We start from the raw sequence: 72,089 nt of genomic DNA on the forward strand, positions 1-72,089 counted from the left end.
AGATATCAAATAGCTACGTAACCTTGGGCAAGTTAATTGACTTATTTAGCTCTCAGTTTCTTCATCTGAAAACGAGGGATATGGGAAGAATTAGAAGGCCCTTAAAGTCTCTTCACATTCTGTGTTCTGAAGTTCTGTGATTCTATAAACAATAAATGTATGAAAAGCGTGGATTTAACTACAGAAAGAATCTGGAAGAGCCTTACTCCAAGGAGAGCTTACCGAGCTGAGTGATGACCTAGACATTGTGGTGGTTTATAACTTTAATAAGCAGAAACAGAGGTGATCCAGAAATGAGAATTCCAAAAATTCTGAGGGCCAAAGATATCATCGTTTGAGAAGACTTAAAAGAGCATTGTTATTTTGTCTAGAAAGATACAAGCTAACAGCTGAGTGCCAAAATGGTCAGAAGGCTGAAGAGGGTATACCCAGGCTTCACTACTAAATTATGATGGATTCTGTGAAGGCAGAGAGAGAGAGAGAGAGAGAGAAATTGACTTAGGAAAAGAGTAGGCTGATAATATCTCCCATATAGAAAATAACAGAGTTGAGGTTAACACAAGGGTAAAGGCTTTAATACAAATGAAAGGATTTTGAAGTATATCCTTGTTTGTGTCAAAAATGATGATCTCTTCCTTCAACAAATCTTGCTCTGCCCCTGAGAGGAACAGAAAAACTTACCTGCCTGAACCTGGCAGTTTGGACGGTCTAGAAAAATTGTGAGTCTTTGCTTTCCTCTGTGACGTGAAAGTTAAAATTTAGATTTATAACTTGATGATGTTTGCAGTCAGTGTCTAACTAGCCGGCAAATGTTCATAATGCTTATTTTTTAAACATTAAGCAGAAGAGAAAACAATGCTTCAGAAATATAAGTTAGATTCACAAATGCTTGATTTTCTACTTTACTTACTCTGAGAAATTTTGTAAGCAACATATTCAGAAATTACGAATCTAGAAATCTATTCTAAAGAATGATTCAGAGCTGTAGCCAATTTGCAGTATAAGGCTCTTCACTGCAATATTATTTATAGCAAAAGAAAATTGGAAATAATCTAAATGTCCCATAATAGGGTAATGGTAAACTAAATTATGGTATAAAGTATATATGTGTAAAACTATGGTTCTCTCTGGAAGATTGTATTATGGGTGGTTTAAACATTTTTCTTTATATCTTTATATTAAAATTATATGATGACATTTTTTTACTTTTTTAGTCAGAAAAATATATTTTAACACATATTAATCAAATAGGAAATGTATTTATTATAATCTACTTAATTCATATTATATAATTAAAGTTCATAGGACACAAAGTTTTGCATAAATAAAAATTTCAAATACACCTCTGCAAAAAATCTATACAGAATATTAATAGCCGAGTGGCAGAAACAGCAAACATTCTTTTAAAAACCAAGTCATTGATACTTTATTAGCCTGAAAATAATTTGGTGACCTAATGACTAGTTGCTTTTCTCTACTTTCAGGTGTATATCCTCAGCAACCAAGAATCACTTCCTTAAAGAAGAAAGAGTTGATTGAAGGCTTGATAAACATGCACGTACATAGGAGTGGGTCTAAGTTCATTGGAAAAGTGACCAGTAGCCTGGAAATAAAGAGAAAATAAATCGAGCTTCAGAGCTAATGCACATCTTGGAATTTAAATATATATTTTTTCTTGACTACTGATCGTCTATTTACTTGAAATGGTGGGAGCATCCAGAGATGCTTAAGCCACATTCTCTGAGTACTTAGTTTCATTCTTTTAGGCTGCTAGCATGTTCCTTCAAATGGCAACATTACTGCCAGATCATCCCACTGTATGAAACAGTTAAAACAGCTTCCAAAGATGAGTAGGGGATCGTGCTACTCAGATTCTTTGTATTCATCTTGATCATTGTTTTGGGATGCTTGACATTGTTAATGAACTAGAGTGCCACACATTTAACTTGAATACACAGCATGACTTGGAAATATTAACCACTGGATTGTTTATGCACAGGCCAATAAGAGACTATATTCATTAATTACCAGTTATTGGTGGTAGTTACTTGAATTTTGTTTGAAAGAATATTTTGAACTGAGTGAAGCAAAAAACAAAACACGAAACTGGTGAATGAAGCATTCTTCTAATAGAAACAAAATGAATAAAAGCTCTCGACCCCAAGTAATGTTATTGGAGTCTTTTTATTTCAATATTTAATGTTACCATTAATGATAATCCAAACTCTAATAAAATAGCAGTAGGTATAAATTTTTTCTCAGTTAGCATATTTTCTATTGGATTAAATATTAAGATTATAACTGGTTACACTTTACATTGAAAAGAAAAGTAAAAATCAAACGAACAGCATTATGAGAAAAGAAGCCATAAAAATATTTGCTCTCAAAATGACCAGGCTTGAATGAGGTTCATAGCAAAGAAGTCCAATTAACAAATATATTTGAGTTCCAGACGCAATGCTATTTTCATCTCTAATTACGCTCATCTCTCCAATCATTCTATTATAATTGATGGTTGACAACCAGTCTGAATTTCAGATATGTTAGCATTTCACTTGCTTTTCCCAGGTCCAAAGGAAGCCTCAGTAAGTGTTTTCACTGAAGGTTTATGGCCCTCTTTAAGTGAAAAATCTTTTCCAAAGGGTTATTATTAGAAGACACAGATGCAACTGAAGATTAGCCAAATCGTAACAGTAGGGGAAGCAAGTCTGGGGAAGGAACTGGGGGGGGGGCGGTCCAGCCTCAGCTTTAACTTGATTAGAAGAATAAGCACATTAAAAGCTGCCACTCTTTGACTACCATTTCTACAGAGGCTCATGGTTTTGCTTGTGTACTACTTTCTCTAATGTCTTGCATCATATTCTTAAAAACCATTATATAAACTCATTACCTCTTATAAATCGCTGAAGAGATGCCTGCCCCTTGCTCCTCCCACACCTTGGTACTACACAACGGGGGCTGCCAATTTTTTCTGATGCTTTGTGGGCCATCCAGTCTCTGGCGCAACTAATCAGTTCTGTCTTTGTAGAATTAAAGCAGCTGTAGATAATATGTAAATACATGAGCACGGCGGTGTTCCAATTTTAAAACTTGGCTGGCGGACACTGAAATTTGACTCCATGTCATTTTCAACTGTTACAAAATATTACTCCTCATCTGATTTTTTTCAATTATTATTTTTTAAATGTAATAATTTCACAGCCTGCACAAAACTGGCAGTGGGCAGATTTGGCCTATGGGCTGTAGTTTGCTGACCAGTGCTCTGGGGCATACTTAACAAACTTGTAAGGAACAAGCTGGAATAAGTAAGAAGGAGAGTGAATACGTTGAACAACAAAACCAAAATAAAAAATTCATGATAGGCTGAAAAACAAATTCAAAAAGATTAGGATGAGACTGAACAGGGGTAACCTAGTCTTAATCCTACCCAGTTGGACATTATTTCACTCTGGAAACATTACTAGAAGTTATGGATCATATAAATAAGAGCCCAGAGCCTCTCTGAATGTAATATGGACTGCACATCAAGAAAACAGGTGAAACAATGGAACCGTAACAATATTTATTTAGAGGAAGTGCAAGCAGTGGTTAGAATACAGGCTTAGGAGCTGGGTTCGAATCTCAACTTTGTCAAGTAGTGACCAAACGACTTTGGACAAGTTACTGACCCTCTCTGTGCCTCAGTTGTCTCATAAAAAGAGATATCTACTTACCAGGTTTGTTGTGAGGTTTAAATTAGTATTAATACATACATGGTGCTTAGAAGCTAAGTGCTCTCACAGTCAAAAGATTTTAGCTACTACTTTGGACATTATTAAGCATCTATACCCTAATCATATATACAGAGGATGGAGGCACACAAGTACTTTGGCCAGATTCAATGAATGTGGGGTTTTAGTGAGAAACATTCATGTTTTTAAAATAAATTTATTCTGAGATAATTGCTGATTCGTATACGTTGTAAGAGATAATACAGAGACATCCTGTATACCCTTCATCCAGTTTCCCTTCATAGTAACGTCTTGCGTAACTATAGTACAATAACACAACAGGAAGATTGACGATCCACAGAGTTCATTCAGATCTCACCAGATCTGCATACACTCAAGTGCGTGTCTGATATGCACATATGTGTGTGTGTGTGTGTGTGTATTTAGTTCTTTGCCAAGCCTATTCTCCAGCAGGAGCATCTAGATAGAATATTAGGTCATCAGTTCGGTAATTCAGATATGGAAGAGGTTAGTTGCATGAATTCCTGTAGATCACACACTTGAATATTACTACCAATGTATTCAAAGAAAGGGCCTTTATTGGAAATGCAGCACATCTGGATTTGACTTGGCTCCTTCTTTCCATTTTCCTCTATCACTCCTCATTCCCAGGACTTTACTCTGAAGAACAAAGACACGTGTAGAGACATTAAAAAATAAAATTTTCTTCATGCTTCATGCCAGACTATTGAGAAAGAGGTAGAAGGTTTAGTTCTTTTAGTACAGATTTTGAAAACATGTTTCGTCATCACCACAAGGGGCCTTTGAGTCTGGACTCTTTTTCACTTCAAGTTGGGCAAAGTGATCTGATCAACAAGGGCAGAGAAGGCCCTGCATACTCGCTCAGCTCCACAATACAGGTCCATATTTACTGAAGATTGCAGGTCTGAAAACAACAAACAGGAAAGTCCTTCAGAGAAAGCACCTGTAGGTTCTCAAGCCGATCTTAATAAAGCTCTAGCACAGAGAAGAAATAAAATCCATCTCTCTGCAGTTCCTGATGGCAATGCCCTTTCTCTAAGCTAGCTTGCAAATGAGATGGGTATCATTTACCATGATCAATTACTAATTCAACCAAGTTGTGGGTTCTTTTTTTTTTTTGCGGTACGCGGGCCTCTCACTGTTGTGGCCTCTCCTGCTGCGGAGCACAGGCTCCGGACGCGCAGGCCTAGCGGCCATGGCTCACGGGCCCAGCTGCTCGGCAGCACATGGGATCCTCCCGGACCGGGGTGCGAACCTGTGTCCCCTGCATCGGCAGGCAGACTCTCAACCACTGCGCCACCAGGGAAGCCCAAGTTGTGGGTTCTTAAAGAGCATTTTCCCATAACTTCAAGCACGAATCTGAGTAGCCAGAAAGCCCAGTCTAGAGCAGTGGTTTTCAGATTCTGGTGTATGTTAAAATCATCTGGACAGTGTTAAAATACATTGCTAGGTCCCACCCTCAGAGTTCTGATTCAGAATACATGATGGTTAATTTGATGTGTCAATTTGATTAGACTGTGGTGTCCAGATATTTGTTCAAACATTATTCTTGGTGTGTCTGTGAAGGTGTTTCTGGATGAGGTTAACATTTGAATTGGTAGACAGAGTAAAAGCAGATTGCCCTCCCTAATGGGATGGACCTTGTCCAATCAACTGAAGGCTTGAATAGAACAAAAAGTCTGAGTAAGAGAATTCCTTCTGCCTTACTGTATTCCAGGCGAGACATGTTTTCTTCTGCCTTTGGACTCAAAAGGAAATATCAGCTCTTTCTAAGGCTCGAGCCTGCCTGCTTTTGCATTGGAACTACACATTGGCTCCTCTGGGCCTCCAGCTTGCTGACTACTGATCTTTAGACTTGCTAGCCTCCATAATTATGTGGGCCAATTCCTTTAAATGAATCTCATTCTATATCTATATATACATCCTGTTTGTTCGGTTGCTCTGGAGAACTCTGACTACCATAATACGTCAGGGATGGGGCCCAAGAAATTGTGCTTCTCATAAGTTCCCAGGTGATACGGATGCTGCTGGCCTAGGGAAGATGCTCTGAGACCTCTGCTCTATAGTTACTGATTAATGGTTTGAGTGGTCCCCTATGACCTATTGTAATAGGAATTGTGTTGTAGAAAGCTCTACAATTTGGCAGTTATTAACCAAAAGTTGGATACGCATAATTTTTAAGCTAAAAGTTCCATTTCTAAGAATTGATCCTACAGAGATATTTACATATGAGTACAAAGATATATGCTATAAGAGTACTCATCAAAACATTCTTATGATAATAAAAAATTGGGAGCCACTGAATTACACACCAATAAATACATTATGGTATATTTATACCCTGGGATATTATGCAGCACTTAAAAAATGACATTGCCCAATGTCTAAGATATTTTGTCAAGTGGAAAAAGCAAAACAAGTACAACCTAACTTATGTTGAGAAAGTAAAGACACATATATGCAAAGAAAAAAGTCTGAAGGAAAAACTCACTAAACTGCCAACATATTTTACCTCTGAGAAACAGGTGACAGGGAGTGAAGGACATGATGATGGATTCATTTTTGAAAAACATGTGCACTTAGGCATTTTAATTTTACAATGAGCATGCTGTATAATATTGTTTGTATAATTAAAAAAATAAGATCACAGGAAATAAAAACATGTAAAGGCTTAGTTTGTTATACACTTTAGTTCCATGATTTATTATGGCTCCATCTGTGCTGTTTTCTGTTGAACATAAGAGAGGGTTCATGTCGTTTTAATGTCTATTCTCTAACACTGCTCCAGAACTACAAGGACCTTGAATAAATAATATTTTATTGCCTGAATAAAAAACTTTGTCCAGAGGCAAACTTATTTTAGGATATTCTATTCCTCAGCCCACAGTTATAAAAACTTTAAATATAACAAAGAAATAGAGAAGCAATAATTCATTTCATACATCTGTTCTTTTTTTCTTGTTTGGTTGTTTTATTTTTAAGCTCCAGTCCCTTGAAATGTTAAAACTAGCCAAAGATATGCACCTAACACCAAGCACATTGCTTGGCATGAACTTGGAATTCCATACATATAGGGACTGAATTAATATAGAATATAGTCAGAGGCCTAGTGAGGTGTTAGATAGACAAACCTGTGAGATCAACAGTCCAGAGGAAATCACGTCGGAGAATAATTCACTTGAATGTAGTTAACAATCTATCTGGTCTCTGAATGAATTTGGGATGTGAGAGAAGGCTATCAGAATGATGGGTATAGAGGTTTAAAAGTATTAGATTATCTACTCTATGATTACTCTTCTGGCAATTGAAATACTGAGCCCATGTCTTCCTTATAATAATAATTAATGAAGCAAACCAATATGTATTGAATGTCTACTCTGGACTAAGACCTTGAGCTCCAGATTGTACATGTTGACCATCACTCCGCTATTTCCATCTGGATGTCTCCAAGCAATTCACACTTAATGTGTTCAAAACAGAATTCTTGATTTGCTGACCTTCCTCCATCTCAGCTTTCCCAGCTTTCCTTATAGCAATAAGCGTACGACAATCTACCAAGTCCAAGCCGCCACCACCTGCCCTTCTCCAAGCCGCTTCTACACAATGACAAAGTGTTTTAAAAACATAAATTTACCCCTTTCAAAACGAATGCCCAGCATCAAGCACAGCTCTTGGCACATAATTAGATCTTGATGGCTATTTGTTGAATGAATGAGTGAATGAAGGATGAACCAACGAGACATCTTTTTCTACCTTCATGGAGCTTAATGCTGGAACTCTTGTGTATCTTTTCCCATCAAGAAAAATTACTTCTACTTTTTCATATATATATGTGTGTGTGTATATATATGTACATATATATATATCAGAGAGAGAAAGTTTCACTAAGCGTTCAGCATATATCCTTAGGATTCCCAGGCAGCATTTGAGAAGTCTACCTTCTAAATAAGTGAGATAAAGATCCAGTGTTGAACTTCTCTTACCTGTGGTTGCTAAAGCACTGCTCCTTCTTTTTCTATAACCTGCTAAAGTCCAAACTTTATCTTCTGATTATTTAAAATAATAGTTTAGATGATGGTTGCAGGTGGGAAACAAAGGAACAGGAATAATTCTTCCACATCCCCACCCTCAACCATGCCCTGCTAATCCCATCATCACTCCCTCACCTTCCCTTCTCATCCTTGAAACCTACTGTGGTAAACGGATGGCAAAGAGGGATGGAAGAGAAGCTGGGGAAAGAATTTCAGAGATGTAAGTAGGAAATTTCGCTCAGAAAGGGAAAGAAAATAATTTAATGAGAAAGTAAGACTAGAGCATTAAGTTTTGTTTTTTTTTTGTCACCACAGAAGCAAGTAGTGTTAGATGCTCTTTCAAATCTAATTCCTTTACTGCAAATTTGAACAAAATGTTTGCTACTGATTTTCAGTCCAACATGTGGAATTTAAAGAGGTTTGGGGAACCCCTTCTACACACTTTCTCTTTTCCATTAAGCTCTCAGGGTCTCCTGAAATCCTATTATCCTAGATCTTGATATTGAAAGACTCTATTCAGTTAATGTCAACAACTGCCCCCAAACTGACCATCATGCTTGCCGTTTTCGTCTTATTAAGTCTTAAGTCATATAAAGTTCATCTTAATTTCCAAAATGTGTTGACTCCTTAGCAAAGCTCCAATTCAAAAAGCTAGTCAGCTACAAGGATAATCACACACTGGGTGAATATGTTGACAGTCTGAGCAAATCTTAGTATATTACAAACAATAGATCTTTCTAATTTTTCCAACAATTCTCAAATTAAAAAATAAAAAACAGGGGCAGTAAAACGATTAGAAACTTCCTGCTGTTATCTGAGGTATCTGTAACAGAGATAGAAATAAAACAAAAATGACCAATACCTTAATTTAGTTTGTTTGCCTTTCCACATCTTCATATGTGTGGTTATCACATTTCTGTCTCTGATTATGTTTGCTGTGATTTTGATAAGCATGCATAAATTACGGGGTGTATTTTTATAATGCATATTGCCAGTGGCTAAGTAGAGTTTACCAACAGAATCATATTCAATACCTGATTGAATAAGGATACAAACTTAGTAAGAAATATTTGAGTGAAGAATGGCAATGTTTAATAAATGTAGATATTAGCCATGAAGATTAACATAGATCCTATGCTTAAAAGCCTCAAAGAAATAAAACTGATATAAAAGAAATGACTATACATTCAAATCTTGTCAATTAGTACTCACTGAATTATCACAAAGTATACAATGCAGTATAATAACAAAAAGGGAAAGATGCACTTCCCTGCTAATATCATAAGCACTTTTGCGTAATAATGCATACTACCTACAGAAACATCTCAATGGTTCTATTTAAATCGTAAATGGAAGCAGAGGTAAATTTTTTGAGAATATATTTTTTATATTATCCACAAGATTGGATAATGCTGACTGCATCTTTATACATTATTGCATTATCTAAATTTAAAAATAAACTTTGCCTTTTCATGATTTCCCTTTAAATGATATAATGATGGGTGTATATATAGATACAGATACATTTATATGTATAGACCTTGATAAAGTTACTTAAAATATGCATGGATCTTTTAGGTATCAAACTGCATGCAGTGCTGAGATATTGTCTCCCAAATATGTGTAGTAGACCTAGTCTATTAGGAATCTGAAATGTACAATATAGCCTACTACATTTGTGAGGGCTGACCCAATACAATATTTTAAAAATCAACAGCTTTCATAAACTCAATTGGAGAAACAAAAAATAAAAATGAGATGAATATGTGAAATCCTAAAATAGTTTCTAAAATAAAAGTCAAATTTTTATGTGAAATTTTCCTAAAAAGGTCAAGTGGATATTGACTTTGCTTTGAATACTCACTATGACCCCACTGATGTTTAGATGGAAATAAGTGGGTGTAATCTTGTGTTGGCCTAAGAATCAGGCACAGGGAGTTCTCATCCAGTCTTTGTCTCAGGCAGCCTGAACATGCTTCTGGTATCTTTGTGATCTTGTTTTCTCTAATACAGGATTATAATTCCAACTCTCTTCACAGTAGATATTTTTAGAATCACCAAGTAATTACTTCATTGACTTGGCTCTACCCAGTTCAATATATAACTGACATTATCATGTTCCCATTTTATAACTCACCAACTATTATGGGCTGAATTGTGTCTCCCTCCCCAAATTCATATACTGAAGTCCCACTCCCAGTATCTCCAAATGTGACTGTATTTGGAGATAGAGTCTTTAAAGAGTTAATTAAATGAAATGGAGTTTATGTGGTTGGATCCTAAACCAGTACGAGTAGTGTCCTTATAAGAGGAGGAAATTTGGATAGGGACCTGCACAGAGGGAAAAATGGTATGAAAACACAAGGAGAAGACAGCCATCTACAGCCCAAGGAGAGAGGCCTCAGAAGATACCAACACTGCTGACACCTTGATCTCAGACTTCCAGCCTCCAGGAGCGTGAGAAAAAAATTTTTTTCATTGTTTAAACCACCCGATCTGTGATACTTCATTATGGCAGTCTTAGCAATCTAATACACCAACTCAGAAATATTTTGGGAAGGCCTTCTTTGATGCAGAAACGCATGAGAATGTTATCCTTGTTTTATCACCTTGTTTTAGTCTCTATATGATCACACCAACATAAAAGATCTTACACTTTCTTAAAAAGAAATGGATACAGATATAGATATATTAAGATGACAAAATACTCTATAAGTAAGACAATGTCACTGTAAAACAGGATAGCTATAATAAAGAAGTATTAATAAAAAGAGCTTTTAGGTTTAACAATGAGACATAACTTATGAAGGTGATGATGATGATGGTATTATTAATCATACAGAGACCTTAATCAATTATCTAGAAATGGTAACATCAGGCTGCCCAGTTATATATGTTTTAGTACTATTGATAATAACAATTGCAATAACAAAATAATAGGTATTTATTGAATTCTTGGTATGTGCCAGGTGCTATACTAAAACTTCATATGGCTTATCACTTTTAATTCTCACAATAACCCCATCAATTAGGCAACACTAGAAATCAAGTTCAGAGAGATTATTAATGTCCAAAAGACTCACAACTCTGTTACCCACTAGATGAATCGTAGCTGTAGGGCTAATACAGAGCTATAGAATCAAGTGTTTTAAAAGGCAGCCTAACTCCGTGGCCATCACTATCTCTAGTGATTGTGTAAAATCTTACCTGAAGGCATTTCTAGAGTGAAGGCATCCATGAGTTTTGACAACAATTCTTGCAGTTCCTCTTCCTCCAGCTCATCCTTTCCCTCCTGGATGTTAACTGCCCCTTTCCTTTCCACAGGTGCCAGGGCAGGACTGTTCATTTCAGCAGGAGCAATTTGGGAGGCGTCCTGCAGCAGTCCTTCCTGGGAACTGGGTAGGGAACTAAAGATTTCTTTCGAGGTCTTTTGTGCTTGGCTTCGTGCCCTGGTGCTTTGCGTTGACCTTGGCTGCAAAATGGCCTCTGGTGATTCTGCGTTTGGTAGAACATGTTCTGCATGTGCTGGACCTTGGTAACTTCCATCAGTCACAGTGGACTTAGGAAGTGTTTCCTCTTTTGAACCATCCTCAGTGGCACCCTTGATCTGGGAAGACTCTCCTCCCCTCTGAAAACTTTCTTCACCATTTCCATGGTCACGCTTGGCAACCACATTTTGCCAGGAAGATGAAGGATGAAGGGGCTGCAACACTGCCTGGGTAAAGAAAACTTTATTTATGAAGAAATGAACATTTATCTTACTTTTTCATTATGCATTAAATTTTAATATTCCAATAGGAAATTTTAATGCAAGATTTTCTTTTTTGTCTCTAGATACATTGCTGTTAATTTTATTTTATGCTGTTAATTCAATGTCAACCTAAAGGTAGAACAGCTCAGATTCTAAAACATCACAGAGAATAATCACAAGGAATTTGGGGAAATGCTAGGTTCTGAAAGCTCAGGTTCTAAAAATATCATAAGGAATATCTGGAAATGTCAGGATATCTTGGATTGATAGCTAAAAAGTATTACAATAAAACATTCATAATGATCCATTTAGGTAGGTATGTTGTGAGGGGTTTCATAATAAGCCATAGGAATAAAATCTGGGGGGGGGGGGGTGCTCTCTGCACAGCACAGCCCTCAAAGTGTGGTCCACAGACTCCTGGAGGTCCCCGAGACCCTTTCAGGGGTCCATGAGGTCAAAATCATTTTCACAATAACACTTAGAGGTTATTTGCCTCTTCATTGTGTTGACATTTGCACTGATGGTACAAAATCAAGAGTAAGTAAAGCTAAAGTTGTTGGTGTTTACCACACATCAAGGCAGCATCACCAAGCAGTGCTAGTAGTGATGGTATTCTTACCATCGTGCACTTGCAGTTAAAAAAAAAGGCAGCGCCTCTTAAGAATATCCTTGATGCAGATGAATGGGTAAAGAAGATGTGGTATATATACACAATGGAATATTACTCAGCCATCAAAAGAATGAAATAATGCCATTTGCAGCAACATGGATGGACCTAGGGATGATTAGGCTAAGTGAAGTCAGAGAAAGACAAATGTCATATGACATCATTTATTTGTGGAATCTAAAAAAAAATGAACTTATTTACAAAACAGAAACAGACGCACAGACATAGAAGACAATCTTATGGTTACCAAAGGGGAAGTGGGGGGAGGGATAAATTAGAAAATACACACGACTGTAAATAAAATAGAGAAACAGCAAGGGCCTACTGTATAGCACAGGGAACTATATTCAATATCTCATAATAAACTATATGGAAAAGAATCTGAAAAAGAATATATGTATTTATGTATAACTGAATCACTTTGCTGTACACCTGAAACTAACACAACATTGTAAATCAATTATTCTTCAATAAAAAAGAAAAAAAAGACTATTCTTGAAGGTGTAGCAAAAATTCTTATTTTTCTTAGTAGCACATGTCTTCTTAATATTATATGTGATGAAATGGGAACTATGCATAAAACACTTCTTATGTTTACTGAAATATAAAAATTGCCTCTTGTGCAAAAGAATTAGACGGTTATTTGGCAAACATTTTTTCAAAAATGAATGAAGTGAGACTGTGACAGTAAGGAAAACAATGATATGTGTTGCCAATTTTAACAGTTGAGCTTTTAAGCAAAAATTAGAATTTTGGAAAACTTGCATCCACTACCATGAGCTTGCTTGCTTTCCAATTCTTAAAGACTTTTCTGATGAGATTCATGGTAGTATTAATGAATATGATTTTTTAATGATTTTTACATTAAATGTAAAAATGGGTGAGCATTAGGAAGTTCGGCATAGCTTGGTGAACTTCCAAATGACCAGTGTATGATGGTATAAAATCATGCCTGGATAGAAGATTCATTCAAAAAGCACAACAGAATATTGTATTTTAATGAAACACGGTGCGAAAGAGATATGGTTTCAGATTCAATATTGCAACCATCCTTTAAAAAACAATCATTTATCATGTTTTGGTGTAGTATCAAAGAAGGTCTCCAATTATCTGAAAAGGCTATTAAAATACTCCTCTTTTTTTCAACTGCAAATCTGTGTGAGGCCATATGTTTTCATATTCTTCAGCCAGAACATCTTGCAACAGATCAAATGCTGAAGCAGTTAGGAAAAATGCAGCTGTCTTTTCTGAAGCCAGCCATTAAAGAGATTTGTAAAACACGTAAAACAATGCCAGTCTTCTCATTAAATACATATAAATATATATAATTACTATTTTAAAATGTTCCATATATAATGGATTTATTATTTGCATTTTCAAATTAGTTAATAAATTTATTTTAAAACCACTTATCAGTTTTAATTTTGATTAGGGTAAACAGCAATAGATATAACCCACAGAAGCTCCTTGGGATCCTCAAAAAATTGTAAGTCTCTAAAAGGGATGCTGAGACTAAAGGTTTAAGGCTCAATGCTATAAAGAACCTCTTTGCCTCAGGTCTATTGTTTCTAAATGGTACCGATGCTGTTCTCTCCCGATGGCACTTCCTTCGCAAAAGTGGAAGATATCGTCTGGCTGATGAAAAGGGGAGTTGGTCAGGGTATGGAGAGAAGAGGGAAAGGGAAGAGGCCGATCAGAGTGAGGTGCAAAGCCTCAGGCTGCAGCCGACCCTCAGCCAGAAGATTCTAGGTCAGACTTTCAGACGGCCCAGATGGCCAGTGTCTCCCACATTCTATACCTGTAGATTCTGTCCCATTAGCTGTAGCTTCGTCCACAGACTGTCCTGGTTGGTTGTGAGTTCGTGAATCTTTGTTTCAAATCTGCAACTCTTTTCTTCCTGGCAGGCATATATGGCTTGCAGCTTGTCTTTGTATTGGTTTAACTGTTTTTTAAGGAGCCTGCAAAGAGGACAGGTCTGAGTGGGTTGGAAGGGCAAGAGATCAGCACAGCAAGATGCAAGAGCCCTAGCGAGATGTACCCTGGGTCCTCTCTGGGAGAAGATGCCGGAGTAGCCTGCGCCTTGACTATTACCTAACATTGATCAATCCTGCTTTAAACTGTTTGTTCACCATGTACAGCTGTCCTTCGTGTCTATTATATACACAATTCCCCCAAGAATTTCATTGGTTTTAGAGGTGTTTTCAAAAACTCATCATGCATGTTATGCATTACTTTTGACAGCATACCTTCAGCAACTCCTTAAATGCAAATATTGACTTTATTCATTATCCTTTTGTCCAGAAACACTCCATTTAGAATGATAGCATACATGTCATGGCTAAATACCTAAAACCCGACCAAGACCACAGGGAGGGAACAATGATGCAATTTGTGAATTGTGGGTCTTGGTTTCTCTTCCTAAGTCTAGTTGTTCACTGGTTTCAGAATGAACCAAGTAGTCAGGGTAATTCTTTTAAAACATAAGGCAGGGGGCTTCCCTGGAGGTCCAGTGGTTAAAACTTCGCCTTCCTATGCAGGGGATACGGGTTCGATCCCTGGTCAGGGAGCTAAGATCCCACATGCTTCGTGGCCAAAAAACCAAAACATAAAACAAGCAATATTGTAACAAATTCAATAAAGACTTTAAAAACGGTCCACATCCAAAAAAAAAATCTCTTTAAAAATTTAAAGAAAAGAACCACAAAGAAAACCCATAAATCAGACCATGTTACTCCTCTGCTCAAAGCCCTCCAATGTTCCCCTCCTTATTTAGAATAAACCAAAGTTCTTATAGAGGCAGCCAAAGCTGAACAAAATGGCCAAGACCCTCCGCTTCCCTCCCTGACCTCATCTCTGCTTTCTTTTACTCACTGTCTGTTCTTCAGCCACACAGAGCTTCTGGCAACTCTTCGAACACACTGGGCATGTTCTCCCCTCAGAGTTGGCTCTTTTGGCCCCCAATGCCTCCTTCCCCCAGGTTCTTGCCCAGCTCATCCCCTCATCTTTAAGTCTTTGGTCACCATCATACTCTCAGTGAGGCTCTCCCTCACTGCTCTACTTGAAACTGCAAACCAGAACTCCTAACCTCGCCTCCATCACCTCCCATCTCCTTCCCTAGTCCTTCCCATCTCCTTGTCTCCATGGATTTTTGCCATGTCTAATTGCTACAGAACATGATGTGATCTTAGATTTTGAGTTAGTCTTGAGCCTTCAGACTTCTGCACAGTCACTTTATATGACATACTACCTGTTTTACTTGTTATTTTACTTATATCTTACTTACTCTATTACTAATTGTTTATTGTCTCTTTATTCTAGCAACTTTTTTTCTGTTTTGCTTCTTGCCATATCCCCAGGCCCAGGCCTAAACTAGTTCCTGTTACAGTGTATGTATACAGTGAAAATTGGCTTTCTAAAGTACAATCTTATTCTTTGACCAGTGCTGTGGTCATATTTGTGGAAGTTGTAGAAATGGGCTCCCTGGTAGGAAATGCAACAACATTTCTCAATGTTAGAGCCTTTGAAATTCTTAATTGCCCCAGATCTTGGAGAGGTCTTGGAATTTAGCTGGGGCTCCTATCCAAAGCAGGCATCTCTAAAAGATGGCTCTCAAACTTCCAGGCAGCCACACAGGTGAAAAAGGAGTCTGATTCTAAAATCCTTGATTGTAATTGGAGTTTCAAGCACTTCTTTATGATGGACTTTTCAGAAAGGAGTCAGCCCAGGGATTTTATATAGCAGACAACAAAGAAACATTCTCAGAAGGCCTCTCTAGACAGTATTTTCTATACTTAGAGTGCTGTGCTTGTTATGACCAGTAGTGACATCAGTTTATCTTTCTCCCATGCTGTCTATCACCCACATCCCCTTCCTCCTTTCTGGCCCATCCACGATGTTTGAACATCTAGAAGACATGCGTTCCCATCCTTCCACAATCCAGGTGAAAGTAGGGAAAGCCCTATGAGAGGTGCAGCTCTTTTCTACTCTATTTTTTGTTTGTTTGTTTGTTTTAGTGGAGAAATCCTCGGAGAGTCTCCAGTGAACATGATTTACCCAATGCCAATATTTCCAGCAACTGGGAGCCCCATACTTTCAAGGTAAATATCCACTGTTAACAAAACAGTTTAGATTATTTGAGAAATAATTCCTTTCAAATGATCTGAAATCTGTCTTTCCAAACTTTTACATCTTTACATGCAGTTCTGCTTCTTGGAGCTAAGGAGCTTGAATCTCCCATGTACCAGGTCTTCAAATAAACACAAAGGCAAGTTAATTCACCAGGCGAGTTAACCGTACACAGAGCAGTGGGACATTACTTTTCTTGATCAGCACCTAGCATAGAGTAATAAATAGATAACTAATCATTGAATGATACTCTTTCTTGTAATGTAGTCTGAGACTGCATTGCTTTTTAAATCATCAGTGACAAATTGTGGGCTGTTACTGAACTTACAGTTGACTATATATCTCAGGTCTCTCCACGCTATTTGTTGTGAACCTGGGCCTATAATTGTAGGATTTGCATTTAATCTTTTAAAATTTGGTCTTTATTAATTGTCCCACCATTCCAGACTGATATCTTAGTGATTCAAGACTGTCATTTAGCTTATTATCTATGCCTTTTGGTATCATGTCACACACATTTGGATGCATGCTCTCTACTATTTTATCCAGATCATTGATAAAAATAATGGGGCAGACAGGAACAGGGATAAAGCCTTCACATAGATTTTACTCACTAATCAGGCTCACACTGGTATTCTTTGTGTTGATAAATATCTTACTAGGAGACCAATGGTGTATGTAGTGGGTATGAATTATATAAAAGGAAATCATCTAGTTTAAAATAATTGTTTGAAATAATTATTTTAAGAATTAAGTTTTAAAGAATTAAATTTCAAACTTTCCTTTTTATGTCTACATTTTAAGTTTCAAAATTGCCTTTTTATTCCTATATTATTTTCCTTAATTTTATTTCTAATTTATTTTTCTTATACCATGAAAAAGATCAAAATTATTTTTAACATTTAAATTATTATTAGATTACTTTAAAAGTGTTATTAAGCTTCTTTTCATGAGTTACCACAAAATTTTAAAATGTTCGTTATCTTTCATACTTTTGCATTGTGAAGCACATCTCATCATATATATATATATATATATACATACACATATATATTGGATGCTCAGTAAATTTATTGATGACCTATTTTTATTTTAATACGTATTTATTAATATAATTTACTCATTAATTTATTGAGCACCTACTAGATACCAAGCATTGTGCTTGCAAACAAAGGTCTTCCCTCAGGGGGACCTTCTTATTGAGGAGCCAGGAATTTTGTCTTCTAAAGGAATGACAACATGATACAGGAACTCAAGGGATGATTAGTCCTGGGACTTCCCTGCCTGGTGGTCCAGTGGTTAAGACTCCACGCTCCCAATGCAGAGGGCCTGGGTTCCATCCCTGGTCAGGGAACTAGATACTGCATGTTGCAACTAAAAGATCCTGCATACCACAACTAAAGATCCCGCTTGCTGCAACTAAGACCTGGCACAGCCAAATAAATAAATAATTTTTTAAAGGAATAATTAGTCCTTTGAGACACAATAAGATGGTAGACAGTTTCCAGCCAGCATAGTAAATCTTCGAGAAAGTTAGATACTGTTGGAGAAATGTACTGATTTATTTTAGAAGCCATAAGACACACACAAGACATACACAATACTTCACTGAAAATGCTTAACCAAATTTCAAGGAATAAAATCACTCAATCAAAACCCCAAACTTAATGTAATTATCTGGGTGGTTTTAGTTATACTTAACTACTCAAATAGAGTCAAAGCCCCGTTTTACCTTCATACTGGAATCATAGCATTTCTCTGTTTAAGGAATGTCTTCCAAATTAAAGAGAAAAAAAGAGCACTGTAAAAACTTTGTAGAATTTCTTCCTCTAAAAGAGAAGCAAAATGCTATTGATGTGTCTCTGCTGTTAGTATTTGTCCACACATGGTTCCTACCTTCTGTCCCTATGGAGAGCATTAATGGATTCGTGAGTCCTCCACAGTTCATTCCTAATGCTGACTATGGTCTAGAGAAGCGAGAAACAGAGAAAATAAGTTTTGGGGTTGAACTTAACCCATATTCCTAAAAATTCATAATAACATGATAATGATATTTCAAAAAATTTTCTTTTTCAAAAAGTGACTGGTGGGCTTCCCTGGTGGGACAGTGGTTGAGAGTCCACCTGCCGATGCAGGGGACACAGGTTTGTGCCCCGGTCCGGGAAGATCCCACATGCTGCGGAGCGGCTGGGCCCGTGAGCCATGGCCGCTGAGCCTGGGCGTCCGGAGCCTGTGCTCCGCAACGGGAGAAGCCACGACAGTGAGAGGCCCGCGTAACGCAAGAAAAAAAAAAAAAAGTAATAGTAGTCTTTTGCCCGAGTTAGGCTGCTGCTCAGAACGTCTCCTTCTCTAAAGGCATCTGCAAAAAGCAGCTGGGTTATTTTATTTCTCTTGGCTCAAGAAATCTTTCACTTCTACCTTCCACCTTCTACTGAGTTTCTTATCTTTCCATTGCTTGTGTACTGGGACTCATCACTACTCTTTGCATTCACCAAGTCTCTTTGAGTTAATAATGATCAGCTCAGTTCTCATCTAGGATTTCTCACCAAACCTTATCTCTCAAATCACAGTCTGGCTCCTGAATTGCACCCCAAAAGCAAGTCCTGACTTGACCCAGCCTGGCTCAGGCTCCTGGGGCACCATGTACCAGCCCGTGGCACCCACTCCTCCGAATGGGAGGTTGGATTTCATTACTCTACATTTATAAGCAGCTGTGGCTTTACTCTGTGGCCTTTTCTCCTCCCTACAAATGATCTGAAGAGGGACTGGCCACCTTGAGAACATTCTTCCATGGGAACAGCCTACAAGAGGAAGAGAGTAGGGAAGGGAGAAAAAGTGAGCTACAGACTTGAAGTCACATTCTCTGGTTGTTACGTGCTCTTTGTGGCCCTTCTGAGTGACCGGTGCCTCTCTGCCTCTTCATTCAAATATTCAAACAGTTTCTACATGCCTAGCATAGATCACTTTGAATCAGTGAGCTTTACATCATTAATATCAATGTTATCATACGGTACATATCGTTATGCAACTGAGAAGCATTTCAGGTTAGCACATATGGACCTACCGTGGTATATCCAGAGAATAGATACCATGGTTTATTTAGTCATTTGCAATGGAAAGACACTAAGCTATTTTCAACTTTTCAGAATTATAAGCAATGAGCAAAGTGGTACATGCCTCCTTGTGCATACATGTGCAAGGTTCCCAGGTTTTAAGTTTAATAGATACTAACAATTTGCCTTCTTTGGGCACACACATGTACGAATATTTGAATATTTGGATGCATAGTATAAGGTCTGCAAAGATATACCCCAAAGAGATTACCTCTGGAAAACTCGGGACCAGATGTGGGCTGGGAATTAGGGCTGAAAAGGACTTTACCCTTATCTGTAGTATTTTAACTTTCTTTAAGGCAAACAGATTCAGGTCTTATTTGTATAATTAAAAACGTTTTTCTTTTGAATCAAAGAAAGAAATGTATTACATACAAAAGATAGGCCGTAGCAACTTTAAAAATGAGAAAGAGGTGACAGGGAGTAAAAAGAAAGTGAAATAAAGGAGGGAAAGCAAAACCTCTTTTAAATTTCTTGCCTCAGAACGAAGCAATGTTAAAGTGAAACAACCTGTCTCATTGTGAAAATGGCTTTTTTTCTTCTTTTATTCGAAGCAGGAAATGGAGCAGCTCTTCATTTGTCCCCACACATGTAACTCCTGCTCTCTGCCCGGCACTCCAGCCAGAGGCGTTCTTGGATGTGCAGTGAGGGGTGTCTGAGTGGTGCAGCTGCATGAGCTGCTGATGAAAACGCACACAGACCTGAAAAACCTCACCCAGAGGCAGTGCATAGGCTGCTCATTCCTGGGTGGTCACAAGACTTACGCTCCTCTTCACACTTCTACCAGGAGCAACTGCAGTATGAGAACTCGAATTTCTCTTTGATGATTGAAAAACATCACAGATGATTATATTTTGAAGACCTCCCTTAGGATCTGACTGTACTGATGAAGGGACACCTACAAGTGGAGTTGCACGTGGGAGGGCAAGTCAACAACTGATTGAAAACATGATAAAGGAGTTGCAGACTGTACGCTTAAAAAAAAAAAAAAAAAGAAGCATTTCTAATTCCTTTGATGAAAAAAATTTCACTGAGATTTTTTTAAAAAGTTTCTTCCCTCTTATGTTTCTTTCACTTTCCTCTCTCATCTCTTCCCTTTGAAAATTCCTGAACATTTTCTTTATGTACAGATGAACTAATTTTCCCTACTTTTTAATTACATTGAATCTTAGACAGTGAAGAGTCAAGTTAAGGTATTGTGGGCAGAAGAAAGCCTTGTCTGTAAGTAAGCTATATTTAGAAGTTTCGGGCAGAGACTTAGTATCTATGGACACTGGAGTAATTTAAAAATATCAAAATTGAATACAGCTTCCCTTTAGGATGTAGACTTGGGAAGAGCCCCCTCAAAGCTAAACTTTATCCGTTAACTGTGCCTTAATTGTTCTTTTCCCCTTCGGACTCACCTGATGATGTGTGCTACTGCCGTTGGTTTGTTGAGCCAGAGATACTCTTTGAGGTATTTGTTTGAAGGCCTCTGTGGCTGCTGTTTCTACTGGTCTAGTTGGACTTACATACCTTGGTGCTTCAGATCTATTGTACTGAATGGAGTGCCTGTTATAAAAGTAGACTTTTATGAGAGGTTGTAATAATTTTTAATGATCAGGTATGACATTGAGGAGAGTCTTTTTAGAAAATGTCAAATCAGCTAGTCAATTTAATATCCCAAAATAGCAATAAAGTAGTTCAACTTTTTCCTCTGTGCTCTTTTCCAACTACTTAGTTGATATAGAGCTAAATAGCCAATAATAGGAACAAAAATTCCGTTTCCCTCCTTCTTGATAATCTAAAAATGAGAATGCAGAGAAGTTCAGGGATGACTACAGAAAATCCCCCAGGTCATCTTGTCCAGGTCAGATACTAGGGGTTCTAAGTGCAGATGTGTGTTTATTATGTCATGTCTAAAAGAGCATAGAATAGACTAGTTTAAGGTCAGGCATATTCCATTTTATACAATTCCATTTAATTTCGTTCCCTTATTCAAAAACTATTTGAAGCATCTTACCATCTTGAGTTATTGCAGATAAAAAGACTTCTTTTAAAAAAAGCAGAGAACTCCCTGCTCACAGAGACTTTACATGTAATGAACAGACAAATACACAATCATTTCTGACATAGTGCGATTATTTCTACAGAATGCAATGAGAGTATAGGGAAAGAAGCGATTACTCTGGTACACTTTAATTATGTGTTTAAGGAGTGGGCACTTTGGGGTAGAAAAAAGCGTAACCCATGACTTCTTTGTCACACAGCTTCTGAGTAACACACTCTATTCCTACCCCATCTCAAATCATTTTAACACCTTGAGGTTGTTCAACACCATCTTCTGCGTTCACACAGGTGCTTACAAACAGCAAAGTACATATTGAATTTGTTTTTGAAACAAAAATGGCATCATTCCATACACATAATTCTGCCACTTGCCTTTTTCTCTTAATGTATGATGATGAAGGCCCTCTAGTATAGTAGATAGGTGCTAAAATTTGTCCTTAAGTAGATTCACTATGTTCTCTTGTGTGTTGTATCGTATATAATCGACCATTTATCTACCAGTAGATCTTCAGTTTGTTTGTTTAGTGCCCCACCCTCCAATGCTACAAGGTTTATCTTATTTTCTATGTAGTAATGCTCTTATTCCTATAGGACAGAGTTCCAAAAATGGATCAAGGGCCAAATCTTGTGTACATTTTTATGTTTAGTAGGTACCATTCTTCTAAAGCCAATCTCTCCACATGTGCATAGATTCCATCCCCCCTTGGCTGCCGAATGACATTGCTCCAACAATTCCCCTCTCTTGCACCAGATCATCAAGTTTTCCTGCTACAAACTCATCCCCTTCAGTATACTAACATGCCGTTATTTTCCCCATCATAACCAAACATTTCTCTTAACTTCAGATACTCTACTACCTACACTAGCTCTTTGTTCCCTCTATAGCAAAAAAAAAATCCTGGAAAGAATTTTCTTGTTTGGTGTCTTGAATTCCTCAACTCTCATTCTCTCTTAAACTGCCTCTGGTCTGGTTTTTTTCTACAACCACTGTCCTACAATACTCTTTTTGAGGTCATCAATGAGCTCCTCAGTGCTAAATCCAAAGGTCAATTCTTACTTGACCCAGCAGCAGCATTTGACACTGTAGACCATGCCCTCCTCCCTGAAACACTCTCTTTACCTGTCTTCCAGGATTCCTCATTCTTGGTTTTCCTCTTGCCTCATCCATCACTCTTTCTCAGCCTCCCTTGCTGGTTTTTCACCTTCTCTCCAACTGTGTCATGTGGAGTGTCCCATGGTTCAGTTCTCGGTTTTCCTCTCTTCTCCATCTACACTGTCTATTTGGTGATCTCATACAATCCCATGGCTTTAAAAACCATGTATGTCGGGCTTCCCTGGTGGCGCAGTGGTTGAGAGTCCTCCTGCCGATGCAGGGGACACGGGTTCGTGTCCCAGTCCGGGAGGATCCCACATGCCGCAGAGCGGCTGGGCCCGTGAGCCATGGCCGCTGAGCCTGCGCATCCGGAGCCTGTGCTCCGCAACGGGAGAGGCCACAACAGTGAGAGGCCCGCGTACCGCAAAAAAAAACAAAAACAAAAACAAAAACAAACATGTATGTCAAAAATTCACAAATTTGATCTCCAATAGACTTTCTCCCAAATTCCGGACACGAATGGAAAACTGCCTACTCAACATCTCCATGTGGATGTCTGAGAGACACGTCAATCTTAACATGTTCCAAACTGAACTCCTGATCTTGCCCTATGATTCTGTTCCACCGATAGCCTCCCCTATTTCAGATGACAGCAACTTTATCCTTCTACTTAATATAGCACCACCATGACCATACATCTAGTGTATGCACAAGAATTGACCTCTAGATCTGAGGAAGAGAATATAAATTTTATGAATTGATTCAAGTATATAAGGAACCCTAAATAATATAATTCTAGACCTAGAGGTCTAGAATTGACCTCTAGATCTGAGAAAGAGAATATAAATTTTATGAACTGATTCAAGTATATAAGGAACCCTAATATATGACAAAGTTGGTATCTCATTGAAGTGGGAAAAGATAGATTGGCTATCCACCTGAAAGAAAGCAAGCTAGACCTTTGCTAAAATAAATTTCAAATGGGTTGAACATTTAAATTAAAATTCAAAATAGAAACATTAGGAAAAAATTTAGGAAAATATTTATATAGCCTTGCTTCTACGCTGCCCCCTTTAGGCTATTGTCAATATTTCCTCCTTCGCTCCGTTCAGCCACACTAGCTTCCTTGCTGTTCTTTGGAGCTGCCAGGCACATTCCTGTGTGTGTCTCAGCTAGCGGTATGCTTTCGCAGGTACCTGTAAGATTCACTCCCTCACCTCCTTAAATTTCCTACCAACACTCCCTCTAAGTCTTGCTCTCTCTTACGTGGCTCTTCGTTCTTTCTTTTACTTTAGTACTTTTAGCTTCTAATATATTATTATAATTCATGTATATGCCTATTTTTAATTGTCTAGTTTCCCCAGTAGAATGAAAGCTCCGTGAGATCTTCATCTCTTTTGTTCCCTGATATATCCCAAGTGCCTAGAAGAGTGTTCACTAGAGATTTATTGAATGAATTATTTTTCAGATTTTTTCTGAAAAGTCTATAGCCATTTGTACTTCAACCAAATGTCAAGAGCACCTAATTTCTTCCATGTTCACCAGCACTGGACGTTATTCATTTACTCTTTGCCATTCTGTTAAAGAAAGTGATAATATCTCATTGTTCCTTTCATTGGCATTTGTCTAACCACTAGTTAAGATGAGCATATCTTTGTGTGTTTCATGGCCATGTGGAATTCCTCTTCTGTGATTTTGCCTATTTATATACTTGGAGTCTTTTCCTCCTCGCCCTCACTCTCCTCTTCCTCATTTTCTTCTTCCTTATTTCCGTTTCCTTCTCCTCTTCCTTCTTCTTTTCCTCTTCCTCTTCTTCATCTTCTCCTTCTCCTTCTTCTTCCTTTTCAGTTTTTCCTATCAGTTTGTAGGGACCTTTCCATAGCATAGTTTATCCTCTTAGTGAAAATATTTTTCCAAGTCTGAGACTTATTTTTGATTTTGTTTATAATATCATTTACCATGAGAAAATGTCTACATTCGCATGTCGTCATATATATGTGTGTTTCTATTACTTCATGATTCCTTATTTTGTTGTCTTGCTTAGAAAGGTCTCCTCTAACCCCAGGTTTCCTAAATTTTTCTAATATTTTTATTTTAAACTATTTTTACATTTAAACTTCAATCAATTTGGAATTTATTTTCATTTATGGGGCAAAACAATGGATACCTGATGGATAGCCAGTTATGCATCTTTTTCCACTGAACTGAAATACCACCTTTCTCATATGTTAGGCTCTCATTTATGCTTGGATCATTAATCAAATTTTGTATTCTTATCCTCAGATCAATATACCCATTTCTGATTTATACTATATTATTTGGTCATGGTGGCTCTAGAGTAAGTTTTAACGTCTGTTGAAGAACAACCCTTCTCACAATATTTTTTTAACATCTTTATTGGAGTATAATTGCTTTACAATGTTGTGCTAGTTTCTGCTGTATAACAAAATGAATCAGCTATACGTATACATATAACCCCATATCCCCCCCCCCCCCCCCCCCCTATCCCCCCCCCCCAGGTGGTCACAAAACACCGAGCTGATCTCCCTGTGTTATGCAGCTGCTTCCCACTAGCTATCTGTTTTACATTTAGTAGTGTATATATTTCCATGCCACTCTCTCACTTCGTCCCAGCTTACCCTTCCCCCTCCCCATGTCCTCAAGTCCATCCTTTACGTCTGCGTCTTTATTCCTGTCCTGCCCCTCTCACTATTTTTTATTTCCACAATTTTAAATATCCTTGTACCTTTATTATTTCAACATGTCTTCAAATTTATTTTATCTTATTTAAAAAACATCATGATTCTATTTGGAAATGCATTTAATTTAAATGCAGTTCATTCTTATTATCCATGGTAGCTATGCTCTTCGCAGTCATGTGAACAATGAATTAGTGGAAACTGAACGATGGCTCCTGGGGGAAACACAGGGTTAGGATCTTGGAAGTCTGTGGTCAGAAAATTTTCATCAACCTATCAATATATAACCTTGTTTTTCATGTGTTTCTTTTCTTTTCTTTTTTTATTAGTTATCTATTTTATACATATTAGTGTATATATGTCAATCCCAATCTCCTAATTCATCCCACCCCCCATGTATTTCTATTTAAAGATATATGTATACTGTTTAATGTTTACTGTTGATTCATTAACATTGAACCCATGTAACTCGTGTCTGAACGAAGCTTATTTCACACACGTATTTTTTGTTAAAACACATCATAGCCTTCTCGCGCCTAGGAACGCTAGCCAGCACTTCAGCACCACGTTTGGAGGCTATTTGCAACAGTGAAATCACCAACAAAAAGCACAAAAATGTGAAAAACATGGCACAAGATAGACTGTGTAAAGGACATGTGTTTATACTACAAGGGCAGAAATCAGAAGGCAGGGTGTCATTCAGTTCTACCTCAGCTGTGCATCAGGCAATTCACATGTTTTTGCCAGTCTGTGCATGTCTGCAAATGACCAAAGAAGCATCGAGAGTACTGATTTTAAGGTTAATTTTTGAATCGCGTACATTGTTATGTTAGTGTCTTCTCTTTTAGGAATTTGCTATGTTTCTCCCGTTTGCTCAGGTCTTATTTTCTGTATATTCAATCAAATATTACAGCTTTCCTTATATGGGTTTTGTATCTTTTTTGTTAATTATTTTCTAGTTTCTTTTAAAAATAATTTTACAGATATTGTAAACGGGATTTTGATAAAATTTCTAGCTAGCTATTGCTGATATAGTGAAGAGCTATTTGTGCATACATATTTTATTTTCCACCACTCAAAACCAATTAATTCTACAGTTTTTGCTAGAGTTACTTGTGGTTTCTTGGGGATTCACAATCATATTAGCTGTAAATGGAAATAATTTTGTGTGTTTTTTCACAGTTTTTATATTCTTTTTTAGTTTTTAGGATATTTGTAAGAATGTCCCCCCAAAAATATAATAATAATGGTGATATTTGGTACCTGGATTTCAGTTATGTTTTTGTAAGTGAAAATATTATCAGTGTAAGCTATTGCATGGAATCCACATTAAAAGGAAAGAGGCTTATTAGGATGAAGAATGTTTGCTGAATCAATGAATGAATTCAATATTACCATTTGGCAATAACCATGAATCTCTTAGAAGATGGTCAGTACCAATGTGCCAACTTAATAGATAGCAAGGATATGATTTTACCTATTATCACAATGTAAAATAGTAATATTCCACATTAATTTCTCCTTGACCAATCACTAATCAGAATTTTTGAATTCATCAGTATCTAGGCTAAAGTGGAAATTATTCCGTTAGAATTTTACTTTGGTGAACAACTCAGTTGTACTCTGGTGAACAGAATATAACACACCAACATTTAAAGAACGTTTAGCTTTGCGTAGGACATGCAATTCCCTTTCCTCATCTTGTCTCCACAAATATTACTCTGGGAATAGGAAGGACAGGTGTTCCTTATTCTCAGGTGAAGAAACCAAGTCTTAGAAACAGTCCCCGAGGCCACACACAGAGTTGGCTGAGAACAAGACTTCTGCGTCTCTCTGTCAAAGGTTCAAACTTCACTAACATCTTCCAACACTGGGTAATTACTCCTTGAGACACTTTCATACCCCATTCTAAAAGACCCACTTCATCAATCAATCCATTAATCCCTCCATCATGCATCCATCCATTTTATTACTTGGTCCGTCAGTCATTCAACAAACACTTATTGAGCATTTATCATATTCAGACATTTTTACAGATTCTGGAAATACAACTGGAAACAATAAAAGTTTCTTCCCCCGATGGAGCTTACATTATCGAAAAAAAAATTTTTAAATAAAAGTGAAATTTGTATAACGTCAGATGCTGATGAAGTGCTTTGAAGAAAAATAAAGCAAGGGAGGAGGATTGCGAGTGCCAGAGTGGGGACAGGGGCTACAATGATAAATGGGTGGTCAGGAAAGGCCTTAAGGATGAGATGACATTTGAGCAGAACTTTTGCAAGTATTTAGGAGGCAGGCGTCAAGTCATACAGAGAAGTGGTCTAGGAACATGAATTCTTTTTTTGCGGTACGCGGGCCTCTCACTGTTGTGGCCTCTCCCGTTGCGGAGCACAGGCTCCGGATGCGCAGGCTCAGCGGCCATTGCTCACGGGCCCAGCCGCTCCGTGGCATGTGGGATCTTCCCGGACCGGGGCACGAACCCGCGTCCCCTGAATCGGTAGGCGGACTCTCAACCACTGCGCCACCAGAGAAGCCCTAGGAATATGAATTCTTTAAAGTAAAGGTTTACGTCTTAAGAGTGGGGGGGTCTGGCTTAGTCTTATGGGGAGAAGGGAGGAATCAGGGCTGGAGCACAGAGGTTGGTGGGGAGATGACACTGGAGAGGTTCCCAGGGTAGCTCAAACATGCAGGAGTTTTCTAAGTCATCTTACAACTTTTAGGTTTTAGCTTAAAAACAATGGGAAGCTAATGAAGGGGTTTAAGGCACAGAAGTTTGGGAAAAATCAGTGCGTGAGGAATGCCATCATATTTTGAATTTGTAAAAGATCAGGCAGGCTTCTGTGGCCAAAAGAAATGCACATAAGAGCATGGATCTTTGTGTTCTAACTATGAGCATGGAGGAATTTAGACAAGATCTCAAGTATTCAATAAATCCAGCTGATTAATTGTCTTAATTTACTGTCACTCTGTCAGGGAAAGGTGAAATAAATGGCCTGAAGAAGACAGATGAATTGGCATCTGATATCTTTGTTTCTATGTTTTAATTTAAATTATTTGTACTCTATTAAAGCTATACATCAAGATGATATCCAAATTCTCTAACCTTAAGAATACATTGGGGCTTCCCTGGTGGCACAGTGGTTAAGAATCTGCCTGACAATGCAGGGTACACAGGTTAGAGCCCTGGTCCAGGAAGATCCCACATGCCGTGGAGCAACTAAGTCCGTGTGCCACAACTACTGAGCTTGCGCTCTAGAGCCCGCGAGCCACAACTACTGAGCCCACTTGCTACAACTACTGAAGCCGGCGCCCCTAGAGCCTGTGCTCTGCTACAAGAGAAACCACTGTGATGAGAAGCCTGCGCACTGAAGAGTAGCCCCCGCTCGCCGCAACTAGAGAAAAGCCCACACGCAGCAACGAAGACCCGATGCAGCCAAAAATTAAAAAAAAAAAAAAAAAGAATACATTGATAACCACCTGCTAGGAAAATGTGGTACAGGTATAAGGCGTGGCATCTAATGCGAAGTCAACATGGATTTTTTTTCCCTTTAAAGAACTGTAAAAATACATTAAATTATACCAACTGTAAAAAGTGACAAAATGACCACAGAAATAGGGTCTGGGATCGAGAAGGAAATATGCTGGTAGATGTCTGAGAAAAGTTTAGAGAATTACAAAAGAAATTAATAAATGAATACCAATTTGATTAAAGTGATCTATTCTTATACTTCTGGTAGGTAAAATAAGAGTGAATGAATTATTCTGGGTTTTCTTCTCCCAAAAGTCTGATCATCATAATCCCATGGAAACAGTACCTCTTTCCTTTATCTTCTGAAATTTTAAATTATAAAGAAGGAGTTACTTCAGTAGTTAAGGTCATGAAGACTTTTTTTTTTGCGGTACGCGGGTCTCTCACAGTTGTGGCCTCTCCCGTTGTGGAGCACAGGCTCCGGACGTGTAGGCTCAGCGGCCATGGCTCACTGGGCCCAGCCGCTCCGCGGCATGTGGGATCTTCCCAGACCGGGGCACGAACCCATGTCCCCTGCATCGGCAGGTGGACTCTCAACCACTGCGCCACCAGGGAAGCCCCATGAAGACTTTTAAAAAGTCATCTTTAGGCTGGTGCTCAGGTATATGATGGGCGATCTCAGATACCAGTGGTGCTGGGACATCCTTTGAGATGACCCTCTAAAGCAGTTTGGCATTCTAAATTTTGAGGATTAACAAAATTCACAACTTTTGATGCAATGGTTTTACCTGAGAGAATTTTTCTTAATAAAATATAAGAAAATGCGTGTGTAGGGATGTTGACTACAGAATTTTGGTGTGGGGCAAAATTTGAAAATAACCAAAATGTTAAGGGATTACTTGTGAATTATGGCACTTCCTTATAAGGATAAGAGTGAGGGCATTGAAATGATATTTTGGAAGCTAATGACAGGGAAAATGCTCTCCATTTTATGTAAATGGAGAAAAGGTCGAAAAGTTGTATCTGTAGCATAATTCCTGATCTGGTAATGCTGAAATGTGAATAGCACTCACCTGTGAGTAATAGAATGTGTCTTTCTTTTCCTTTTATAAAAAATAAGTATTAATTCTGAATTAGGCTTTCAAAAGTAACCCAACAAAAAAGAAAGATGTTGGAGAAAGTTATTCAAATACTCTAATATTAACAATCTTCTGTGTCTGTCTGAGGTCTTTAGTTGGGATAACTCTAAATGATTGGATGGGCCACTTAAAGGTATTTCTGTCTCACGGTCTACTTTAAAATTAAAGGTCGCTTCTAGAGGGCAACAGCATATTTACCCCTCCCCTGCTTGCTGGCTTCATAACCTAGTACACAGGATCTGGGTTGCTAACCTGCACGACTGTCACTCGGAGACACTCACCTGGCCTGTGCCTGGTTAGCCACATCCCTTGGATTCACCTGGTCCAGCAGCCACTGCCTTCTCGCAGCTTCTTTCCTCCTACAGCGCCCTTGGAGCAGGTTGTTTCTGAGGGTCCTGAGGAAGAGTTTTGTATTGTCTTTTGTTGACATCTGCTGGAATGGCCAACAGAACAAGGGGCGTCAGATCAGTCTTAAAGTGGTCTTCTTTCCTTACGTGGGTGGATTGGCCGCCATGGAAGTTTCTGAAATTATTTCCCTTACCGTGATGTCCACAGAAAAATCATCTTACTTCATTACTACCTGAATTTCTTCACATCCTCTCTCTATATACATACATATAGTATATGTTTCCGAATTACATACCCCCCAACTTCTACAAAAACTCCTCTTGCTTAGAGCAACCCAGGAATGGGGAAGGTTAAAGCTAGAAGAAGGTATGAAAGCTAGAAGAAGGTATGAAAGAAGACTCAGCCTGTGGTTACTAATTTGGAGGATTCCTCCGAGATTTTATTTCCAGAAAAATCCTCATACATTTAGTCTTGTATAAAATATCAGTGGATTCTCAGACCACCTGAAGTCCCCCCCACAGGTAAGGCAAAAGGAAACAAAGCAACGAGACCTTTAATTAAAAATATTCAACCCTTGAAATCTAAAGTGTAATAACAAAATGACCACATGGTGTCAGTCTAATATCGATAAGCCCTATTTCTCCCCAGACTTTTAGAAACAAGAGGATCATAGGCCAATAATCTGAGGATCTGGGTTAATAAAATTTAGTAAAGCAATATCCATTGAAAATTATTTGGCAAGATTGAGGCACATGACTTTTGTGGACCATTCATGGTAAAGAGAGAATGAGGGGAGAACTGTCCTCAGTAAAGGTAATTAATCAATATTTTTCACTATTGTGAAATTTGGGGATGAGGCCATCTGCATGGAGAAACGGATTCATACTCAGTGATGAAAAGAGAGTGTTCTTTCTGGAAAAATTGAAATGCTCTCTGCTTTAAAATTATCCTATTTCTCTTTCTTCTTAGCAAGAGCTGAATTCTCTATTATAATTTTCTTTAAAATATTTTGAAAGTCAGCTATGAAGTCTTAGTTTTACACTTTTCCAGTCAAAACTGAGATAGAAATCTTTCTCTTTTGTTTCTCCTAAGGAAAAAATTTCTTGAGTTTTAGTGCTCAGGAAAAGACATGTTAAAAAAGAAAATTCCCAAAATGTACTAACAACTAGAGGCCTTGATGCATCATTTTACCAAACCAGGGCTTTTTCTTTTGAATTTGTATCCATTTCCAACGCCTCTCCCCTCTTACTGCTCAGATATTTTCTAGTACACAGTAGGAGTCAATGGCTTCAGATTAGACTCTGGCCTTTTCTTATCCCCAAAAGGTTTATTAAAATCTACAGTGTAAAGAAAGTATATGTATATTGAGAGATATTTAAGGTTGAGCTTGCCACTTCCTTAGTCTTAAATATTATATGTATGAAAGGAGCAGAACCTGTGGTTTTCCAGGAGGAAAAGTTTTTTAATTGCTGTAGCTTTCACTGATAAGATTCATGAATAGTTTGGTACATGGCATTAGATGTTACCTGGATGCAGTTCTCAATCACAGGATGAGACTTCTGGTGGGACTTGCTCTGAAGACCAGATAAGAAACACATCTGACAGATGTCAAAGTTGAGACACTTCAGACAGCGGTATCTGCCAATTAAAATGGAAAATGTGACTTACATCACTGCTAGGAGGTGAGCAAAGAAAGTATTATTCAGGTGGAGAATAGGCACCCTAAAATATACAGGAGGTGTCTGAGCTATCGAGTGAGTATAAAGTTGTCTTCTTTTGTTGGCATTTTTATAACATGACATTAAATTAATATAGTTTTGTCAACAAACTGTCATATAGAGGCCGGATTCATCCTCTCCACCCCGCCCCCCAAAATACCAAGTGTCTTTTATATGCAGGGTATTATGTGCTACAACCTTTAGGATAGACCCTTAAGTCTGCAGCCACATTTGTGTAGCTGCATAATTCATTCAGGTAATTTGAATTTAATTGCCAACTTAAAGGAAACTGGGAGATTTCCAAAAAGTTTGAATTCTAGCTTCTCTGGAAAATGTGTGAGATATGATGATATTGGACCTGCATTCTTGTGTGGTGTTGGGGAAAATAAAACCATAGATAAAAATCTACAATAAATGTGTCATTTATCAGAAATCTGTATGTAGGAAAGAATAATGTGGAAGAGAGGGAGTTCCTCACCAGCCAAGACTGAGTGACCACCACACCCACGTTTCTTAACACATCAGTGTTGCAGACTTTCTGTTATGGACAGTTACAATCTTAAATCTCCTGTGATCAGAAAGACAGGCGGAAATCTTGAGACACTCTGGTAGGGAAGGGTATCTCTGGGCACTCAGGGAACATGTTGTGATATTGGGGAGGGCTGGTGAGACTTCATAGTCATGAATTAGTAACTTTTTTTTTTTAATTTATTTTTGCTGTGTTGCGTCTTTGTTTCTGTGCGAGGGCTTTCTCTAGTTGTGGCAAGCGGGGGCCACTCTTCATCGCGGTGCGCAGGCCTCTCACTATCGCGGCCTCTCTTGTTGCGGAGCACAGGCTCCAGACGCGCAGGCTCAGTAGTTGTGGCTCACGGGCCTAGTTGCTCTGTGGCATATGGGATCCTCCCAGACCAGGGCTCGAACCCGTGTCCCCTGCATTAGCAGGCAGATTCTCAAACACTACACCACCAGGGAAGCCCGAATTAGTAACTTTTAAGGATGAGTGGGATCATATTGTTTGTCTGCAAAATATCAGGGATCTATACTTTTTTCCTGCTATTTTAAGTCCCTTCTTCAACTACAGAGGATGCGGCATAAAGTAGGGTCTTCCCCATCAACGGCAGCGACGGGCGAGGGCAAGGGGGCAGCTGCACCTTTAAGACAGTCCCTCCCCAGACTACTGCCCTCATTTATACTCCTTGCCTTGCCCCCAATAGCATTTGAGTTTTCAACCCCGATCTTCAAAGTTATAAAAATTAAACTATGACAAGATTCCTATGCTCTTCAAATTTCATATCTGGCTGCAAAGACATGATATGGAAGCTTGAGGTACTAACTAGCAAAATTAGATACTGTGTGATGAAGTGCCGAGTAAGAGGCATGGAAAATACATGCTGTAGGAGAGATTGGGGACAACCCTGGGAGCTGGTATGGTCTGATAAATTTTTCTGGAAGAGCTGAGACTCATGCTAGGCATAGAATGCTGGGTGGGAGATTAAAGTAGAGGAAATCCCAGGTAGAAAGATGAGGAGTAAAGTAATGCAGACTGGGGTGAAGAAGAAGGGTTAACGCTTTTCAGACCTATCAGACCTACAGGTAACTGTGGAGAATGGAGGAATAAAAACTTGCAATGGGGCTTCCCTGGTGGCGCAGTGGTTGAGAGTCCGCCTGCCGATGCAGGGGACACGGGTTCGTGTCCCAGTCCGGGAAGATCCCACGTGCTGCGGAGCGGCTGGGCCCGTGAGCCATGGTCGCTGAGCCTGTGCGTCCGGAGCCTGTGCTCCGCAACGGGAGAGGCCACAGCAGTGAGAGGCCCGCGTACCGCAAAAAAAACAAACAAAAAAAACCACTTGCAATGTTCCTGAGGCCAGATGGCAGAAGGGCTTCTGACCAAAGTCATTGGAAGGCAGAGCAGGAGGGTGCAAATGCCATGAGACCAACTCTCACAGTCCTTGTTCACTGCCGTCCCCGACATCTAGTCCCAGGGTAGGATATTAATACAGAGTGTTGAAGGGCTATCACAATAGCAAACATTTTTGAGCCCTTACTATGTAGCAGGCAGTGGACATGCATTGACATAGTTAATCCCCATGAAAGTTCTTTAAGGCAAGGCATTCTTATTATTATCCTCATTTGAAGAAACTGATTCAAAGAGAGTTTAAACAATTGCACAAAGTTACACAACTACATAGTAAGTGGTAACATTAGGTTTTGAGCCCAGGGATACCATCTAAATGGAGAGCCAGCTATTTTAACCCCTGTTAATAGACCACCAAGGCAGGAGACTTGAGTTTGAGTCACATGCCACTGTTACTAGGTGACCTTGAAATGGAAACTTAAGCTCATTGTTTTGAAGATACCTGGAACAACACAGGTTTTCAAAGAACATTAGTTGAAATTAAATGCATGACAGTTTCTTCAATGAAGAAAATGGAGCTAGTAAACCCTGCCCTCTCGGCCTTGCAAAGTTTTTACAAAGCTTTGAAAATTATTCAGCATGCGTAACTGGGGAGACATGAAGTCTATAACATAAAGTATTTTTTATAAAGATGATTTGATGAGCCACCTGTCCTAGCATTACTGTATGGTTACAGTAGACTCGTTAGGAAAATACACTGACCCTAATCTTGGCTTATTTCCTCCATGCTCTGAAACTACTGACAGGTGTGTGAGAAACGGTGCAGTGTGGATAATGAGATTGGTCTGTTGTTGATGGCTTTACTCATAGAGAACCAACTTTTTTCCCCCAATTTCATTTCAAGGTTACATGGCTATTACAGGGCATAAATGTGACACATTCTGCTAAAATTGAACACTTGGCTTAGGAACAAGCTCTGGGCTTTGTAGCTTCTTTTACTTTAGGAGGTCAAGTCTTTGCCTCTTCCTGCTATACTTCCAGATCTGCAAACACTTCTGCTCTAAAATGTCTTTATGAATCTCACTGAAACTAAAAGCCTTGAGGCTATTGCTGGAGTTTTCTGAGAGCCAAAAACACAGGTTTAATGTTAGAACTGTAATACATTCAAGCAATTTCTAATAGACTCAGAAGGTTACAGCTAAAAGAAGTTTAAGTCATCATTTGACCCACCTTTCCTCTTGCTTACAGAGAAACCAAGGTCTAGAAAGGTTAAAGGCCACGCCCAGATCACGCAGCTGTCTGCATATATGAAAACTGTACATTGCCTCAGATTTCTAGGAGAAAGGAAAAGTCACACAGCAGCACTTTTTGTTTTTGTTTTTTTGGGTTTTTTTTGGCAGTACGTGGGCCTCTCACTGTTGTGGCCTCTCCCGTTGTGGAGCACAGGCTCCGGAAGCGCAGGCTCAGTGGCCATGGCTCACGGGCCCAACCACTCCGCGGCATGTGGGATCTTCCTGGACCAAGGCACGAACCCGTGTCCCCTGCATCGGCAGGTGGACTCACAACCACTGCGCCACCAGGGAAGCCCTTTATTGTTTTATTGACAAGAGAACTACAACACCCTTTCCCTAATATGGGATTTTGACTGTCATCCTCAAAGCTGTGGAAAGGTCTGAATCTCAAATGTCCAAACCTAGCTTTCAAATCTGCCTTTTCCTCGAGGCCAGAGAAGCTCTGGCGTGAGCTGCTTCCACAAAGCCTCATCATTCCTTTGGGTTCAAGGAATGTTCTCAGTTGTCTGCACAAGGCGGCAGCAGAGCATCACGGTTGCAAAGCAGGCACCCTGGATTCGGTCGGTAGCCTCTGCCACTTGCTAACCATGTGAGCTTAAGTTTAAGTTATTTAGTGGCTCTGCAAATTAGGCATAATAATACCACATTTATACAGAGTTGTAACAGGCTTTACACGAAATGATCCATGTGAAATACACAACCTAACACTTGTTCAACATTTAACAAATGTAATAAGGTCCTACTATATAGCACAAAGAACTATAGTCAATACCCTGTGATAAACCGTAACGGAAAAGAACATGAAAAAGAATATATATACGTTTAACTGAACCACTTTGCTGCACAGCAGAAATTAACACAACATTGTAAATCAACTATACTTCAATAAAACTTTTAAAGAAGCAAAGAATGTAAACTATTGTTATTATTATGGATGGTTCCAAAGTATTTAACAGCATTTTTTGGTAACAAAAGACAAAAAAATTTCCCCTTAAGGAACAAAAACATCTAGCGGTCAGAGTATGTGTCAATAGAACTTAACATTCCATTAATTATAGAAGGTAAAATAAAATGTATTATAAGCAGGATCACTCATACAGGAAATTACTGACCCCCCAAAATCAACTGAGTTCTAGATGTGTGAGAAGGACCACAAAAAAATAATCTGGAGAGATGCAGCTCCAACTCCAGACCCGTTTGGAGAGTGATGGTCCATGTAATAGTGGCGAATGACTCTACCTCAGTCCTGTGATGGGGAAGTTCCTGCAGATTCGACATCGAACAGGGTGAGTGACCATTTCAGTGGCTGACAGTCGGTAGCAGGTCGGGAGCCACAGGAGGATGGGAGGCTCAGATTGTAACCAGGATAGGAATTTCTCTTCTTTAATTGCTGAGCTCAGCACCTGAAAAACGATGGCACACTCAGATGCGTTTCTAGGCAGAACTTTGGTCTCTTGTAGAGATGACAATGTATTTTCATCCTCTCTTCTGGCTCTGTTTCTGTAGGCTCTGCTTAAGAAGTTTACCACATGCGAAGTCGGGGCAAGTCTACCTGTAAATTAGGTTGTCTAGGATGCGGTGCAGGGTAGTAGGTCTGTGATTTAAATGGGTCAGCAGTGGCGTCTGCCCCCCCAGGTCCAAGGGACATGTGAACGGCACTCACCCCTTGGAAACAGCTGCGTGTAGCACTCTCCACAGAGCACAGAGCTCGACTTTCCCCCATGACAGTCGGGATCTACAAGAGGCAAGAAACCCCACGTCAGCGATCAAGAAATGGAGAAATAGGTGGCCACCAGTCATGCCTGAGCGGTGGCGCTTACGGCCATGGCGTCACAAGTATCTGGTGTCTGAGGCTCGATGAGCTGTCTCAGTCTAGGCAAACAGGACATGTGTGGGTTTTGTGCGGTGTTTGAATAGAGATAATGAATGAACAAGTGGGAAGAAGTGGAGCTGGGAGGAGGAGTGAGAAGAAAGTCTGGCAGTGGGGGAAATACAGGGAGGGCTCGCATTGTTTCTCTTCTTTTGACCCCAGTCAAATATTTAATCGTTCTTTGCCCTTGTGCACCTATGAATTACAAGTAACGACGATACTGTATCAAAGTTCAGGGCAGTTTTAAGGAAACCTTTTCAAACACTTTCACGTCGTCTCATTTTCACAAATCCCAATTTCTGAGGTAGGGCAGTCATTATCCTTGTATAAAGCAAGGAGTAATTGAGATCTGGTATTTTGTCCAAGGTACAACAGACAAGCAAGAAAACAAACAAACAAATGCAAGTTAGCTGCAGAATTGAGATCTCACTCTAAGACTCCTGACTCTGTTGAGGGGTTCTCCCAAAGCTTTGTCACACCCAGTCCTGATGTGGATTCCAATGGCTTGGTTTATACTACCCCACTCAATGGTTTCCATCTTTCAATCAGTCCCATTAAGGAGTTTAACTAAGGGACCGAGAACCCCTTGTGACTGCCGAGATGGCCAGGGACTTGGCCCTGACATTATCTATATGCACAGATACATGTACCTGTCACCTCCATTTATGCCCATTTGGTTGTGGGTCCCAGTTTCACATCTGATGTTTTCTACAGCACAGTCTGTCAGCAGGCGTTGCTCCCAAGCTCAGAAGTAATTTCAAAGACCCCCCTGCTGAGTCCATCAACTCGAATAAACATTCTTCTAATCAGGAAAGTGGCACTTAGAGCCACTTTGCTGACAATTAGCCAGACAGAAGTCAACAAACATTTGCGTAATCCTGACAAGATGGCTTGTACTTTAAATTGATAATAACCCCATCACCAGCTGAATAAGTACTATGCCTTATTTGGCTTTTGTCTGAAAAAATAACTCACTAACCATACTTTGGCCTGAGAGTGCTGATGAGCTAACTGGAGCACTTATTTGGATGGCGTCCTTGAGCCTTGAGAAAGGGGTTTAGCCTCATTTGTAAAATAAGGAATGTGGATCAGATAGGACCCACTTACCAGCTCTGTGATTCTGACACCAGTCAAAAGAAAATTCACTTCTGTGGTGGGTTCTAACCTACACTTTTGGCTGTTAAGTGTGTGCACAAAGATTTTGTGGATGAATTGCCCATTGGACTAATTTCTTGCAGGTGTTCTACGGAAGGACGCAGGGTGGCTGGATAGCATGCCAGCACAGGCAGAACACCACTTGAAATGATAATGACGATTCTTGCGTGAGGAGTTGGGATTACACGGTAGGGCCTGGAGTTTTCTGTGGGAACCCATCTCAGTGTTCTTAATGGTAGTAAATGGGATGATAATTTGCCGTGCAAATCTCCACCTTCCTAACAGCTTTCTCAGAAGCCTACTAATGCATTGGAGGGGAGACAGCACTGCAGGAGCTGCCATGCGGCAGCTCATTGACCTCAGTTGAGCCTGAAACAAGGGCAGATTTTTAGGGCCTCTTGGATGGGGAGCGAGCCTGGGGCCGGCTGTAGTAGTGAGGAAACAGCACAGGATTTCAGGAGGAGGAAAATACCCCTCCGTCCATCTTCTTTCATTACATCCACCTCAACACCTTAGTGTAACAAGCCTGGTTGCACAAAAGGATGGACAGATTTTCCCAGTCTCCCTGGCTCCCCGCAGCTTGAGTCCTAAGATGTTGGGATTGATGGGGAAGTAGCTCCTAAACATGCCTGGAGTCAGCAGAAAACAGGGCCCATGTGCTGCAGCAACCACCAGAGCGGCTCTTAAATAACTACATACGATGTTTGAACCTTAGGAATTAAAAAAAAAAAAAATCATCGCTCCACTTAAAAAATATGAACATCTTACATATTCTTTGGAATTTACAGAGTACATTAAATACTAATTATTACAATCAATATGAACATAAACTATTACTATTAAGGCCAAATCAAAGCAAAGGTAATTTTGGATAGGTTTTTCTAAATCATATTCCCTGTCTGATAAGCTCTTTCCTTACCCACTCCCACTTGTAACATAATTATCCCCAGTTCAGAATCCTCGGCTCTGAAGGGTACCAGAATAGGTCACCCCCAAATACGAGCCCTTGGCATACGTATTGTTTTGAACTAAAGGCCATTGAGAACCAGTAGATGCAGAAAAAGCTATAAAAACAGGGCACAGCTTTTCCTTTTGTAAAGGAAATTTACATTTATAAAGGAAATTTCTTTTTACCAATAGTGTCTCCCTCTCCCTATCAGGAAGAGGAGGACTCTTAACAACACTTATTAGTGGAAAACTCACAGACTTAAATCTGCATAACAAACCTTACTAAACAGCCCTTGTTCACCATCTATTTCCCAGTCACTTTCTCATAACTTGCCTCCCCCCACCCAGAAGCCCAGAGCCCCCTTCCCTTTGTTTAGTGTAAAATAATTTACAAGCCTGAGTTCCATCCACCTCTTTGAGTTACTCATCACTGGGTGTTCCCATGTGTATGCACCATACACATTTAAACTTTGGTTTGTTTTTCTCTTGTTAATTCTGTCTTTTGCCAGTCCAATACATAGGGTCCCAGTCACAGAACTTAAGATGTTTCAAGGAAAAAGAAACTTTTTTCTCCCCTACAGTCCAGACCCAGCGGAAAAATGACAGAAAATTACTATGGCTTCACAGTGAGGAAAACCTAGTTTGGGGATTTTACAGAGGCTTGAAGAAGAATAGACACATCCTTGAAATAGGGGTAAAAGATACAGGAGGACAGTGACCACTGTACACAAGATAATCCAGAGCCTGCTTAACCCATTTGCAGAAGATCTTGCTTGTTTACATGATTCCCTTGCCTAGTATGGATAAAAACAACACTACATTTGCACATTCTTAAAGAATAGGAAATGATGGAAAGCAACTATTTGAGTATTTGGGGTTGCATTTCATCTATGTTTCCATTAAGCACCGTTGAAGGCTTTAGTATCAAGAATTTTTCAAGCCATAAAGATAAATGAGATAAAATTCTTGCCCTTGAGAAGCAGCCTAGTGGGAAAAGCATATACCTAGGACATAATTGCAACAACATTTGACAAGTGCTGTAACAAAATTATGTACAAGAGTTAAAGGAGCTTTCAGTGAGGAGGTGACTGATATTTGAGTGATCTTGAAAGACAAACAGTATTTGTCAAGTGAAAGGAGAGGCGGTGGTGTTGCAGACAGATTGCACCTGCACAAGTCAGGCATGGAGAACTTGGTGCATGTCAGGTACAGTAACAATTTTGATACGCAAGAGTGACAATGATGGAAGGAAAACTTAAACACTGTGGAATATGCAAAAGAAACCACTGGATATTATTTCAATGGGGATTATCTGAACCTATAGAGATATGCATCACTGTCTTTGACTAAGCTATTTTATAATTTTGTAGACATTAATGTTAACTTGTAGACAACTGATCACAATGCAAATAATTCTGATCTATAGATATGCAAATAAATTCTGTCCTGGTTGAGGGACAACTCTCCCCTTCAGCCCAAAGTCAGTCTTGGGTCCACCTGCAAATTCATTGTAACATTCTTAATCTATCAGCTTGTCTGTTCTTTGGTTATTTCTTTCAACTAGTTGTAACTTACTGGAGCCCTCTTCTAATTAACAAATTAAATAAAATTTTGAATACATGTTCATTTTATATTTGTATAAGTATCATGATTTACCTCTTTCTGAAAAGAGAAGGATTGAGTCAAATCATGAAAGCTTTGCCTGTGATGCTGAGTTCAGGTTTTATTCTATGACAGAATATGGCCAACGAAGAATTTTAGGCATTTACATTTACATTTTGGAAGAGTCACTGGCTGCTGTGTGGAGGAAGAGTTGCAGAGAGGAGAGGATTGCGTTGGGCAAACCAGTTAGGAAGCAATTGCAATAAATCAGCCTATATTCAGATAATACCAGGTAAAGAGGAGAGAGGTTGCATGGAGAGCTATATTAAGGTAGAACTGACACTGTAAAAATCAGATCCTTTAATAATAAATGTGACTAATATAACTGGAACAAATTTAGAATTCTTAAGTATTAGAGATTTACCTGTTGTAGATCTGTTAGTAGGTTTCTCAAAATCCTTCGAGTCATGCGTCCTCCAGAATTATAACCTCCCCTGTTATTTTCTGCATAGAGCTGAAAAAGAGCTAGACACATAAGGGGGGAAAGAAATCTTTAAACTGAATACTTGCTATATATCTTCGAAGAATATGTGCTTTGAATTCTAAACAGTTTATTTGTGGCTATAAAGGCGAAAGTTATAATTCTTGGTTATTTGCTTGCTGTTTTGAAGGCTTCCCAAACTAAATAATTTGATAACTAATGAAGACCCATTCACGTTTCAACTTTTTGGTAATCTAGCACATCGATGACAAAGACCACAAGGTTGGTAAATGGCGATGTGAGCAGAGTCTGTCTTTAAGGGAATAATAACCACTGGTGTCTGAATAATCCCTATACAAATAAATATCAAGGATAACCAAATTATGAATAGTTAGAAAGCATAAATCAACATCTTGAAAAATTCTAAGTCTTGCTGAGTACTTGTCGAACCAGAGCAGTGTGGCGGGAATACAGGAGTGAGTGAAGCCGATAACGTGTTGGAGAGATTTGGTGGTCACCGCACTTCAGACATTCAAAACTCCTACATATGTTACCTCTGTATTTTGTAAGAGGACTATCCCCCGAGAGGGCAATCAGGGCGGCGGCTGCAGGTCCAAGCTTGAGAAAACCCGTTCCCGAGCTGCATGGCAACAAAACAGAGATACGAATGGGGAAGGCAGGGTTATTCTTGGTGAAGTGGTTTATAAAAACCATGACTATGAATGGACATTTCTTTCTTTCTTTCTTTATTTTGGCTGCACTGTGCAGCATGTGGGATCTTAGCTCCCCAACAAGGGATGGAACCTGCGCCCCCTGCAGCGGTAGCTCAGGGTCTTAACCACTGGACCGCCAGGGAAGTCCCTGAATGGACATTTCTGACACTGTGTTACAAGTTCACTCTTTTCATGGTCAGTTTTCCTATACTAGAATTTGACAGAACTAAGAATTGAATGAAAATATTTAATCCTTCATTTATTCATTCATTCATGTGTTCAACAAATGTTTATTGGGTGCTTTCTCTGTACTAAGCACTGTCCTAGGCACTGGAGACACAGGCATCTTCCTGGGTCTTCCTGGGTTCTCCTGGACCAGGCAGTCTCACTTCCTTTAGGGCTCACAAGCTGGGAAACCAAACAACAGAGACAAGGACCAAAAGGCAGGCAGAAGGAGCAAACATTTATATTAAAAAAAACCCCCCCATTCTCAGGCCCTCACTTAGAGCCTCGTCACCCTGTGCCCACTGGCTGTGCAGTTTCCAAACCTACAAAATACAATGTATCAAACGCTGGAGGATTGTTAGAGGCAGGCATTGATACAAGAAAGGACAGCCCAAATCATAATGCTTAAGGAGACTGAAATCATGAAAAAATAACTTGAGAACATGCTTATATACTATTTGTACAACAACAAAAATAAATAAATAATAAACTAGTAAGGAATTTGCCGAGTGGTTAAACTGTGCTTGCCTTTGGGAGGCAGACTTTGGGGTGGTATTTCTTCTTCTTCACTCTTTTCTGCACTTTCCAAATGTTTTATATTTACTGTGAGCTTTTAGAACTCCATTCTACAGGATGAAGGCTAATGGGTCAAGACCACGTAAGATAAACACAACTGAAGTGGGACAAAAAAGTGGTAAACACACACACAAACACACACCCCCAACACCACTGACTTAGAGCATGCATAACCAAGCCTTTGACAGGGTGTAAGCTGTTTGATGTGTGCCTCTCCAAGTCATATGTTGAAATCCTAACCCCCAATGTGATGGTATTTAGCGATGGGGCTTGGGAAGATGATTAGGTCACAAGGGTGGAACTCTTATGAATTGGATTGCTATTACTACAAAAGAGACCCCAGAGAGCTCCCTCGCCCCTTTCACCATGTGAAGACACAGCCAAAAGATGGCCCTCTATGTACCAGGAAGTGGGTTCTCACCAGACCCATCTGTCTGCCGGTGTCCTGACCTTAGACTTCCCAGCCTCCAGAACTGTGAGAAATAAATGTTTAAGTCACCCAGTCTACGGTAGTTTGGTATAGCAGCCCAGACTAAAACAATAGGTTAGCCATTTATGCACACGTTATTCAACTTTATCCCACAAGCAGAAACTGACAACTGGTTATAAAGGAATAAGCAAAGACATATACTACCGGGGACTCAAGAGAAAAGTGTAATTTATATATATACATAGATGCATAATTGCCCTAGCAAAAGGTGTGCGTGCTTCTCTAGAGTGGAAATGAGTCCATATGAAAATGTGGATTTTCCCCCTTTTTGCTGTCCATGAATCATTCATATTAGTGAGGTTGATAAGCATGTACTTCTTTGTTCCCCTCCTGAATAATACATTTGAGGCAAACACACAAACAAAGAAGCCTTCTTAGATATCAAGCCTTGAACAAATATTAGACAACCCCAACTGGTCAATGACCAGAGGCAACTAAACACCCCCTGTAAGGTCACAGCATGGTCCCCTCAGCCTCACCTGTCATACATTGTTGTGAGAAGGCTCAGAGTGAGTTCCGAAGCTCTGGGGTGCACCTGTCCTGGTTTTTCCACCCTGACTCTCTGAAACAGCTCCTGCAGAGCCTGAAAAAGCTGCTGCACAGAGACAGCACTTTCTCTTGCCTCCCAGAGACTCTGACGTAGTAGGACATGCTGAATCAGAGAACTGTCAATCAAGTCCACTGCAGGAAGCAAAGGAAACACTGCATCACCTCTGATCTGAACAAAAGGCTTCAAAAAAGTAAACATCATCTAGTCTTTAATGAAGACTGTTTTTTACGGCACCTGTTTTTTTAAGGGAATTACATATGGCCACTATTTGGATACATCTCTCTTGTGTATAATTCAAGTGTTCCTATTCTAACAGTTGATTTGATTTTGGAAAAGTGCATCTGTTTGTAAAGCATAGTTAGAACATTATTCCCAGTATAACCTCTAGGATGCGGCTTTATAAAAGGAAATTAAAAGGGAAACAAGTGAGAAACTTGAAAATAGCTGTCCGAGGAAGTTAGGACACTGGTGAAAAGTTGGGAAAAACATTTTTATACTGTTTATTAAGTGGATTGGGAAAATTCATCTTTCATGTTCAAATATCATTTTTTCTTGTCTACAGCCTAGCTCGAGAAGGAATATTGTATATAAAAATGCAAATGCATCACTTAAAAAACTCAGTGATCTTTATAAAAGAGCAGTTCCTGAATTAGACTCCTTAGGTCTCACCCTTGCTTTAGTAATGTTTATTTTTTTGATCTTGGTCTCCTCAGTATTATTATCCAGAAAGGCACTTAATAAAACCAAAGTTGCTTACAAAAAATAATGGTTTATTTCTTACATATTTTTTTATCACCTTCTCCTAAAAATGTTACAAGGCAATAAATATAAGGAAGAATGAAATAGAACCAACCCTATGGTTTCTTGCAGATGGAGGATGACAGACAAAATGAATAAACACCCACTTGTGCCATCTGAGATGGGGATGTCAGTGGCACCAAGAGCTGCTGGCATTTAAAATGCTTCGGACTGTGAAGTGATAAAACCCTGCACTTCTGTCTACTTCGTAAATCAACCTCACATACACAAATCTAGCACGTATAATAAAATTTTTTATTTGTTCTCTGATACTGCTTTTAAAGGGAGAGTCTAAGAAAGTGAGGGGTATGTTTTGGGATGTGACTGTGAAACGTGGCTGCATGTGGTAGAGACTGCAAACTCTTTTATCATTATTCAATCGCAAAACCTATCACCTCGGCCTGGCGTGCTGTACACAGGATGCTGCGTCTTCTGCCGAGACTTCTGTATTACAGCAAAACAGATAATAGTGGTGTCCATTAATCTCACCACCAGATTTGCGCAGGAACGCTCTCCGGCTCTCCAGATCCTGCTGCCTGGAGCTCACGATATGTTTATCTCGGTGTTAGGGACTTTTGTTTTCCAATTTTTGTTTGGTTATCTGTTATAGGTAGAACTTTTCAACTTCTGATTTCGTGTACCGTTACTATTTCCCATACATATTATTTATATTCACTGTTTCTGATGCAGGCGTAATAAAAAATTCAGAAAGGTACACCCTCGAATTACACTGTTTGTACTCACTCAGGCTCATATGAACAATGATGGAGGCTCATGTGAGCATTGGCTTCTAACTTTCTTTAATAGGAGACATTCTCCAGGAAAATAACATGATTGAGGGTAAATTTTTAGTGAGCATCTTCTGCCTTTTGTTGATTTCTGGAATAATATAAGTAATTTGTCTATATCAGTGATTTAGAAAAAAATTTATTTAAGCCAAGAATCCCTTCTTCAAAGGATACTTTCACAGAAATGCAATATGGAAGATAGAGCAAAACAGAGCTGTTCTGGTAGAGGAGATAGCCTTTTGGGTTTTCTCTACTTGCCTCTACTTCCTTTTCCCACCTCGCTGGCCCTTTCTTACCCTACTTCACACCCATGTCCACTTTGTGAAACACAGTTTGAAAACCACTGGTCTATCTAACTTATTAGGCAGAGGCAAAATATTAAAAAAATTTCAACCTTTAGGAAAACTGACATATGTATGTGTATGTGTGTGTGTATATAAAATACAATATATATATATATATATAATACAATTTATATATATATAAAACACAATTTTTTTAGATCTGCTGTAATAAATGTCATAAATTACACAAAGTGATTTTTTAAAAATGCAATACAGAACTTATTAGAAATCAGTAACTTCAGATATGATGAATGCCTGTTGTTTTTCACAGCCAGGACCCAAGTCACTTCATTTTCGAGAAATTTTACAGGATAAAAATTTTTACTGTATTTTACCTAGATAACGGTATAGGAAAAGAAACCATGGCATTCAATCAGATAAAATTTAATGCAAAAGAGTAGTTCTCATGAAATTCTCAAGCGATTTTTAAACTTTATGGCCTGAGGATTATTCATCTGAACTTACTTTTGCAGGTTCAGAAAGAGATGGGGGTACAACTTAAAAATGCAAGTCTTAAGTAGCAGAAGGAATTTAGAAATGTTTATATTTGAATCTACAAGTTATATTAAACTAACTTATTTTGTGATTTTATTTTGCATCAATATTGGTATCCTGAAAAGGAAATAAACAAACAAAAAATTTGCAGAAACCAAGTAGGAACATTTTTTTAAAGAATTAAAATCCTCATCCATGAATTATTGTCTATTGTCAGTCAGCGAAGCTACATGTGGGTGGAACACACAGGTGTATCTTCCACACTCCATCTTCTCTGTTACAAGTAGGGTAGATGCACAGGTCCAACCTTCTAGATCCAGCAGTCACTCACATGGGGGGAGTTTTTGGTTTTCTATGAATTTTACATTACACATCAGGGTCAGATTATTTCAAGTGTTTCAAGAGAACCTGTACTTACATTGGCACAAGGTTTGCACTGATCGTAATTTGAAGGCTGTTCTATAAATGGAATTCTCAATACTATTAAGAGCATCTGTAAAGAAAACATGAAATATCATAGATAAAGGACTGTCTCATTAGATAAATCCCGTATCCTAGAAGGAAATCCTAGAGAGCATGTAGCCCTACTTTATTTTGCCCGTGAGGAAATCAAGTTCTAGAGCTCTCTTTCCTAGCTGGGAACAAATAATAATGGACTACGCTATCCTAGACTGCAGGTGACCATAGAGAGCCTCCTCTGAGCCCACCAAACTAAGGGATCCCCCAGTGAGGAGACTCCTCCATGAAGCTGTCCACTTTTTATATAAAAATGAAATAGCCTATGAAACAATAAGACAAAAAACTATCTGTAGAATATAAATTCAGTTTGTTAATATATTCTAGTCATATGTACACACATATTTATGCATCTATGAAAATGACTATCCATCCATTCATTCAGCAGATTTTTATTGAGCTCTTACTATATAGCCCTGGCATGATTCCAGGCTCTTGAAATATAACAACTAACAAAACAGATAAAAATTCTTGCCCCGTGGAGCTTAATTTCTAGTGTCATTCATCAGATTGTTAACAGTGGATATCTTTGAGTGTGCGAATTCTTAGTTATTGTCTTCCTACTTGTCAATATTACCTAAATTTTCTATAAAGAGCATATGTTATTTTTATAATCAGAAAAGAATTATTAATATACCTTCTTTTACCCACCACCAACATCACTACATCAGTGGCTAGCATTTCTGAGCACTTACCACGCACTGAGTATGTATTCACCCTTTTCACAGTGTGGAGAAGAGAAGAGGAGAAGAGAAGAGAAAGCTCTGGAGCCATATCTAGGTAATAGAAAATGTATATGTAATATACAAATGCCCTGTACATTTGTATATGTAATAGAAAATGTATATGTAATAGAAAATAGAAATGATCAAAACATATGAAAAAAAAAGTTGAAAGACTAATTACTATAGAAGACTTTTTGACGAGGAAAGACAGTCATCAAAGATAAACAACCATAAGCAGAGGTAGTTTTGCGGGCAAATTCCTTTAAACTTTCAAGGGATAGGGGAATCCCTGTTACTCAACTCTTCTAAAAACTGGAAAAACTCAGAAAACTTCCCAGTTTATTTTAGGAGGCTAACATAACTGTAATACCAACATTTGATAAAGTTTTATTGAAAATATTGTTATTGCTGAGAGAAACTAGTTAAATTCTGATTTCAGACTTTGAAGGAAATTGGTCTAATTGGCCAAGGAAAATCGTCCAATATGGGACGGTTTCAGCAGCAACTCAAAAGTCTGAAGTTTGAAGTCTCATCTAAATACCATCTAAATCAGATATATAAAAAATAAACAAATCTTATTTAAGATGAAATCAAAGATAAAACATAATATATTAGCAAACATTTTCAAGAACATATTAAAGAATTATGTTCCATGATATGGAAAGATTTATTTCAGGAATTTAAAATTTGTTCAACAGTTAATTAATATATTAAGAGAAGGAAAAAAGTTACTGAACCAGTGGATTCTCAAAATGCATTGGTAAAATTCATCAGCCATTCTGATTTTTTAAAAACTGGTACATGATCTAGGAAGAGAGAAAACATCCTTAAAATGTCAGAAATAAAAGGCAAATTTCGTATAAAAGTGAGATAGACAAAAGACATCCCTGTTAAAGTCAGGAAAAAATCACCCCCATCCCCCTTTTCATCACTGTGATCCAACTCTAGTCTGAAGCAGAGAAGTAAAATACAGGGCATCAGGACCACCCCTGTTCCCTCCACACTGTGCCAGATAGGGCGGAATCTCCTTGATAGACCTTGAAGGATAGCCCTCCAGGATGTCCGTATGAGTCCACTGGAGCTGGCATATAATAATAGAATTGGAACTTATTTGCTGTCCCTGTTTTGGAATTCTAATCTACAAAAACAAATAAAAATAAGAGTTATAAATTTTAGGAAGGAAGAGATGTACAGATGTTCTGATTGCCTCTCTATCCAGATAATTCATGAGGATCATCTGCAGGTTGGCTGGATTTAGGACAATTGTATGAGAATCAATAACTTTCCTTTATATCAGTGGTTTTCAAACTTTATCTTGCATCAGATTGCAGAGCTTACCCCCAGAGTCCGGGTGGGGGGACCTGGGTATTTCATTTCTAATCCCAGGCGATGCTCATGCTTTCGGTCCAGGAACTATATTTTGAGTACCACAGCTTTATACCAAGAATAATCAGTTAGAACAGGTAATTTTTAACATCTAAAAAATGCCTAAAGTAAACAAAACAATGTGTAAGACCTTATAAAGCTTTATTGAAAGCTGTATTAAAGATAATATGAATAAATGGAGAGATCTATTTCCTCCATTACTGGATATTCTTGGATTAGGAATGTTCAATAGCATAAGGATATGAATTCTCCCCTATAAATTTAAAGCAATTCCAACCCAAATTCCGACTACCATTTTGAACTTGACAAAATAGTATAAAATTAATCTGTAAGAATAAATGAAATGTGTGATTATTTCAGGAACAGATAGAGTAATGGAACAGGACAAAATCAGAAACTGACCTATGTATACATAGGGTTTTAGCATATGATAAAGATGATGTTTTAACTCAGAATCAACAACTTCCCTTTATATCGGTGGTTTATATCAATGAGGAAATTATAGATTATTTAATAAATAGTGTTGGGGCCATTGGATGGATAACTATTTAGGAAAATATAATATAGGCACTTTAGTTCAGATCATAAACAAAAATAACACCAGAATGTATTACAGAGTTAAACATGAATTCTTAAAACTCTAAGACAATTAAAAGAAGAAATTTTTGGCAATCTTGAGGTTGAAAGATGTTTTAAAGCATGATTATAAGCCCAAATCCACAGCAATGTGTCTATAACTTAGTATGGTCCTATTTTTGTAAATGATAAAAACTAATAGCAAGAAAGAACACAATAAACACAGTAGGAAAGGTTATATATCAAACTTCTGTTTATCTGGGTACAGGAGTACATCATGGGAGGGGTTAAATTTTTTACTTTCTATAACATGATAACGATCAGAATGGTACTGGGGAGAGAAAATTGGGGGGAGATATGAGGCACAATTTTCTAGGGAAATTGACAGGGATTGGTGGCTGATTGGATGTGGGAGGGAGACCAAGCGTAGGAAATAATGGGGGAGGATAAAGTTTTTGCATAGAGGTGGAATGGGAATTCATTTTCAACATCTGAGTTTGAGGTTTCTGTAAGACATCTGAATGGAGATGTCCAATAGGCAGTTGAAACTACCTCCCAGACACTTGGGAGTCCAGGATTCTGGAACTGGGACTTGTCCCCAGAGACTTGGGCTTGGAGTACAGGGAGTTGGAGGGCATGGTCCTTGGACTGCAAATCCTGGAGCTAAGGTGACCTGAGAGAATAGGCAGACATATTGGTCAAGGTATCTTTCTGAGAAGGCTTGTGGATCAAGCAGAGTCCAGGTGCGAGGCAACAGGTCAGAAACTGGGAATGCTGGACTAGAGCCAGAGGGTTCCACATGGTGATGAAAAGGAAAAGCTTAAAGAGATTTCCCAGCATGGAGGGAGTAGGCATGAGAAATTTTTAGAGTATTGCTGTCCAATAGGAGAAGTACAGTATGATTCAAATATGTCACCTTAAATTTCTAGCAGCTACATTTTAAAAAGTAAGAAGAAACAGGTGAAAGTAATTTTAATGATTTATTTTGTTTAATCTATCAGATTATTTAATATGTAACCAACATAACAATTATTAATAAAACATTTTCTGTTCTTATTGTCTTCAAAATTCAGTATCCTTTTTACACTTGCAGCACATCTCAATTTGGACTAGCCATATTTCAAGTGCTCCATCGCCACATGTGGCTAGTGGCTACCAGACTGAGAGCTCAGTTTTAGAGAATACTGGCTGGGAGGGGGAGCTGTTCAGGGTGTTGAACAGGACTCAATTTTTGATTCTGTATCTGGGGGTCAGGGTTGCTATTTAGGATGAGATAGAGATTTAGGAGTCATTAGTGTTGACTGTGGGCAAAACCATGTCCATCTACTAGGTTGCCCAAGAAGAGTGCTTTAAGTGAAGAGAAAATTAGGCTAAGTAAGAGTACGCCTGAGAAACATAATCATTTAGGTACCAGAGGAGAAAGAGAAACCTAAGAAGAAGAAGAAGAAGAAGAAGGGAAAGCCAAAGAAACCAGGAGACAGCAATGGTACAAAGGTCAAGGAAGGTGAGTTTCAGAAAGTAGAGACAAGCCAATAATTCAGTATGTGGAAGCCACAAGGAGATGAACTATGTGCTAAAAATTAGTCTCTGTTTTTGATTAACTTGACTATCAAAGCCTTCATAAGAGCACTTTTATGGGGATATGGGGGCCGAAATCAAATTACACAGGATTGATCAATGAATGTAAGGTAAATAAAAAAACACAAAAGCAGACAACTCTTTCAAGATCCTTAATCTGAAGGGAAGAAAAGAGGGCCATCGCTAGAAAAGCACACAAAATCAAAACTAATTTTCAAAGGCAGGAGAGGTTCTAAAATGTATGTATGGGTCATGGAGGAGGGGTCAGGAGAGAGGATGAGGTTGAGGGTCCAGGAAGTAGGGTTCCAGGAGGTACTTGATATAGCAAAGTCTGTCTCAGAGGACAACATGTTCCCGTATCCACCCAACATCCATTCACATTTCTTCTGGTAAACCACCTTCCCCTGAACTTAGTCCGTGAAATTCTAGTTGGGTTCATTCGAATTCTCCTATTTCCATGGAGGACATGTGGCCCAGGCCTACACGATCAATGAGAGCACCGTTGTCCTCCCCAGATGTGGACTCATAACCAAAGTCAGGCAAAGAATATACCAGTGAAATTTGGATCGAGGACTCTTTGTTCAAGTTATCAGGGAAGAAGACTTATTTTTTCCTGTTGGACTTGAAATTGGAATCATAGCTGGGAGCAGCAGCTACTCTCCTGTTGGGATGTGTAGCTTGAGCATGAAACCAACACACGAAGAAGAGTAGAGATGAACTTGGAGATGGAGAGAAACCACGTCCTACTGACATCGTCTGGGCTCAGAGCAAGCTAGTCCTCCCTAAGGTAATTAATTATATAAGGTAATAAAGCCTCTTTGAGCTGAGTTCTCTCTTACAAGTAACTGAAATGTAGCTAACCGATACAATCTCTGAGGTAGAGGCAGTGGATGGGGGAAGATGTACAGGTGAAGGAATTAGCTTTGGCAAGAAGCCCCTGAGAGGACTTCCCCTCATTCCCTGAGAGGAAGAATAAAAGGATATGATGGTGGGTGTGGGAAAGAAGGCATGTCTGAGGGTTTCTGTTTTCTTTATGAAGTTGGGGACAAGTTCACTCAGAATTAGGAAGAGATGGTAGAGCAGAAAACTTGAGGAATGGTAAAGATATGGTATTGTTACAGCAGGCAGTGAGAGAGGAAAACAGTCACACACTTTGGAAAGAACTGCCAAGCAACGTTGCATCTCTAATATTTCTTGTGATAACAATTTTCAACTAAATAGACTTTATACCCATAATGCTCACTTGGAAGCAAGGCTTCACATGCAAACAAGCTTTGAGCCCAGGACTTACTTGTATTTATTATGCTGAAGGGAAGATGCCTTGAGGAAAATAAAGCTATTTTCAAATTTATTGTCAGCTGATTACCATAAAACCCAGGCAACTGGGAGTAAATGGTTTGTGTGCTGGAGAAGTGCTTGTGACTAGAAACACAGCAGTCTCTTTAGCCTTTGCTAAGCAGGCCCTGAACAAAACAAAACAAGGGATTGTTGGGGGGATTTCATTGATTCAAACATATGTGGCAGGATAATTTATGGTGATATTAATTTCTTAATTGTTCTTGCAGCAGTGGGAGAATTTAAAGAATGAAAAGGCAATGTTTCCATGTCCATTTCTGTGTGTGTTCCAAGGTCTAAGCTCTTTTTACTCCTTTGGGAGACTTACCACCTTTTAAGGAGTCAGTGTTTCAGGGGCCACCCTGAAGTCAACCCACTCAGGCTTTAGTATGAAAGGCCCATCAAAGAATCAATGCCATCCATGGAAATCGGAGAGTTGGGATCAACACTACTAGAATTTCATGGACTAAAATCAGGGGGAAGTTGTTCTTCCAAAGCAGGTGCACTGGTTCAGCAGAAGAAACGTGACCAGATGCTGGATGGCCAGAAGAGCAGGTTCCCTCTGAGAGGGGCTCTGCTGTGGCAAATATCACCTGGATCCCTCACTGCCTGAACCTCAACTTCATCCTCTGTCCCAGCCCCTCCTCCCTGACCCATATACATACAGACATTCTGGATTCTCAGTTGCCTTTGAAAACCAATCTTGATTTTAGTGTTGTTCTAGGTATGACTCTCTTTTCCCTAGAGCAGGAGAGACGCTGATACCTGGACAGGGAAGTGGGAGATGCCTAACTGGGGTTCAAGTTTGCGGGCTGATTCCAGGGCTTCCCTTACTAGCAGTTCCCCGGGTGGAGGGAATGGCTGCGTTGTGTAACTAGGGAGACCAGACACTAGGCTTGGCAAAGATTTCTGTGTCCAGTCTTGACAAGGAGTCCCCTGCCTTCAAGTGGACCCCAAAGCCAAAAGGCAAAGAGCAGAGTGAGTGACGGCCACGATGGTACTTCAGACCAGATATTCTGAACACTTCAGACCAGATGTTCAGGAAAAACCTGAAATGGTTTCTGTCTGTCTCAGGACGGCTGCTTCCCAAACTTAACTTAGTCTAAATTTCATACCAAGTGACAGTGACTAGCTTTTGGTTTGGACAAGGCTGTTTCTTGCCCTTGGGTGTTGCGGTGCGAAGTCGTGGCTGTTCCACATATGGACATTGAGTGCCAGGCACTGTGCTAAGCCACTCAGGGCGTTACGGCGCTGAACCAGGTCAGACCCACCCTTGAGACCTTAGAGCATAGCCCTGGCCTCTCCCTAAATATACCTTGATTCAATGATCAATATATGATCATGAGTCAAAGACACCTACCTTAGGGGAATGTGGGCTGTGCCTGAAAGTGTCATTAAACAAGACAGCTTATTTAAAAGCCCTCTATATTTTGTTATTCTTTTTCGAACAGGTATAACCATATCAGAGACCTACAATTGACTCTCTTTTGTTGTTTACTATTTCCTTATGTTTTAAAAGTGCTTAGTTTTCAGATAAGAGTCCAATGTTAGAGTAGGGGGAAAGTCATACCTCTACCCTAAGTCTGGAGAAGGAGAACACGTGGAGAGTAGCCACAATACTGTGGAAATGATTTACAAAAATGTAATGCCCGACATTGTTTTTCCTTCTGGAAACTGGCCAATTGGTGTGCCCTGGTTCCGCTCAGATGCACCAAATGAACACAGAATCAGCAAGCCAGGGAGTCTGCAGGTTCCCAGATGCTGCTGTTGGTGGAAGAGTGATTCTGTGGCTGCTCTACCATCTGGCCCATCACGCTCCTGTCAAGTTATGTTTTGCAGTGTCATCTGATGAAGTTATGCAGCATGACATGGCAAGCTGTGATATAGTACTTGGGGAAAACGAATGGGTATCCCAGGTGACTCACCAGCAGCCCTGCTTCCTGAAGGCTTTTTTTTTTTTTTCTCCTGCTGGTAAGAGAAGACTCAAGAAAGGAAGCAACTGCTGGATGTATCAGACCCAAAGCTATAAACAGAGTAATTTGAGATGTTCAAAAAAATAATAATATAAGCTTCAAAGCTACATATGGTCTTGTTCATGGAAGCAATTTAACTGGGAACCTTGTTTTGCTTTAAACGATTCATATTTTTACTTAGCCAAATCAATATGTGTCATTTTCTACAGATACTAAGAACGTAATAAAATTTCTTTCAACAGCCCATCATCTAGTTCGATGATCCAGAAAGAGATATTTTAGGCCAGTCGTCCTAAGTGGGCAGCATCAGCATGGCCTGGGAACTTGTTAGAAATTCATGTCCTTGGTCCCCACCCTGGACCTACTGAGTCACAAACCCTGGAGGTGGAGCCCAGCATTTTAACAAACCCTCTAAATGATTCTGATGCATACACACTACATTTAAGAAACACTCCTTAGGGAAAAAAGGGGGCTTTGAATGGATCATCTACTGCTTTGTGTTAAGCTTACTAATATGAAGGCCCAATACTGGGAAACCCAAAGATAATTGGAATCATTCCGAATGTTGTTTTAGATAAATAACTTGAGATAGTACAGAATTTTATATAAAACAAGCCAAGTTAACAATCTAGATCTCAGCTAGGGGAATAAGGCTGCCACTAGGTCCAACAATAAAAATATCACAAGCTAGTCCTGGGCCTACCCTGGCATTCAGAGATGCTGGAAGAAAAGGAAATTAGTTTCCCTCTATCCATTTATCAAAGAGTCATATAATAACAGCTGTGAGACTTTTCTCTCAACTTTGGCCTCAAATAGGACAGTGAACTTACTCCTGACATTAAAATGTCTACAGTGATGTCATTTTAATAGTAAACTATGAAGATATATGTAAATAAGGTAAGCCACTTTTTGTGTCTTTGAATAGCAATTTAAAGTGCAATTATATTGAGATCAAGTCTTTTGTTAGATTATTTTTTAGTGCTTTGGGGACAACAGACCAAATACTCGTCAATATGTTATGAATTTCTGTTTAGAAGACGGAGAAAGTCTTTTCAATCATCCATTAGTTTCTTTTTCAGCCAGCCATTTGCCAAATGTCACTCCTCTGCAACTCGGAAGTCTGAAAATACAACGTCTGTGCCTGAGTTTTTTGTTTGCAAACTGTGCTCAAAAACTTAACAATAATACTTACCTTGTTTATCTGGGTCCATTTTAGGAATTTCTTGGAATAACAGATGGCAAGAAGGTCCCTGTAACTGGAAATGAACCAATATTTTAAGCAGGAGCTTTTGCAGTGGAATTGCCGGATGTGTCAGAGATATTTTAGGCCAGTGGTCCTAACTGCTGGGTGGGGAACAAAAAGGCAACTAAGCAAAGTCATTTCACCCGTGGGACGATGACTACAAGGTGTTCAGAGAGACTAAAAACTCCTGGGAGGGTATAAAATAAGGAAAGCAGGGAGAAGCTTCTTATACTGGTCATTTCTCTAGGGAAGCTGGAAACAAACTCCTGAAACTAATACGGTGAATACTTAGAACTTTTGAGGCATTATAATTTTAAGAGTGGACTGAACTCTCATTTCAAGAAAATGGAAATTCACTTGAATTTTTTTTTTTTTTTTTGTGGTACACGGACCTCTCACCGCTGTGGCCTCTCGCGTCGCAGAGCACAGGCTCCGGACACGCAGGCTCAGCGGCCATGGCATGCGGGATCCGGGATCGGGGCACGAACCCGCGTCCCCTGCATCGGCAGGCGGACTCTCAACCACTGCGCCACCAGGGAAGCCCTTACTTGAATTTTGAAGGACGAAATTTGAAGCTCTCAGTGCTTGAATTTCTAATAGCACTACAGTGAATCATTCTACATACTAAGTATCTGAAAAATACTATCCATTTGAACACCTTATCACATATATCTGTGTATTTCTGTGTGTCTGTGTGTGCATACAATTCAGTTTGCTTTCAACAAAAAGAATGGGTTATGCTATAATAGAACCTTAACACATTTCTAAGAATGACATTTCTTAATATGGATAGTTGAAAACTGCTTTTAAAAATTACATGGTAATTAAGCTTAGGTAGGACTTTTCCTCATCTTCTAATGAGTATATTAATTAAGGCACAAATTGTTGGGCACTTAAGTAACATTTTACAAAGAGAGAAACTAAAACAAAATTGATTACATTAGTTCTTTAAAAATATGATAGCAATAGTGAAAATACCAGACTTGCCCCAAACCAGGAAGGTTCCAAATATATTCAAGTAAGATTTGTTTTGAAAAGCTGTAACAAGGGCAATCAGGTTAGAATTCTTCTTGGTGTAGAAACACTTCCCCGAGCCCTTCCTGAAGTCCCCAGGTAGGTGCAGAAGGGTCCAGTCTCCCATCCTGTCAACAGTGCACCTGGAGATACAATCTATCTGCGTCCACTCCAGGTACTTACCTTTCTTAGTTTCCTTGGGGAAGCAGTTTAGTCAAACATTCTGTAGAGGTTACTCAGCAGTTTTGGAAGAAGGAAAAGTTGAGTACTAACAGATTTCCAGATGTGGCATTCCTATGGAGAGTGGATGCCTTGTTCTGACTGTCCAGCAACTACACACAAAACTGATATCGCAGCTGCACTGTTTTTAAGGGCTCACAGAAGTACATTCATTAGTAATAGAGATGCTGCATAATTTAAGACTACTGCTACATCTCTGTTTCAAAGGGCTATTTCAGTATTGATTTCGTGTGTGGGAGACACAAGTAAAACTTCTGGGTGCTGTTGAGAACAAGGGTTACCACAGAGATTAAGAAAGAGTCTGAAGAACTCCACATCCCAGGGAACAGCTACCTTACTAACCATCCCAGAGAATAGTGACCTAGGGATGGAATCTAATTCATTTGATTATTAATTCTTTTAGAAATACAGAGGTACGATTACAGATTTTTTAAAGGCACCAAATATAATACAAGTCTTCAAAAGGATAATAATTTGTTATGAATGCACATTTCCTCTTAAGTTCTAAGTATAATCTGAAAATGTATGTTTTAAAGTTCAAATTAAAAATAAACCTGTTGTAATCCTAACAGACTTATTTTTTTCTAGTTACCATCTTTTTTTTTTTTATTTATTTACTTTTGGCTGTGTTGGGTCTTCGTTGCTGCGTGCGGGCTTTCTCTAGTTGCGGCGAGCAGGGGCTACTCTTCATTGCAGTGTGTGGGCTTTTCATTGCAGTGGCTTCTCTTGTTGCAGAGCATGGGCTCTAGGCACACGGGCTTCAGTAGTTGTGGCTCACTGGCTCTAGAGCGCAGGCTCAGTAGTTGTGGCGCACGAGCTTAGTTGCTCCGCGGCATGTGGGATCTTCCTGGACCAGGGCTCGAACCTGTGTCCCCTGCATTGGCAGGCAGATTCTTAACCACTGCATCACCAGGGAAGTCCCAGGCTTTTATTTTATTTTTTTTCCAGGTTTTTATTTTTAAAAAATAAAGTCATATCAACCAAATGTATTAGAACTTTACCATCAATGCCTTCAGGTGGCTGGAGACAGGTCATTCAAAAGGGCTGGAACCCAAAGCATAGGTATATTACTCCCTGAGCAGTACCTGGAGAGCCAGAATATCTGGGTCCATGCTCCCAATTGATGCTCCTAAAACAATTATGATAAGTGGTCACTAATCCGCTCCAGAATGTGCCATGAGAAAAATCAGTATGATCTCCAATGACAACCAATTTATCCCTTTCTTTTTGAAAAGTATTAGTATCACACTACTGGTTTCTTAAAAACAGAAACTTGGGACATTTTTAAAAATGAAAGTTGATTAGTAATGGGGCAAAAATGGGATCAAGGGGAGGGAGGAAAATGTATCATTTGTTTTTCTCTATATGAATTCTGTTGATATTCTGGGAGGAGATAAGACAATGTAGGAAGAGAGAGAGTCTTTCTCATAGGAAATCTGTATCTGTTTGAGTGCTACAGACTCAAAGTTGAGAACATATTTAGAAGTTTTGTATTTCATTATATCTGCATCAAGACATAACATAATATCTGAGGTACTGGCAATAGAGGGAGGTTGGAATGTTTTCCTGAATGCTGTCATGTTGAGATTTGAGCATATCTCTGGCACTGATTAATTACATGGGTCAAAAACTTCGCATCAAAAAAAAAAGTTGTCTGAAGTTCCAGGCAAAATGATATTTAAGTAGACAAGTGTTTAAGTACATGAGAATGAATTAGGGGTTGTTGGAAAGTAATTTAAGCAAATGGGCAATTGATAGTCCTGAGCTCTCAGCCTGGCTGATTTTGGACAGCTGAGATGAAAGATCGAGGACAGTTTTGGTTTCACTTACTTCTCTTAACTGGAAAATTTTAATTACTGTTGCACCTCCTGGTTCAAGCTCAGATAGACTTAATCTCATTAAGACTTTCTTTTCTTTTTCGTAGTATGTTTTGGGTTATAAATCAAAGCAAGTTATTACAATTTTACAATATTATAGGTAACTGACAAGGGGACACTTTTTACTAGTATGGCAGTAATTTCTGTAAATCAAAATTTTGTAATTGACACTGTCTTTACCTTCTGAAACAGAGTAGCTCTACCCTGAGGAAGCAGGTGAGAAGAGGGTTCAATCTCTCTATACAATCGCACCTTGCTCTGGTTTAGACAGACTCCACACCAACCAGAAACTGGGTGACTCTTCCTTATCGTGCATGGGTACTGTTTTGTGAGGTAGCCGTTTTCTCTTCAGTATCTGATAGCTCTTTACACATGCATCTGAAGACTCTAACTTCCAAGAGAGAAAGAAGAGCCTTGACACATCTTACCCTAAAATGTCTAGGTAGTCCCTTACATAAATTACAGGATAATTTTATATACATATTTACATACACGATGAACAGTTTTAACAAATCAAGTTACTAAAATTGACTCAAGAAGAAATAGAGAAAAGAGAACCTTTGTGAACTGTGGGTGGGAATGTAAATTTGTACTGCCATTATGGAAAACAATATGGAGATTGATCAAAAATTTAAAAATAGAGCTATCATGTCATCCAGCAATCCTACTGCTGGCTATATAGCCAAAGGAAATAAAATCAGTATCTCAAAGATATATCTGCACTCCTATGTTCATTCCAACGTTATTCACAGTAGTCAAGATATGGAAGCAACCTAAATGTCTGACAGTGGATGAATGGATAAAGAAAATGTGACGTATATATATATAACGGAATATTACTTAGCCTTACCAAAGAAGGAAATCCTGCCATTTGGGACAATATGGATGGGCCTGGAGGATATTATGCTAATTTGAAATAAGCCAGACACAGAAAGACAAATAGCACATGATCTCACTTACACATGGAATTCAAAAAGTAAAGAAAGAAAAAGTCTACCTCAAAGCAACAGAGAGTAGCATGGTCGTTCCCGGTTACCAGAGGCAGAAGATGGTGGAGGACATGCAGGGAAGCGGGTAGACATTGATCTAAGGGTACAAACTCATTCTTCGTGCTTTCCTGAGGTCTTCCAGGACCACCCTATCTGAAGTAGCTTCAACATATAACTCCATTTTATTCATAACTATTAGCACAACCTGTGGTCATCTTGGTTCTTTATTTGTTTACTGATTTATCATTGTTTTCTCTACTAGAAAGCAAGCTCCTCAGGGGCAGGAATAAGGGCTCTTTTGTCTTGTTTGTTCATGTGTGATACTGTGACTCATAATAAGAAAATTATATTTGGGGGCTTCCCAGGTGGCACAGTGGTTGAGAGTCTGCCTGCCGATGCAGGGGACACGGGTTCGTGCCCCGGTCCGGGAAGATCCCACATGCCACGGAGCGGCTGGGCCCGTGAGCCATGGCCGCTGAGCCTGCGCGTCTGGAGCCTGTGCTTGGCAACGGGAGAGGCCACAACAGTGAGAGGCCCGTGTACCAGAAAAAAAAAAAAAAAAGAATATATATTTGGATTTTGTCCCTTTGTCCCCTTTCTGGCACTGAGCTCCTAAAACCCTTGGAATTTCCTAAGGGATGAAAGTGATAAATCGCCTTTTATTATGTTAATGAGGTGACTTTTGGAAGCACTTAAGGATAGGGGGCTGGTTACCAGAGGAACCAACCACCGGCTTAGCGGGTTAGAACTTTAAGTCTCACCCCTTTGACCTCTGGGGAGGGGAGAGGGGCTGGAGGTTGCAGCAATTGCCAATGACCAATGATTTAATCCATCATTCCTACAATGAAGTTTCCATAAAACCCCAAAAGGACGGGGTTCAGAGAGCTTCCAGGTTGGTGAACACTGGTGAACACATGGAGATTTGGGAAGGGTGGCATGCTGGGGAGGGCATGGAAGCTTTGCAACATTTCCCCGTATATTGCCCTGTGCTTCTCTTCCATCTGGCTCTTGAGTTATATCCTTTTTAAAACAAATTGTTAATTTGTTAAGTAAAATGCTTCCCTGAGTTCTGTGAGTTGCCCTAGGAAATTAATCTAACCCAAGGAAGGGATCTGATCTACAGCCATTGGTCAGAAGCACAGGTGACAACCTGGCCTTTTGATTGGTGTCTGAAATAGTATGTGTGTGTGTGTGTGTGTGTGTGTGTGTGTGTGTACTGGGGGGCAGTCTTATAGAACTGAGCTCTTAGCCTGTGGGATCTGACCCTATCTCCAGGTAGATTGTATTAGAATTGAGTTGGATCGCAGGACATGCAGCTGATGTCAGAACATTGTTTAGTGGTGGGAAAGAGCCCTACACTTCAGAATTAGGAGCAGAATTATACTCTGTATCCTCAGTGTTTGCTTCCCATACTGTATGAGCCATTGCAAGCATCCAAGAAATGTGTTGAATAAAATCAATCAGGAGAGACTCGTTCGCATTGTGCATGGAGTGCCCCGCCTATGATCTATGTTGCATATTGCTTTCCTGTGGAGATGAAAGTTAATTATAGTCTGAGGCTCTCGGATTTCCAAATTATTTAAATACTTCTCCTTGTTCTGACTCCAAACCTTCTGATTATAATCTGTGTCTCCAAGTAGCTTGCACAGGAAGTGAAGTCACTCTCAGGGCTGTGGACATCTGCTCTCCTGGATAGGTTCTATTTTAAATCTAAGACTAATAAATTGGCATTCTTGTTCTATCATTAGTCTTGGTTGGTTTTGTGAGGATCATTAATAGTGCCCACACACTATACTTCTGATTGTGCAAGGATGAAGAATAGGCTTTGGTGGTGGATTCTACCAAGGTAATATCATCCTAGGAGATAACCTACTCACTTCCTTGGAGACTTACTGGTTTTCCTTTTTTATGGATACTTCAAAAAATAATAATGAGTACTGTCAGAATTTAGAAGAGAGGGACAAAAACATACATTGATTGATTGCAATTATATGTCAGGCATTATTCCAGGTGCTTAGAAAACAGAGAATGGATGACGATCCTGCCATTTTAGTATGGGAGATGGACAATATGATAATAACATATGAACAAACAATAATATTGATTATTGTAAATGCTATGGAATAAAATGAAAAGTAGAGCAGGATAAGGGGGTTTAGATATGGCTGAATATTACAGTCTTTCATAGTGTGGCATGTGTAGACTCCATTAAGAAAGTGAAATTTGAGCAAAGATGTGAAGGAAGTGAAGGTGTTCGCTAAGTACCATTTAGAGAAAGAGTGTTCCAGGTAGAGGCTCTGGGGTGGGAGTCTGCCTGGCAGATGTAAATTGTAGCTAAGAGGCCAGTGTGGCCAGAGCAGACTGGGATCAGCAGGGAGGAGAGGAGTAGGAAAGATCAGAGGGATGCAAGGGTGGGGTGGGAACAGGCCAATGTAAGGACTTGACCTTTACCCCTTGACCTTGATCTTTACTCTCAGTAGTAAACTGAGAGCCTCTACAGGCTTTTAAACATAGATGAGATACTACCTGATTTACAGGAGAATATTTTGAAGTTAGCGCCAACAGGACTTCCTAAGAGATTGGGTGTAGAATGTGAGGAAAAGAAAAGTAAAGGACGACTCCAAGGGTTTTGGTTTGAGCAGTTGGGAGGATGAAGTTCCCCTTCACTGAGATTTTGAGGGAGGAACAAGTTTGAGGTGTGAGATGTTGGAATAAAAGGGAAATTTGGGGCTTGTTAACTTATTTGCCTATTTGCAATTTAACTAGGAATCTCAAGTAGAATAGAGGAGTATCAAGTTTGGAAGAGAGGACAGCTTGGAGGTATAAATTTGGGAGTTACCTACACACAGATGGTATGTAAAGCCATGCAACTAGATGGAATTATTAACAGATGAGTGTAGATAGAGGAGATAATCAAGGATAGACCCTTGGGGCACTCCAACCTTACGAGAGGACAAGAGGAGGAACCAGCAAAGGAAACAGAAAAAGTGGGACACCTCATGGGGATGAATTAGGAAGAAAACCAAGAGAGTGCTGTGTGCTGGAAGGTAAGTGTAACCGAGAGAAGGAAATGATCCACCATGTCAAACACTGCTGATAGGTGAAGTCTGTATGAGAACTACAGACACATCCTGGGATTCTTCAGTCATCGCAGTAACTTCTGGGGGCTGTGGGTGTAAACTTGACTTGATGGCATTACTCGAGTGTGACTACTGCATGCTGTTCTTGGGCAAGAGACACTCGGGCCTGGGGCCACTTTCCCTGAGATTGAGATAGGTAGTGTACCTACACGGAAGGAGGAAACCGTGGCTCTGCAAAACCCTTGCTTACGGCCCCTTTGTATAGAAACCATGCTTCCTTGGACCAAATGAGAAACTTGTGATTAGAGATTCCTGAGGGCTTATAATTTCTGCCCAGAAGAAATTAATCTAAGGCGCAGAGCAGCTGCTCAGGCTTGGGAGGGTTACGGGTTTTGCTTCCAGCAGCTCAGCTGTAAGCTTGGGTAACCTTTCTGTGTCCTCTGGAGAATGAGTAAGTGTGCAGCTCTGGGCCAGGACCATTTTTAGACGTAAAGATGCTCATGTTAAGGCCAAGAAAGGAGCAAATGAAGGTTATAGACGACATTTCCCACCTGGTAGGAGTAGAGGGAGGAAAAGGCTCTTTAACTTATTTCTGTCTGTTGGAATCCCACAATTTTCATCTCTCTGATATAAAAAGAAATGATCTGGCCAACAGAGGGAAGGTCACCCCACTGTGTCAGACCTAAAGTAGCTTCAGTGAGATAAGATTCTAGGTGGGGCAAATGGTCTATGCAAATGTGGTGGGGCAGCAAACCTTAGGCTCACAGGATTGTGGTGAACCAGTTTGGATGACATTAAGAAGTCCTAAAACAACATGCTGGTAAGTGTGGAGAGGAATCCTGCAGTCAGAAAGTGAAATTCAGACTAAAGTACCAAGACTGTAGATATGGATAAAGGGAATTGGGGAGGTAGCTGACTTAGGAGGTGACCTCCCATCGGCTGGAGCAGTGGTTGTGAAAGTGTGGTCCACAGATCAGCAGCATCAGTGTCCCCTGGGAACTTGTGAAGAATGCAAGTTCTCAGGCCCCACATAAGACCTGCTGAATCAGAAACTCTGGAGATGGGGCACAGCAATCTGTTTTTAACAGGTGATTCCGATTCATGCTGATGCTGAAAACCACTTGTCCATTGAGCTAGGCTGATGACATTTACTCACTGGAATTGACTATTAAAAACATGAAAGCATATACACACCATAATACATAAAATAGATAACCAACAAGGACTTACTGTATAGCACAGGGAACTATACTCAATATTTTTTAATAACCTCTAAGGGAAAAGAATCTGAAAAAGAATATATATATGCATATATGTATAACTGAATCACTTTGCTGTACACCTGAAACTAACACATTGTAAATCAACTGTACTTCAATAAAAAAAATAAAAAGGAAATTAAAATATAAAAAAATATGAAAGTCAATACAGGTTTTGAACCTGACTGAGTGGGAGAATTGTCTAAATTATCTAAATATATTTCTGATTCATTCCACTAGAACAAATGACAATAAAAAAGTGAAAGATATTTCTCGATCAAGTTATGTAGCTTTTGGCTGTAAGTATATATAGGCATATATATAAGTATGTACTTGTTGGATGTAAGTAACAGAAACCACAACTCACAGGGGCTTAAACCATAAAGTTATTTGTTGTTTATTGGACAGGAATTCTGAAGGTGGTCCAGGGTTGGCTCAGAGGCTCTTTGAAGTCATTGAGGCCTTGGGCTCAGGCACCAGGCTTTTTCTATCCTTCTACACTGCCACTCTCCTGGTGGCACCCTGCTGGTGATGTCTCACCTCATGGCCACAAAATGGCTGCCCAAGCTGCAAGCGTTAGGTCCTGGTGGAGAAGCATTTTAAGCAGGAAGGAAGTAGGTGGAAGTCAAAGTGATTTCTCCTTGCATACCATTCATTCATTCATTCATTCATTCATTCCCTCTTTCTCGCTGCCTTCCACACCCTCTCTCTCTCACACATACACACATCCCCACTGGAAGACGATTCCTCCTTATGTATCACTGCACAAAACTGGGTCACATGCCTAACCCTAGACCAATCACTGGCAAATGGGACTAGCTAAGATCTATCAAGATTCATGGCCTAGAGTTGGGCCCACTGCCCATCCCAACAAAATCAGAGTTCTGTTAGTCAAGAGAATGGGAGCAGGGCTGTAGGGAGGGCAACTAAGAGTGCCTGCTACAGTCACAGGATATGTTCACTTAACCTATATTTCAGTGACCAATAATTACTTTATTCATTTAATGCCTTTCTCTGTCATATTCTAAAAGTTCTACTGAATATTCTTCCCTCATGCCTTTATCATGACAGTTTTAATAACATGGAGAAATTATTTTTTAATAATCTCACATTAAAGTTACTCCTAATGGGAAGACCAGATTTGAGATTTCCCAAGTTGGGTCATTACAAATAATAAGCTACTGTGAGAGCTAGTGTATCAGCTGAAAAATGAACAAACAAACAAAAACAAAATAGTAATTATCTGAAAGATATTATTTTTGAAATGGCACCCTCATTATTTTTCAACAAATAGCAAGCACGTATAATTCCATATCTTTTATTAATTTTGGACAAATGTATGGTAGTAGGTATAGTGGTTAAAATCACTTTGTTCTCTTCTCCTATGGGAGTCTATCCTGGACCATCCTGGTCATCCCATAGTGGTTCAAACAAGCGATTGTTCAGATTCATACTGGGAAGTACAGCCTGCTGGGGATGGGGCTGAATATTTCCTACAGTGTCCCTAAAGAGGAGAAACTCTGCCCATGTCTCTCTCTAACCCCTTCCTAGATGTCCAGCTATTGGAGAAGCAGCGATTATCTGATTGGTCAGGGCTTGACACCCACTGGGAAGAGTCTCACTAAAGGGCAGGGCTACTGGATTGAAAGGTGATTGTGTTCATGGTTGTATTCTCTGTTCAGACTTTTCCTCTTGGTTCTGGCTGATAACTGATGGGCATAGCTGACTCCAGGGGAATGGAACAGGAAGCTTTGCTCGAGTTTCTTAGTCTGAGTTGCACGTTCTAATCGAGCTCAATTTTACCGTGAAGAAGCCCTGTGTGCTGACGGGCAACTGCCACATGCCCCACTGTGTGTTGTAGAGCACCAGGGGATTTCCCCTCCAGTTACTGTTCTTTGTGGTCTCACCCCTTTGGTTGAGAGCCCCACAAGAAGGGACAGAGGAAGTGGTAGGATTAGGGCACAAAACCTCACCTGAAGTCCTTAAGTTTTCTTCATAATAAATGAGGTGCTGACTTCGGAAATAAGCCAAAGTTAGTCATGGTTTTAAAACCATCCATTTTATTATGATGGTACAGAAGCAACGCAGAAGCATCTGAAAGCTCCCTGAGTAACTTGTAACTTGTACCTGAAACACCATTTAAAACTACAGAGAGGGGCTCCCCTGGTGGCTCAGTGGTTGAGAATCCACCTGCCAATGCAGGGCACAAGGGTTCGAACCCTGGTCCGGGAAGATCCCACATGCCGCGGAGCAACTAGGCCCGTGAGCCACAACTACTGAGCCTGTGTGTCTGGAGCCTGTGCTCTGCAACAAGAGAGGCCGCGATAGTGAGAGGCCCGCGCACCGCGATGAAGAGTGGCCCCCGCTTGCCGCAACTGGAGAAAGCCCTCGCACAGAAACGAAGACCCAACACAGCCAAAAATAAAGAATTATTAAAAAAAAAAAAAAAAACTACAGAGAAAGCACAGGTATTGGCAATTTTTAACATCACTCCTGGTCTTTCAAAAGTTCCTAACTGGCCTTTGTAAACGGTCTTATTAGCTCGAAATATATGAGCAGATGGGTATGACTCCTACTACTTTAATAAAATACTGTAATTTTCTTCTTAAACCATGCAATTATAAGGTAAAATATTATGCTTTTCTTTTAAAATTCCATTTACTCAGGCTACATATGGTGTCAAGAAACAGAAATCTACTCAATACAGACTAAACTAAAAGCAAATCCAAGGAAAAGCAATACACAGCCAGTTCTTATGATGGCGGTAAACCTGACGGGCTCTGAAGACCTCACAGGCAGAACTTGGTGGCCTTCTCTTGTTCGCTACCATTACCATCACTCAGACACCAACTTACTCATTTGTTCTCAGTTCAAATCTTTTGAGAGAGCAAGAGAAAACTCTGATTGGTTCTCCTTGAGTCAGGTGTAACCATTCTGGCCCAATCAGCTGAGGTCAAGGTGGTAAGGACATCTGAGCAAACAGGGCCACCTAGGCCCATGTCTTAGGTATGGCCTGCGGGAGAAACAGGTTCTCTCAGAAGGATGTGTGGGCAAGGATGCAATGGCTGACAATTTTGTTTTTCAATTTTATTTTAGTGTAGTTTAAAAAGCAGCAGTTAGCACCAAACTATTTAGAGAGAGTGCAGTAATAAGCAAACATATAAATGGATACAAGTAACAGAAAATGACTGAACTCTGACTTTTTGTGTGTGTGCTGTCACTGTTATTTAATTGTCTCACATAATGTTATCCAAGACTGAAGTAAACCTTTCGAATTATTCTTCTCTAAATACAGACATTTATGGGTCTTTCCATATTTATTACACTACCAAATAATTTTATAGTTGATCTAATTCGATCTGCTACTGCTCCATAGTTTTGCCTTCAGAATCTGTAAAAGGAAGGAAATGAAACAATGTAACTATTTTAAAAATATGTTAGTAACATGTTTTTATTAGCTTTTCTTTGGCTACCCTTTTCCTTCTGTTTACTGGATTCCTGTATTCAATCTGAGTCAATAGCTGAGGGAGTGCATGTGTGAGAAGGATCCTATGAGGGGAATCAAGCTACATGATCATCATTAGACAGTTTCGTATCAAAACGAAATTCTGGCCACTTTCCTGACCTTAATCTATGTCTATGTGCCAGCTCTCTTGGCTCCTTTGCTTCTCATTTTGAAATTTTTTAGCAGCTATATTGTCAGTTCCGTTTCCTCTTTTGGCCCTACTTTTCCTCTATGCACCAATTCTAATTCCCCATAGCTAGCCCCACGCCAAAGCCCATCACACTGTACATTTTCAGACTGGAAGGTGCAATGGATCTATTAATCTTATTGGATATTTAAATGAAAGTGTGGAGCCATGGGTGAATATCCTGACTGGTCAACCACAAAGAAACCTACATCTGCCTTGTTTGCATAAAATATCATGACAACTCAATTACGATCTTTGAAAATCTGGACCTGCAGATATACTTGTGTCCGTTTCCTCACTTACTCATTCTGAGGGGAGGATTCGGTTGTCACTGTCAAATATAAAAGTAAGAAGCTAAGCTCTAGAGAATCAGCAAACATGGCTGAATTTCTGGGGATGTGGGAACGCGGAGGGTTTGAGAAGAATCATATCACAGGGACACTTGACCTCTTCTACCCAGTTCCATTTATAAAAGGAAAGTCCACCTTTTTTTTTTTTTTTTTTTTTTTGCGGTACACGGGCCTCTCACTGCTGTGGCCTCTCCTGTCGCAGAGCACAGGCTCTGGATGCACAAGCTCAGAGGCCATGGCTCACGGGCCCAGGCGCTCCACGGCATGTGGGATCCTCCCGGACTGGGACACGAACCAATGTCCCCTGCATCGGCAGGCGGACTCTCAACCACTGTGCCACCAGGGAAGCCCGAAAGACCACCTTTTAACATTAATGTTTGTCTACCAGCTACCATGTGTGTGTTCTTGACTTTGTGACTTTTCAGAGCTGGTTTGAGGAATCAGATCTAAAAAATCTACTGCAGTATATAGAGAATTAAAAGAACGGAGTTTTTTTAGTATTTAAAGGACACTGAGTTTTGCAGTTATTTTCATTTTTTCCTTTTTCCTTCTACTCCAAGTTTCTCTGAATGCCTTGTCCTCTTTGAAAGTTGCAAGATGCCAGATCACTTCTATATGGCATCATGGATAAGCCACTGTCAGGGGCAAACGGGTGTCTAGCCAAACGGCTCAGTGTACCATCTTTCTACCAACTTCCCAGGGAAACCTTGGTCCCCACAAGATAAATCACTGGCAATGTTTCAGTGTTTGCCAGCTCCCTCCTGTACACAGAGTTTTAAGTAAAGAAGTAGTAAAGATGGAAACAGATTATTATTATCTTCTAGATATACAGGTCGTATAGGCAGATTTAGAAAATATATAAGCCTATATACAAATATATACAAGATACATATATGTATGCATGTATAAAAATTCCCAGGTTTTCCCTGTTAAAGAGAATTCTAACTTGGACTTGTCAGGGTCTTCCTTTCACCCACATTCTGAGGAGGATCCTGACTTGCCATGTCAGCTATTTTGAGCTTTGTAATGAAGGATTGAGAAGAAAAGGTGAGAAGGATGAGACATAGAGGCTGGAGCTGAACTTATTGGGGAGAGTTTGAGGTGAGTATGACATGGAAGCAATTTCAGCATTAAAAAAAAATTTGCTTCCATCTTTTATCCCTCCTTCAAAGTGTTTATGAATAAAAGAAACAGTGTTATTTCAAAATTACTTCGGTTGCTGGACTGTGTTCTCTGACCACAGGGTCATTCTCTAAGACTGGATGATGTGTGTCATGACCATTAGCACCAGGCAGATTGCCTATCACTTGACAGACTTACCATCTGACAAAATTAGATCTTTTTCATCATCTGGCATTAGATCAGAAAACAAATCTTTATACTCTGAAACTAATATTAGATAAAACATGGTGGTTTAGAATATAACTAACAGCCCATGAGATGTTCTTTGTGAGTGCTTTTCAAACTTTGTTGACCAAAACCCAGTGTAAAAAAAAAAATACATTTTACGTTCCAGTCCAGTACCTTCACTTGTGTGCATATAATGAAACAAAAAGTTAAATGAACGAGATGCTCACCCTTTTCTAATCTATTCTTATCCTTCTCTTATCTTTTCTAATACTTATCTTTTTATTTCTATCCTATTCTCATTCATTGGAAAAAAAATCTGCTCTCCTTACTTACCCTTTTAGCATCAATTTTATTCTAGTTCAAGGAAAAACGCCAGTTATTAAATCTATTTCATGACCCACTAAATTTTTTTCACAACTCACCTAACCCACAATATGGAAAGCACTGTATCTCGTTACATTTGATTCCAATGCTCATTGAATAAACAGCCCTCACGACAACCTGAAATCAACCCCATTTTCTTCACTTAATTACCACTAAAGTTCTTTAAGATTATGAATTAGTTAAGCCTAAGACCCTTAAAATTTGAATGACCAACTTAAATCGCTCTGTTGCAAAGACTTGGGAATACATACTCGACAATCTGGCTTTTCTTCCTCCATCCTGGGAAGCTGCCGGTCATTCCCTTCATGAGAGACCATATAGCTTTTTCTCAGTTCTCTCACGGGGGCCATAGTGCCCTCCCTCCTTCCCATGAGTGTTGCTTATCACCAGCTGGGCCGACTAGAATAACGGTGCTGCCACCCAGGTACCCAGATACACTGTCTGACTGGGCCTCTTAAAGATATGTATTCCGGCTGGAACTGAATTCACCATGCTCCTCTGGACAGTGATTTGGGCTGCTTGAGCATCTTCCGGAGGGTCAGTGATGAAGCTAGATTAGTTCTCTAAGCGTGCCCCCATCGATTTCATGTTTTGTCCAGCCACCAGCTATGTGGCTGAGCCCTCCACCAACTATTCAGCCAAACAACGGATGGACTCTACCTACCTCTTCCAGCTTTCTTCATCCTTTTTGGATTCCCTACTCTAGCACAGCTGCCCTACTTATCATCTTCTGAATATAATTTGATGCTGCCTCTGGTTCACACTTCTGGCCATGCCTCGATCCCCTGAAATGCCTGCTTTGCCCCTGTTTTTCCTTCTGGTGGGACACCTTTCACAACCTCTTCCCTACCTGCCCCTCTGCTTGCACACCTCCTCTTCACCAAATTACATGAGTAATTCCTACTCCTCCTAGACTCAGCTTCCATTTCATCTCTTCCCGAAAGCCTTTCCTAATACTCTCTATGTCAGGAGACCCCCTGTGTGGTCCCACCACACCCTCTATCATAACACTTACCTCTCCATAAGGTAGTTTTCGCTTTGCTTTGCAGTCACCCACGCTAGATGGTGAGCACTTTGAGGGCAAGGACAACGTTCAATGTATGTTTATGTCCCTAGCACCTCTCACGGTTTCTTCTTTCAATGGTGGTAAAAACATATAACATGAAATCTACCTTCTTCACAAAATTTTACATCTACAGTACAGAACTGTTAACCATAGGCAAATCACTGTACAGCAGATCTCTAGAATTTTTTCATCTTGTGTGACTGAACCAGCACAGCTTCTGAATAAATAAATACATGCTATTGGATTATTTTTAGCCATCTTAAGTCTCAACTAGATTTCTAGATATTATTAAAGTTTTCCCTTCATACATCACAAGGATCTTTTCTTTCCTCGTGAGTTTCTAGATTATATACTTTCTTTCCTTGTGTACTACCTTGCCCTGTTTCATCAAGCTTTTTAATTTATTGTGTGTCTTCGCATTTACTTTCTCATATTTTCATGGCTCCTTTCCCCCAGATGTGATTGTGTGGCCACAACTCCCTTACTGTGGGTCCCGGTGTCTCTCACGGTGACCAGCATCTAGAAGGTGCTCAGTGAATGTCTGGTACCATCCTTCAAAGATTTCAATAGATTTTTAACAATGATTTTTCTTTTTTGAATATAGGATAAAGGTGATGAAAGACTTAACTCTCATTTTTTATGGCTAATAAATGATCAAACTCCTTTCTTTGAAATTTAGTACTAAGCCTTGGATACAAAGGGTACTTTTTTTTTTCAAGTGATATACCTACCATCTGAGACTTTCCAATGTTCCCGGTTGTCATTTGTGGTAGGTAAGGTGGTCTTTTCATCTTCTTTGGCTAAGTCGGTTTCTAAAAGTCAGGAAATTAAATTAATTGAAAAGATTAAACAAACCTCATACATGAATCATCTCATTGATACGGTAATAAGCAGAGATCTCCAAACTCTACAAAGTTCTGATTATTTTCAATGCTCTGAGCTTGGAATCTCTGGAACAGTGTTTTGGGCGAGGTCCAATGGTGACAGAGTTAAGATCAATGAATGAATATATATATATATATATATATATATATATATATATTTTGTTAATAAAACACAGCATAAAATCAGGTCATTTTCTTTCACAAAACCATCTGCAGTGCAAGTGTTATGGGAAATTTAGGACTACCTACCAGTCAATGGAGTCAAATTTAGAGTGACTGCCTTAAAGCTCATTATCAGAAGAGGAGTTTGCAACTCTAGTCTGCTAGTCTGCTAGGCAGGAGGAGAGGGCCTTAAATTCTGCGAACAATTCGAGGTAAAACCAACTGGTCATTGGACTTCTGTGCCCACCCGCTCCACCTCCATGCTGCCTTGGGG

The 72,089-nt window shown here is 39.5% G+C and overlaps 3 protein-coding genes across 3 annotated transcripts in view; 1 reads left to right on the forward strand and 2 right to left on the reverse strand.

Annotated features, from left to right (window-relative positions):
• FAM237A (family with sequence similarity 237 member A) overlaps positions 1-1,624 on the forward strand; it is a 4,340-nt gene extending 2,716 nt beyond the window's left edge. The window contains exon 2 of the mRNA XM_024738298.1: positions 1,485-1,624. Coding sequence (XP_024594066.1) covers positions 1,485-1,624 — 140 coding nt within the window. The remainder of the gene's footprint in view (positions 1-1,484) is intronic.
• Positions 1,625-4,552: 2,928 nt separating this feature from the next.
• Positions 4,553-55,436, reverse strand: DYTN (dystrotelin). Its single transcript, XM_024738291.1, has 12 exons — positions 55,418-55,436; positions 46,555-46,629; positions 43,641-43,842; positions 41,712-41,797; positions 41,101-41,201; positions 36,765-36,836; positions 36,341-36,504; positions 31,763-31,874; positions 30,170-30,318; positions 14,000-14,159; positions 10,991-11,498; positions 4,553-4,656 (listed from the first exon to the last, which is right to left on the reverse strand). Exons 1-12 carry the CDS (start codon positions 55,434-55,436, stop codon positions 4,553-4,555), a joined length of 1,752 nt encoding a protein of 583 aa, XP_024594059.1.
• Positions 55,437-67,128: 11,692 nt separating this feature from the next.
• The window catches only part of MDH1B (malate dehydrogenase 1B), a 28,842-nt gene continuing 23,881 nt past the window's right edge, over positions 67,129-72,089 (reverse strand). The window contains exons 10-11 of the mRNA XM_024738378.1: positions 71,501-71,581; positions 67,129-67,318 (exon numbers count right to left, since the gene is read on the reverse strand). Coding sequence (XP_024594146.1) covers positions 67,290-67,318; positions 71,501-71,581 — 110 coding nt within the window. The 3' untranslated portion in view covers positions 67,129-67,289. The remainder of the gene's footprint in view (positions 67,319-71,500; positions 71,582-72,089) is intronic.

The sequence above is a fragment of the Neophocaena asiaeorientalis genome, unplaced genomic scaffold, assembly GCF_003031525.2.
Source record: "Neophocaena asiaeorientalis asiaeorientalis breed wild unplaced genomic scaffold, Neophocaena_asiaeorientalis_V1.1 scaffold258, whole genome shotgun sequence".
Lineage (NCBI taxonomy): Eukaryota > Metazoa > Chordata > Mammalia > Artiodactyla > Phocoenidae > Neophocaena > Neophocaena asiaeorientalis.

Bases quoted from the DNA above. Each gene is read 5' to 3' on its own strand.
- DYTN (XM_024738291.1), bottom strand. The intron at 41,798-43,640 runs GTGAGGCTGAGG...GTTGCCATGCAG, and splicing joins CTCACAACAATGTATGACAG to CTCGGGAACGGGTTTTCTCA. The intron at 14,160-30,169 runs GTGAGTGTCTCC...TCCTCTTTGCAG, and splicing joins GCTAACCAGGCACAGGCCAG to GCTCCTTAAAAAACAGTTAA.